The sequence below is a fragment of the Sphaeramia orbicularis genome, chromosome 21 (genome assembly GCF_902148855.1).
Source record: "Sphaeramia orbicularis chromosome 21, fSphaOr1.1, whole genome shotgun sequence".
Taxonomy (NCBI): Eukaryota; Metazoa; Chordata; class Actinopteri; order Kurtiformes; family Apogonidae; genus Sphaeramia; species Sphaeramia orbicularis.
In genome coordinates, this window is record NC_043977.1 from 10,157,522 (window position 1) to 10,229,610 (window position 72,089).

General features: G+C 38.9%; 3 protein-coding genes and 1 long non-coding RNA gene across 4 annotated transcripts; 2 read left to right on the forward strand and 2 right to left on the reverse strand.

Moving 5' to 3' along the window:
* Nucleotides 1-3,730: 3,730 nt before the first annotated feature.
* Nucleotides 3,731-6,463, reverse strand: en1a (engrailed homeobox 1a). The gene is made up of 2 exons (XM_030125079.1): nt 5,893-6,463; nt 3,731-4,050 (listed from the first exon to the last, which is right to left on the reverse strand). Exons 1-2 carry the CDS (start codon nt 6,461-6,463, stop codon nt 3,731-3,733), a joined length of 891 nt encoding a protein of 296 aa, XP_029980939.1.
* Nucleotides 6,464-18,502: 12,039 nt separating this feature from the next.
* On the forward strand, nt 18,503-36,900 carry marco (macrophage receptor with collagenous structure). Its single transcript, XM_030125071.1, has 14 exons — nt 18,503-18,654; nt 23,664-23,762; nt 24,400-24,566; nt 25,133-25,250; nt 25,482-25,535; nt 28,687-28,758; nt 29,050-29,076; nt 29,490-29,558; nt 32,061-32,105; nt 32,180-32,269; nt 32,929-32,955; nt 33,203-33,250; nt 35,647-35,811; nt 36,567-36,900. The coding sequence occupies exons 1-14, from the start codon at nt 18,567-18,569 to the stop codon at nt 36,695-36,697; spliced, it is 1,200 nt and encodes a 399-aa protein (XP_029980931.1). The 5' UTR covers nt 18,503-18,566; the 3' UTR covers nt 36,698-36,900.
* An 11,934-nt stretch (nt 36,901-48,834) lies between these two features.
* Nucleotides 48,835-59,758, forward strand: LOC115412526 (uncharacterized). The gene is made up of 3 exons (XR_003934349.1): nt 48,835-49,397; nt 55,616-55,618; nt 59,747-59,758. It is a non-coding gene; the product is annotated as an uncharacterized LOC115412526 (long non-coding RNA).
* An 8,634-nt stretch (nt 59,759-68,392) lies between these two features.
* On the reverse strand, nt 68,393-71,905 carry c1ql2 (complement component 1, q subcomponent-like 2). The gene is made up of 2 exons (XM_030125080.1): nt 71,058-71,905; nt 68,393-68,725 (listed from the first exon to the last, which is right to left on the reverse strand). The coding sequence occupies exons 1-2, from the start codon at nt 71,628-71,630 to the stop codon at nt 68,546-68,548; spliced, it is 753 nt and encodes a 250-aa protein (XP_029980940.1). The 5' UTR covers nt 71,631-71,905; the 3' UTR covers nt 68,393-68,545.
* Between the last annotated feature and the right edge of the window lie 184 nt (nt 71,906-72,089).

Below are 72,089 nucleotides of genomic sequence, written 5' to 3' on the forward strand. Positions count from 1 at the left end.
AGAAAAAGAAAAAGGTCGGTTTGGCTTTTGGATCCTGGTTTTGTTTCTTTTTAAAGGCGATAAGTTAAAAAAAAAAGCCTTAGTTTCAGTTTTTCCATCTTCATTTTGTGGGATTCCCAAAGGATCCAATGCCATAATAAAGGCTTTTTCCATTTTCTGCTACTGTTCATGTGTAATTTAGATGCAAATGTTATTAAATACACAGACAATTTTACATGTGGACTGAAACTGTCCACTAAATGTAAATGCAGTATTTTATGTCTCTTTCTACACATTACAGTAGTTTATAGTGAAATAATAAAACACTTATGTACATAAAAAGGCTGCACAGACATTGCACAATCCTGATAAAGGCTGTTTTTTGATTAAATACTATTTGTCTATTTCTGTGCATTAAATAATAAAAAAAAATTTCATTTGACAGTTACTGAATGAAAAACGACTGAACAAAACCCACCAAATACTGATTATATCCTGCTTATATTATCATTAAGGTTTAAAATAACATTACATTATTTGCTGCACTTAAAATAAAACATGTAAAAATGGAAATAAGCAAATTATTAATAATAATTATATTGTCTACATCACTAGGTGAAAATTATGCCAAAAATAACCAAAAGTAAAGTTAGAAATAATGTAAATTTGTGTAGTTATTGTAAATTAGTTTTTTGAAAATATTGGAAGTTTTAATTATTCTTGTTTTTTGTATGTGTTTGTTAATAATAATGATTTTTTTACAAAATAGCAAAAAATACATAAATGTTAAGTCACTCTGCAAATAGATGATGTGAAATAAACTGTTGAAACGTGTTTTTAATCACATAATTTGTTTGTGTCCACAGTTTGAATCATTAGTTTTCATTATTAATTATTAATAATGAATAAATATCATGTTATTCTGTGAAGAAATGCAAAGTAAAATCATAAATACTGCTAAAAACTGTATTATCATCATTATTAGGCCTCATCAGGTCAAAAATGTGCAAAAATAAGACAAATGTGCCTCAGTTTGTAGATAAAATCAAAATAAAAATTAAATACTGTAGATATTCTTAAAATTCATTATTATAGTTTGAAGTGTTAATGGTTTTAATAAATAATTGTTAATAATAGTGATTTTCGTTGTAGATGTGCAGATAAAATGTAGATAATATCAGAAATATTGTTAAATAAACTAAATACTGAAACAGTGAATTATTATTATTATCATTATAGTTTTAGGTGTCAAATTAAAGGCAGCATTAGGTCAAAAATGTGCAAAAAAAAAAGCAGATGAATGTGGTGTCAGTTTGTGGATCAAATTAAAATAGAACCATAACTACAGTAAATACTGTTATTACTGTGAGGATAGATAATAATGATTATTGTTACTGTTTCAATGACCGGTTAAAGCCTTTTATTTATGTTTACACAAATAAACGTTAATAATAGTGGTTTCATTTTGCGGTTTCAGGTGGAAATTGCGCAAGAAGTGAGGAGTTGAGTAGAATGTGTAAAAAGCAGATGCACCTGAGTCTGCGTGGGAAATCTGCGCCACATCATCTGCGCCATTCGGTTCGTTGTCGGGTTTTTCCGCGGAGTCTCGTCCCCGGGATGAGCCGAGGCCGAGAACGTGACCTTGACGTCCCGGTGCGTGTGCGAGTCTCCGCCCCCCCTCCCACCACCACCTCTACCGGAGGGCTCGTGGAGACCCGTGGAGTGTTTTTTGGGTGGGTTGGGATGGGGTGGGGGGTGGGGGGGGCTGATGAAATGAGTGAACACAGAGACCGAGAGCCAATTTCATGCTCTGCAACGCTTTGAACAGCGCTGATAGCGGCGCAAAGTCACCTCCTTTACGCACACGGATGGATATGGATTCAGTTGTCCCACTCACTTGAACCAATGAGCTGCGACCCACGCACGCTCGCACGCACACTCACACGCACACAAGCCATGTATTCGTCGTCATCCGCCAGAAAAAAATAGGTCAGTGTGTTCCTGAGCTGCTTCTTTTTTCCAATATAAAAGCGTTTATTTGGAAACATGGTTTTAATGTACAGAATATGCCCCCTCCTTCCCCCACGCCCACCCCTACCCCCTCTGACACCCCCCTCCCTGAAGAACTGTAAGAATCCTATAGTCTGAGACGGACGTGAACGCACCGCAGCAGAAGAAACTGATCAGGCTGAGTCCGGTGCGGGATAAACTCGGTTCTGTGTTTTTCGTCTGTCTTTATCTTATTAAATTCCTCTTCCTCACATTAATTCATTTCACTTCCTTTTCTCCTTCATTTCCTATAAAAACATCGCAGATTCTCTCGTCTTAATCTTATTACTAGGTTATTTCCTCTGCGTTCATTTCTTTGCAGGTTTGCGCCAGTTTTCCCTGAAACTTTGCGCGCTCTTTAATAAAAACATGAACCAAAGATGTGATTTAATGTCACATTTACAGAAGATCCATAAATAGATTTTATTTCAGATTTTTTTTCTCAGTCCTGGATTTGTTTCTGATCTTTCATAAGTATCTCTAAATCCATCTCAGGGCCTGTATTTTCTAAATGTCATTTCTCTTGATTATTTATTTATTTTTGTTTTTATTGTTTGTTTTTGTTTTTGTCAGATTTGCGCCAGAACTCAGTGTATGAGAAAAAAAAACTTTCATATAAATAGATTTAATTGTTTTTTCCCCTGTCATTAATCACGGCTCTGTCTTTGTCCAGATTTCATCACTTGTCTGTAAATAAACCTAAGAAGATTGTTTTAATATATTTATTCATCTTCATTCATCTGTTTTTATTCCAGATATTTTGCGCAAAAACGAATGCGGTGATTTCATTCATGGATGAAACGCCTTATACTTTGTTGTATATTTGCCACTTAAATAGGCTTCATTTAATTTCTCTTTCCCATTTTGTGTCTATAAAACATTATCTGTAAACACATGGATTCTATTTATTTTTATTTTATTTTATTCTTGTTTATTATTTTTCAGTGGTTTTGGTTTTTATTGTCATTTTATGATTCATCTGCGTTTGCGCCGATTTTCATGAAACCGAGACGCATAAAAGGGGCGGAGACTGAAATATTCATCCTGGATTTAACTACGCGCGTGTGTGTGTGTGTGTGGGGGAGGTGATTTATTCAAGGGCTTTGGCGGAGGTGAAACCCGCTTCTGATTTGTTCAAGACGCACGTTTGGCGCAAAATCTGAGACGCATTGTTTGCATTAACGCAAAAACCCTTTTTATCCTTTAATTAAGGATAAACCGATGAGTTTCAGTCTTTAACTTATTTATTGGATCTGGAAGGAATAATTAAACGGGCGCAGGTTTCTTTCTTTCTTTCTTTCTTTCTTTCTTTCTATAGGATTCTTGCAGCTCTTGGATCACTTGGTCCAGTTTTTTCTAAATGTGAATCCACCGCCGTGCGTCCTCAACCAAAGAGAAGAACCTGAAGGTGAACCAGAACCATGATGGACCTGGACTCTGTGGGGCTGAGGACGCGGATCGGGTAGGACTGGGGGGGGCTGAGGTGGGGTAGGGGGTCCGTTTCTATACTTCCTGTCTTTAAACTGTCCGTCCAGGCTCCGTCTTCCAGGAAAATCTTTGGTTTTTTGCGGCAGCTCAGTCCGACCATGTGCGTCACAGTTCGCGGTTTGAGGAGGAGAGTCCGGGTCTGGGTCCGGGTCGGGCCGGGCCTCCTCCTCTCCCCTCCTCTGTTAAATTAGAGTGTATGTACAGGTGTGGGGGCTCAGTCGCTGTCCTCCTTGTCCTCCTGGATGGTGGTGGTGGAATGGTTGTACAGTCCCTGCGCCATCAGCTGCAGCGCCAGCCCGTTCTTGAAGCCACTGGCCTTTTTGATCTTGGCCCGTTTGTTCTGGAACCAGATCTTGATCTGGGACTCGTTGAGGTTTAGCTCCTGGGCCAGACTCTGCCGCCGCTGCTCCGTGATGTACCGGTTGACCTGGAACTCGGTCTTCAGTCTCTGCAGCTGCTCCGCCGTGAAGGCCGTGCGCGGCCGCTTGTCCTCTTTGCCGCTTTTGGACTTTTTCAGTTTCCGTGTCCTTGGGCCTGCAGTAAGGACGAAGAGACAGCGGAGGAATAAATATACACACATCACACAGCAACACACAGTACACAGCAACACACACTAGATAGCAACGCACAGTATACACACACATTACGCATTAATAATGTACTATATTAACACACATGCATTAATGCACAGCACGTACTGGACACAACATCTAGTGTAACAACACAGCAGGTAATACGACATTAATAATAGATATAATAATAAATCAACAGGCCACAGAAAGAAACACCGATAACGCATTATTATTATTATTATTATTATTATTATCATTATTATTATTATTAACAGCAGATTCTTACAATTATTCCCATCTATTATTTTAAATATATAATACATCAACGACATTAACGTTAACAACTAAATATTAATATTATTTTTTGCATCTCTGATTGTTTCCACATCTGATACCAAACTACATGTCGTTGTAAATCATTTTACTTGTGCAATGAAAATCAAGTTGAATGACATGTCATTAAATGTTCAGTTTTGCAGAAGCTGCAGAAAAATGCTTTATAACTAATGTGAATTATAAAACTGTAATCGTACCTTCATGACCTCGTAAATTTGAGTTATTATATTAATTAAATATATAATTCGTTCTACCATGTGCTTGTTGTGATTTAATGAATTAAAAACTACATATTTTTGTATTCATTTAGGCTAAGCTATAGTGTTTTTGTATTCTAGTCAAAATGAGTCTAATCAAAACCACGAGCACATTCTCACATTCTATCAAATATAAACACAATTTATATTTACATTTGTGAAGCAGATTAAAAACACACAAACACTCTGTAACAGTAGATATAATATGTAGTATTTCCGCTTTCTTATTTGGTTTTTAGGTGCAGGTTTTTAAAATCAACAAAATGAAGCTTAAAAATAATATTAATATAAACCTGTTAAAAATAATAATATAACACGTTTGTCTGATTAAAACATGAATATATTTCAGCTTCACGTGTTATTGTGTTGAATCAAGAGTCGAAGAAGCAGATAATTAATTCAAAATGTCTCCTCATTATTACTATTGATATTATTCTATTCCATCTTTTTTTTTCTACAGCAGAATTAAATGAAATATTTTATACTTTTACTTTAAAATTAAAAAATGTATTTTAAAATTTAAAATACACAACTTTAACTGTAGATGCAGGAAAAAAACAAACACACTTTCAACGCGTCATTTACAACCAGAACAATTTGATCAATATTAAATGATCAATAAGCTTTAACACTGAGCCTAAAACTGGTATTTAATAATTCAGATAAAACAGTTTATCTGCAGCTTCACACAAACTACTGAAAATATCAAACTCACAGAATATTTATGCCTATATTTAATTTATATTTTATAAGACTCACAACCCGGTGTTTAATGCTAATTATTATTGGATCAAATTGTTAATAATATTTGTAAAGTATTTTCAGTTTTTCTGCAGACTTAAAATTTATTACGGAGAAGGATTTATTGAATTACTTCAGTCAACTTTAATTATTTTAAGTGTTATAATAAAATGTGGAAAATACTGACACTGAAAATATGAAACCATTTAATAAACATTTTTTTGATATACAATTTACCATATTCACATATAAAATATAATCTGGGACTGATTTCACATTTATTTTTAGGTAAAGTGAATTAATGAACGTAATTTCAGGTGATAAATATGAGTGGATTTTTGTTTTCTTTTTTTTTTTTAAGATTTAACTTTTTGAAGTCGTTTGATGCCGTCGTTTCCTTCATAAACACCGGGTTTACTTAATCGGTTCTGAGCGGCTCCGGTGCCGGTGTCGTGGATCTCCTGCCTTACCAGATGAGGGCCGGTCCGAGTACCGGGTGCAGTAGACCCAGGCGGGCCACAGCAGCGGCTGGCTCTCAGGTGTGGGGGCCGCGGAGCCGTTCAGCACCACCAGCGAGGAGCCGGTGTTTTCCGCGGCAGCCGCTGCCGTCCTCTCCTCGGCTTTGACACCGCCGCCGCCGGTGGACGCAGCGGCGGCTCCTCCTGCTCCGCCGCTGCTGCTTTTTTTGGGACTGGCCAAGGAGGCGGAGGAGGCGGTGGAGGAGGTGCTGTCGCTGCTGCAGTTGGAGTCCTGGCACGGCGTCCCGGGGAGGCTCGGCCTGCTGACCGCCGGGTGGACGCGGTGCTCCCGGGGTCCAGAGCCGTGCGCCGCCCGCTCTCGGTCCCGCGGGCCCCCCAGACCGAGCTCTTTCTTACAACCGAAGTCCGGTCGCAGAATGTTATCGATGAAAAAGTTGGTGGTTCTGTGGGCCTGCTGCGCGACCTGCAGCGGCAGAATGGGCGGCGAGGGCATGCTGGGAGCCGGGGACACGCTCTCCGGTTCACTACTGTCCGAGCTGTTCAGATCCCGCTGCTCCTCCATCTCTGATCTCGGGAAACCCGCTTCAGTTCGATCAATCCACTGGTGTGTTTGTATCCAAAATGTGACTAGAGGAAACACTAAAAGAGCATGGTTCTGTTCTCTCCTGAATGGCGCAGGCTGCTGGAATTATTCGCAAACTGTGCGCATCCCGGCTGCGTAAAGGCGCTCCGGCGCGTCATGGTCGGTGCCGTTCTCTGAGAATGGCTGCGCTCACACACCCGGAGCTTTTCACCGCTGTATGACAGTCGGATCTTCACCAAGTCCTCACATCACATCACACACACACGCACACACACACACACACACACACACAAACACTTCCACTTCCAAGCACCAAGTGGAGGAATAACATCCAAAGCGCAGCGGGCCAATCACGGGCCGGGACACTTTTGGACATGGGGTGACGACGTCCAATAATGTCAGGCGTCTCTGAGCCAAGAGGGGAGCTGTGGAGCAGCGAGCAAGGCTGCGCACAAACCAAACAAGAGATTAGCAGCCGTGATACCGACAATCTGGAACATCTGAGGAGGCGAAAACACGCACACACTGGCCTGGAGACACTCAGCACCTCCACGGACACGCACCCTACCCGCGGACCCCACACTCCACTACGGCCTCCTGGAAGCTGCACGGGTTTTACTCCCAACACCTCGACACAAATATCTGCACAGTCCGCAGCACCGTGAACGCATTCCACAGGAGTCACGCATTAGTTTTCTGTTGCATCAATGCGCATCAACCTGAAGAAACGTCTCCATTGGTGCAGCCCCCCCCCCCCCCCCCCCCGCCAAAAAAAAAAAAAAAGAAAAGAAAAGAAAACAAACAAAAACACCAAATGTCATGAAAGATGTAACATGAACAAAGATGCAACAAAATAAAAATGAGAAGAAAGATGCAAGATGGGAAAAAAAAGAGGAAAACTTATCTGAGGCCTGTTTTGCACAGGAGCAGCTGAGGCTCATGGGTATTGTAGTATTAGGCTTAATTAAGGTTTTTTTTTAGTTATTTTATTTCTAACAACCTCCTTTGGTTTTATCTCATTTTGTTTCAGTTCCATGTGTTTGTGATTCTGTAAATACATCTTGAGGTGTGTGTGTGGGGGTGTGTGTGCCATACTTACCCCCCCACCCCCGGCTCCTCATAAACCACGTTCTCGCTGTTTCTTTCGCCTCCTACATCTTCATACGTGCGTCCTCTGCGTCTGCGTCCTCCTTTGTTTCTCCTCTTATCTCGGCCTGAAACACAGAGGAGCTGCCTGCGGATAATTTATAGGTTTTAATTAGTCCTTCTTCCGCCTGATCAGCTGGACGTTCATCACCTGGATGCGCGAGAAAAGCGCCTCAAAGCCTCTTGTCACCGTCACTGCGCCAAACACTTCATCACAGCGGCATAATCCGAATGCGCAGAAACAGGCGCACAGGAGCGGCTCCAAGGTGTTCAGGCTGGGATGCGGAGAGGAGAGGAGAGGTGCATGCCGGGTCGGGACAACTTAATTGGTGTAATTCATATTAAGGCTTTTGTCTGGGGCCTGAATCAGTGCGCGTGTCCAACAAAACGCACAAAGAAACTCACTATTTATGTCTGAAATCCACACATAAACTGTCTGATTGTTACACGCACAGCCTCTGTACTCTATTATTTCACTCTAACATCTGATTGTCAGCATTAACCTCTAAAACAGCCAGAAAAGTCAGATTTAATCAAAAAAAATATCACATATCTATGCCTGGAATTTGGTGTTTGCAGCTTCTGTGGCGTTTCCCGACACCCATTTGACATTTCTGTGTAATAATCTTATGGGTGTGCCTCTATTCCACAAAAAAATAAATAAATAAATAAACAACAACAAAAAAAAAACAGCCTGAAAATATACATTTATTGAAGAATCTACACTTGAACTGTCCTTAACTTCAGTGACATTTGCTTCAACTATCTAATAGTTTTACACATTTTCAGATTTTTGCAAAAAAATAAACCTTTATTTCTAGAATTTACGCACAAACTTATATTTCGCTGATGACAGCGCACATCTTAAACAAAAAAATACAGGTTTCTACAAAGATATTCACAACTGATGTCTCAAAATCACACATTAACGGTTTATCAGTAAGTGTTGTGTCCTTTTCTGCACCTATGATCCTATATTTCCTTTTATATTTAATTAATTTATTATTCTTTTGGAAGTCCTCGTTGCGGTGGTCAGATAATTACCATAACACTCAGAAACTACCATCACACAACAAAATGCATCGACAACAATTAAATACAATAAAATGCAAATGTATACACGTGTGCACATTTAACATCAAAAAACACAGATTTATACAGAAAGAACACTGATGTCTTGTATTTACACGATTTATTTGTAGCTTTTATAACATGTCTGTCTTTATAATCTAACATGTTCATAAAATTATCCTATTGTTGTGAATGTTTTCCAATAAAAAAAAACTGCCAGAAAACACTGATTTATACAGAAAACATAGAATTTCCATTTGTATGTAGACAAACTGTGCGGATCTTCTGTCATATTTGCTGCTAAATATAAATATGTTTGTGCATATTAAACACCAAAACCAGACATATTTATTCATAGAAAAATGTCCCAATCACATCCGGAATCCACACATAATCTGTGCGTTTGTACTGCGTCATTTAACTGATAATAAGACAATGGACGTGCGCCTTTTTCAAACGAGCAGGAAATGCACTGTTTACATGTGTGATTTACACATAAAGTGTTTGAGACTCCAGTGCCATTCGCTGCCACTGTTCTCTGACATTTCACTGTTCATTTTCCATTTTGTCTCCAGTGGAATCGCGTTGTTTTTCTGTTTATCGCTTTTAATCTTCTGATAGTATTGGGTGTTTTTATGGCTCCTGTGCGCACGTGTCGTGTGTAAATGTCAGATTATCAGATGCTGTGTCTGCGTTTTGCTCCTGTTCAGTCAGTTCTTATCATCCCAGGCCTTTAGGTGCTGTTTTATAAGCTCCTCACATCAGAAACACGTTTCCCTCCCGCTGCTTTTACGCACAGACATTTCCCCGCGTAAAACAAGAAGGAGCAGGAGAACAGGAGGCAGTTTGAGGCCAGGCCGCGGTGGCTGCTGGGATTAGAGGCTGGAGGTGAGGCTGGTGATAAGAGGAGGCTGAGGCCTGACACTGATCCAGGACGGTGAACTGCAGATTAAGATGAAAAGTCCGATGAGACGCAGCGGAAGGACGCGTTAAAGCAGCAGGAAACACAGACACTGGGGTAATGATCACCTCCCAGACAGGTGAGGACGGAAAAGAACGGCTTTCACTGGAGAAATGAGGACAAATACAGGAAAAAAATAAGAATAAACCTGCATCTTCACGTCTTTTTTTTTTTTCTTTTTTTTTCTGTTCATCTTTTCGTCGTTGCACATAAGTGTTTTTGCTGCTAAACTGATTTTCATTGTTCTTGTAACAGTGATAATAAAGATATATTCTATTCTATAATAACGGATAATATAAGTCATAAGTGACAGAATTTAAATCTGTGTTCATATTTTTATTACATGAATCCAAAGAATAAAATGTAAACATGTAAGATTTTCCTGTTTATTTTTAACAGTTCATTAAAAATCCACTAAACTCCCTGTTCATTTGATCTGTGTTTTTATCATTCATCTATAAATATCTGGTGAATTCTACTCTTATTATTTTCTCAGGATGTTTGTGTTTATTTCGCTCCTACATCAAAACAACAACAAAAAAAACAAAACAAATAAAATGACATTAAAAACACATGGAGAGGTCACATGGTGATTTGAGACCAATAACCGACTGGAAACTGATCAATAACCTGATGAAAGGAGCTGTTGACGGATCCTGGTCGGTTTCTAATCAATCCAGAGCTCAGTCCATTTACACACAGCCCAGTTTATGTGAGGAAAAGGGAGAAGGTGATGCCACAGCGACACCCAGCGGCAGAATAGGGTAACACATGGAATACAGCAATTACACTGAACTAATAAATACAAGGAAAGGATGAGAAATAAGGACAAAAATCACCTCAGTTTTATTATTATACAGAGATTTAAGAAGATTTGTATTAGTAAAACAAAAAAGCAAACTCAAAACTGAACTAATAAACTCAACAAGTGGACCTGAAACAATGCTGCAAACACGCTATACATAATAAATTACAAATATACAGGGTGGGGAAGCAAAATTTACAATGAATATTTAGTTGTTTTTTCTCAGCAGGCACTACGTCAACTGTTTTGAAACCAAACATATATTGATGTCATAATCATACCTAACACTATTATCCATACCTTTTCAGAAACTTTTGCCCATATGAGTAATCAGGAAAGCAAACGTCAAAGAGTGTGTGATTTGCTGAATGCACTCGTCACACCAAAGGAGATTTCAAAAATAGTTGGAGTGTCCATAAAGACTGTTTATAATGTAAAGAAGAGAATGACTATGAGCAAAACTATTACGAGAAAGTCTGGAAGATACTATTAAAGAAGAATGGGAGAAGTTGTCACCTGAATATTTGAGGAACACTTGCGCAAGTTTCAGGAAGCGTGTGAAGGCAGTTATTGAGAAAGAAGGAGGACACATAGAATAAAAACATTTTCTGTTATGTAAATTTTCTTGTGGCAAATAAATTCTCATGACTTTGAATAAACTAATTGATCATATACTTTCTTTCAATCCCTGCCTCAAAATATTGTAAATTTTGCTTCCCCACCCTGTGAAAACATAACTGGACCAAAAATGGATAATTAAACTGTAATATCAAGTATGAAAAAGGTTCAAAATGACATTTAAATGCAGAATATTAATATTAGCCCTCAAAGAAAATGCAGTTTGTCATCTTTTCATGGTCATCCGATATGACCCATTTGGAGTTGGATCAGTGACACTGGATGCACACACTTGGATTATGTTCAGTTAATGATAGATTTGACTGAAAAAGTCACTTCTTCTTCTGTTTTGATATAATAAATTCTGAATTTACTCTGAGTTTTAATGAACATCTACATGATCAGTGAATTAAATATAGAAAAATACATGATTTACACTGAAAAATGGAAAATACAGAGGATAATATTACAATAAATGGTGATAAATTACTTAGGAAAAGGTTAAATAGAAAGAACAATTCATTTGGGAACCGACAGAAAAGTAGCACAAGGTTTTTATGGGTTAATGTTCAGCTATTAACAAAACAGCAGAAAGGAAGAAATGTAAAGGGATGTTAACTGTTGTGGTTAAATACACAAAGTCCTGGAAAAAATGACTGGACATGAAAATAAAATTGCACATAACAGTGTATAAGATGATAAGATAAGCAGCAAATACAAAAAGCAAAGTGAAGAGAAGACAGGCAGAAAATATACATATAGTGTGTTTATGTATATAGAGATTCTATTACTCTTATTTTACTTTTCTTTCATTTTTTTTCTTACATTTACAATTTACTAGAGAGACGACATCTACCGCCAAAGAATTCCTCCCATGTGTTTAGATACATAAAGATGATTCTGATAATGAAAGAAATTAAAAAATGTATTTAAAAAACTACTCATGTGTTCTCCAGTTCAGGTCTAATGTTGGGCAATAAACACAAAACATCTGTTGTTATATGTTTCCTGAACAGTGATCGTATGTAGTTGACATTTATCTGTAGAGGCTACATGTTCAGTTTTAAACAGATTTGACATAAACCCTGATGGTACATGAACTCCAGTAAAGTTTAGAGGTGACTCTGATCCATGATGAAACACTTGTTGTCATTTATCATCAGGTAAAATAAACTGAGCTGATTGTATGAACATATTGGCCTCCAGTTTTTGTCAATGCATGGTTTTTGCTGTTAGTGCTGACAGACTAAATACTCACTTTATTCACTGAGTCATGTACCACATCAGTCATGATTCACTGAGTATGTTCCACAAATCTGTGAGAGCTGGATTTAAATTAGAATGAACAGATGCAGCGGGTGTTCCTTTAATACCTCAAACTGCAACTTATCACTGGAAATCTGAGTTTCACTTCCTGTGGACATAGTGAAGTGGGGTCAAAAGGATGAAGAAAAGAAGAAATAACGCAAGAGAAACAAGCTGAGCCTTGTGGAAATTCACAGGTACAAAAGTAAAAGAGTTTATTGTATAAACGAAACTCACTACACAAACAGAATATTATGTGATCAAATGAACTTGGATTATTATTAATAAAAATAATACATATGAAGTAGATCAGGCTCTGACACAAACATTCATCCGGACTAAAACTCATTCTCTCTTTAATTCATTTTGACCCAAGACTGTTTCTGTGAAACTACAGATAACCAGCATTTGGACTGAATTTAGATTTAGTAGAGACTCAAACTGGGCAAAGTTTCCCTACTTTTATTCTGGAGGTTTTTTTACTTGTAGATTTGTGTAACATTATTATTATTATTATTATTATTATTATTAGTAGTAGTAGTAGTAGTAGTAGTAGTAGTAGTAGTAGCATTGTTGGAGTCATTAAACTCATCCATAAATGTATTGTGGCATGTTTGCTGCAGTGCCTTGTGGGTAGTGGGCATGTTGTTGTAAATGTGTTATTTTTATGTGCAGGAGTTCAGCAGGGTTGTTGTGTTAGTATTAGTTTTGACTTAATATGTGTATGGCAATGTTTATTGGCCTTTTTGTGTTTATTTTTGTAGAGTTGCACCCTGAGGGAGAGCCATAGGCCGAGCAATGGCTATCCTGTTGTGACAATTATATTTCAATGGAAGTTTCTTGACTGTTAAATTTCAGACATGACTTCTTCTAGTTCTTCATACAGAGCTGTCTGCCTACCCTGTTTACACCCATATTACAATATGTTCACTACAGTAACAGGTGCCTATACTCTATGCCTATGAGGACATTTACTTATACAGGAGTTTAATTTTTACAAATTTTACTGAAAGTAGCATATTTCTTAATTCTAATCCATTAATATGCCTTTAAAGTTCAAACATTATCATTTTGTTACTTTTTGAACATCTTATGGTGTACAGTTTATTTACATCAGCGAAGTGAAGAGCTTTAAATTCCTACTTCTCATTCGGTCCTTGAAAAGTCAACATGGAGTCTGTTTTACCCTCGTCGAACCTGGATCTACAGCACATTCCGTTGTAAATCCGACAAAACGACACAAAACGATGAAATTATTGGTGTTAAACTTGTGCCAGTGGCCTCTGGAGTGTGTTGAAGTTTTTCGGTTCACACTGAGTCGGTTTTCCCGCCTCTGACCTGCTAAAGCTAATGCTACTTTAGCTAGCAGCTCCATGCGGATGCGAAGTTTAAGTGGTACAAACATTTTCTACCACCAGCCTCAGATTCCACAAACATGACCAATGTGGACTTTATTTACGCGCTTGTGGATCTTCATGATGTCTCCAGTCTTGGCCGCTCTGTTTTAATGCTGATCTGTAGAGATGACAGAAGGTAAAGTTCACGTTTCAGCTAGGCTAAAGCTAACCTGTAGCCCACATACTAACACTCGTGATTATTCGCAGTAGGGCTGCACAATATTGATGGGGCGGCCATGGCTCAGATGGTAGAGGAGGTCATCCAATAACTGAAGGGTTGGCGGTTCGAATCTGTCCATGTGCTGTTGCGTCCTTGGGCAAGACACTTCACCCTCCTTGCCTCGAGCGCTACTACTGACACCAGTGTATGAATGCGTGTGAATGCTTGGTGGTGGTTGGAGGGGCCGTAGGCGCAGATTGGCAGGCACACCTCCGTCAGTCTGCCCCAGGGCAACTGTGGATACAAATGTAGTTTACCACCACCAGAGGGAGAATGTGAGAGCAAATGAATAATGGATCCTCTGTATGTGTTTTGAGTATACGTTCATAGAAAATAGCTATATAAATCTAATCCATCATTATTATTATTATTAGGGCTGCAGGATATTGGAAAAAACTGACATTGCAATTTTTTTAACCCTGCGATACATATTGCGATAAGAAAAAATAGTCAGGAGAATATAATAGTTGTGTGGCGCTGACGTAGATGGTCAAACGAATTAGTTGTGTTACCTCTGGTTGTGGAAACAGGTTCAAGGCACTGTCAACACAGAACACGTGTTTCAGTATCATCCTTCTTGTAGCCGAAATAATTCCAGATAACTGACGTTGCTTTTCTTTTTGGCACCAAGTCTGAGTTTTCGGTGGTTTTCTCTTGTTCATTGCTCATTTTCCAATGTTCTTCTTCTTTTGTTTTTACGGCGGGTGTCACCTAGCGTTAAGGTTCATTACCGCCCTCTACTATGATGGAGTATGAACCAGAGTTAACTTGCCCTTTAAAAAAAATCCATATCTTAAATCCTGTTGCTCAACCCTGTGTCTGCTAAAAACTGAAATAAACACCTACATCTCTCGATAGCATTTTCAAGATTAAAGTGTTTCATATCAAGTCTCCTCATCTTCCTATTTAATATCTTTTGCTCTTGGGTGTACTTTTGTGAATAATAACATGATTAACCGACTGTTCTTCTTGGCATTAATTACATAATCCTGTAGGATGCTTCTTGATCAGCTCCATTGTTTTGTTCAGTCTTGTATGTTCCACCCTCAGCCTTGTTAAGATGTTCTCTTCTTTGGTACTGCTTTTGGTTATGCGCCCCGTTCCCACTTGCTGCTGAACCACTTAGAGATGTCGTCCTGTTTTTCCTTTATCCCATCTGTTTTGCTATTCTTTGAAAATGTTCTTTTTAATTATTGCCTTTGCCTCAGATGTACTGAAAGGGATGTTCACAATTTCTTCTAGTGTTAGAGCATTCTTAGCTCATGTGTCCACTGTCTCATTCCCTTAAACTCCCCTGTGTGCTGGTATCCACATAAATGTGATCAAATGATTCATGTTATTAAGTCTGTGGAGGTTTTCATATATTTCATTAACAAAGTCCTAAAACTCTCAAATGTAAATGACTGCAATGGCATTAAAGAAGAATATGAATCTGAGCCAAGAACAACATTTTTAATTGGCAACTCTTCTATCCACTTCAGTACTGTTGCTATTGCCAACATCTCAACAGTGAATAATGACAGATGATCTGAAGTTCGTCTTTTAACAGAAACTGTTAAACTAGGAATACTAAATGCAAAACTTGTCCTTCCTGAACTAGGATCCTTAGATCCATCTGTACACACTGGATTGTACTCTTTATATATTGTTTGTATTCTATCTTCTACAGACTTGCAATACTTCCACACTCTTTAAACTGCTTTCCAAGGAAATGTAATTCAATGGTCACTGAGGGAAACAACCAAGGTGGCGTAACTGTTAATGGCACTGCAGGGGTATCGTTTTCCTGATTTATTTCCATGGCTCTTGCTACTTTATTTTCCAATGTTGCTACCAGAGACTCACTCCATGTGTAGGGGCGTGGTCTGCTTCGGCAAACTGATTAAGAATGATTGTGATTGGTGGATCGCTGTGTGGAGTGTGTGTCAGGTAACCAGTCTGAAATTAGATGAGAACACGTTGAGTTCATTTGCCTCCTACATTGCAGGACCTGCGATGTGACTATTGCACACATGTACATTGCGATGACGAGGCTCAAACAATATAATGTGCAACTCTAAAATTTCACAGTCATTTCGGAGGCAGTGTTTTCTCTTCCCTTTATTGAATAGTTATCATATTAACTTGTCACCAAATATTTCTGTTACATTGTATGACAAATTTCAGTTGTCAATATAGAGCCATAATGTTTGTTTTTGCAGCTTCCGTGAGCGCGACCTCTTTCTGTGTGATTTAGTTGACTGTGACCCAATATATTGTATGGAAAAAATCAAATATAAAAATGAAGAGTTCTTATGTCAGTGAACATCTAGAAAATTTTCTTAGCGTCATATATACTGATGTATAGTTTGGAATTTGAAGTGATAGTAACATATTATATGTAATGTACATTGTAATAAATAACATGGTTAACAACTAACATAAAACAACACTACATCACACTATAGACAACATATCATGGTTGCATTTACACACAAATTTCATTCTTTTCACACGTGTTTATAATTACAACAAGAATTCAAGATGATTACATGCTTTTGCTGACAGAGTAAACGTTGAAAATACTGGCTCTGAGATGCACATTAATGATCAGGACCTTTGTATGAGTGTGTTGTGAACTTGACAGAGTGTGTTGGTGTCAGTATAAACCAGATCCATCAGAACAGAAACCATGGACCGTTCACCTTTGAATGACCTGTCCTCTCATCCTGGACCCACCACACCCTCACACCGCTCTGGAAGAAAAACACCAGGGATTCACTACACAAAAGTTGTCTTTCCTTTGGACCCAAACTCTAAAAGATTAAACACGAAATGCTACAACATCTGAACAGCATCTCAACAGATTTAAGAACATTTGAATTAAAGTCGATTTAGCTGCAGCAGCAGATTAATAGCAGAAGTACAATGACACTGCACAAAGTCAAGAGAACCGGGCAGAAATCTGACCTTGTTATTTCCTATTTCCTGCTACTGTGTTTTTATCAGAACATGAATATTCAACTTCCCTGAACTAAACTAATGGAAAACTGTGTCTGAAAATAACCCAGATATTCTCGCAGTAGTTAGCAGTCACCAGGAATCATTTCACACATTTTCGGTGGTTTAGTTTTTGTTGATGATTTCAACACCATGAAACAGGAAAACACAACTTCAGCATAAATGTGATTCAGCTGCATCACACGAGGAGTATTAAACTATTGTGAAATGTCTAATGATTCTGCCAATGATAAATCCAAACCTTGCATTTCCAAAAGATATAGAATAGAATAGAATAGAATAGAATAGAATAGAATAGAATAGAATAGAATAGAATAGAATAGAATACCAGTTTATCAGCTCTGTTTCTTTTAGCAGCAAACTCTTAAAGTGCAAAAATAGTGTAAAAAAATATCGCTGTGTAAAGACTGTATAAAAAGACTATATATAGTGTAGAAACATCACACAAATTATACCAAAAAATATTAACAATATACAAAACTACATATACCAAAATACACAAAAAGTCAGAAGAAAGAAAAAAATATGTACAACTTATAATGGATATATACAGGCAATATAGGATATATACAGGTAATATAGGATATATATGGTATGTAAAATGAAATTAAAAACAAGGTATTTTTACTGTGATATTCTACAGTTGCATACAGAGATAGACAGATACAGAATATTTTTTATTGATTAAAGTGCATTTATTTTTGTTCAAAAAACAAAATATTGTCAGATCTTTTTCCATTCTATTCTGTAAGGATCAGCTTTTAAAAAAAATCTTTATTCATGAACTGGAGACAATGAACACTGGCATCTGTTCACATAGAAACTAAATATTACACATGAACAAATAAACAGGTAACTCATTTCCATTTATTAATTTCCTGAGATGATTTAGTTTTTATATGTCATATATGAACACTGTTTCTGTCTTTATAGGTAAAAAGAAGCAGCTCATTAGGTTCAACGTGTCTCTTTCTTTTCATAGACTTCCTTTATGCATCAAAATGCTCAGTAGTTTCCAAACTATTTAACATCTTCAATACGTCTTATATAATCCCAGTTGGAGTTACATGCTGTTATTACATTAATAAGTGTTACACAATCAAAACCTTTCTCTTAAGAAGTTCTTAATCTTCACTCATTTTCCCTGTTTTTACATTAAACTTTATGTAGCTGAATAAACCAGAGTTATTAGTTTAGTGACAGTAGTGTTGTCAACGGCCTCATAAATGTCAGTGTTCATTAAAAGCAGAGTTTGAGTAAAAATTACCTGGTGCATCTAAACACCTTCACACTGATATCAATGTGTTCATTCCTGTTATTACACTTTTACTGTTTCACAAGGTTTCTTGCAGTTTACAGTGGCTGAACTTCCCCACCCGTTGCGTTTTTGTCACCTCAGCTTCAAGTCAGTGGAACTTCCTTCCCTAATTGAATCCTTCTTCTGTGAGTTCTGTTGCAATCTGGGCAGATTGTTGTTTTCTCTACATCATAGTCTGTGTGTTATAACAGAGTGAAGGAGGAAGTGAAGGTCAGTGTTTGTGGAGACATTGGTGGACAACATGAGGGATCAGTCGTCTTACACTCAGTCCAACCCTCTGTTTGGGATGTCGCTCAGCAGCAGCGATGTGTCCAGCTTCCAGCCCGAAGGTGAGTAAAGAAACAAAGACCAGCATTACATGGACAAAAGTATGCGGACATGTTGAATTCAGGTGTTTCTTTTCTAACAGGGGTCTGGGATACAAAACAATAATGACTAATAACATATAAAAACAAGGGGCAGTTAGATGAAATGCATGTAAGATATGGAACAAATAACATTAAGGAAAAAAAATATGATGAAAGAAGATAAAAAAGATGTTGGAAACTATGTGAACAAAGCAAAAAGATGAAAATGTCATGACAAAATAAGATAAAAGACGAAACAAGACGAACACACAAGATGAACAGGATGTAAATGACATAAAAAGATATAAACAACATAGGAAAAAAATGATGATACAACAAGATGAAAATTATATAAAGATAAAACAACATAAAATGACATCAGAAACTACGTAAACGACGTAACAATGACATGAAGGAAAACAATAAAAATGATGTAAAAGATAAAAACATTGTATGAGATGAAAATATCTGGAAAGATACAGTAAAATAAAAAACTACATAAAGACAAATAAATTATCTAAAATGTATCTTCATGGACCAGGATGTGAGTCCAGATGAAGATGTTTATAAACTATATGGACAAAAGTATTGGGACACATCATGTCTACAGCTGTAAGATGCCCTGTTCATGATGATTTCAGATAAAAACATCAATATGTACTTAAAGTTTAATGTTAGATTTTTCTTCCTCAGTGAGATGTGAAGAAAGTAGACGCTTAGTTGGGGTTGAAAATTATTATTTACAATCAGAGCATGAAAAATAGTTTAGAAATTTAGAAGCAGAACATTTAAAATCTTAGGCATGGATAAAAAACAAACAAAAAAAATCAATGTTGAGAGAAATGAAGTAAAAACCATTTCAACCAAACTAACCAATGAAATTATATTTATCCCAATATAAAACTATATTTTCACATTTGTCATTATTATTGTTTTGTATCCCAGACCCCTGTTAGAAAAGAAACAGGTGAACTTAACAGGTCCACATACTTTTGTCCATATAGTTGATGTTCATGAAGGAGAGTCCATACATCAGTCATCTACTGTCAACCATGACCACATCCTTAAAAACCTGTGTCTGAATCCTCTCAGTGAGGGGGGTGTTTGTAACAAGAAAGCTGGGGGGGGGTGCTCAGGCAGAAATTTGGGGCATTACATTCTGGACCAGAATGTATATCAGAACAAGCGGTGCTGTTCTTGTACAACCAGCATGTAATCTTAATGGTGAATCTACATGTCACACACACCCCCACACGCCCCCAATAACGCACAGTTTTAAGCATTTATTACATATAATAATGATAATTAATGTTAATAATTAGCATTAGTGTGTGACAACTGCAATCGAAGGCATTTTTACCTGACTCTTCAACAGAAAAATCAAAGCTATATTCTTTTTCTGCACCTCAGACACTCACCGGCCGCTTTATTATATCCCTGAAATAGAGTTTCAGGGATATAATGGTTTTACCCTGACTGCCGCCACTGGGTCTGCTGCCACCGCCACCGGATATCCTTGGTGTGAATGTGATAACTAGGACAGATTTGGTTGGATTTCTTCTCCCTTGATGACCAACATTGTGGACCCCTAGTGGAAGAATCCTTTTGATTTCAGCTTCTCTATAAGTATCATAAGTCATCTAAATGGGGACACTGTTGTTTAAGATCAGTTTTTTGAACATAGATTAAGCAATAATAGGTTAACTGAAATAGAATTTGGCTTATTTTGATTGCCTTACAAATGTCAATTTTCTCCGCTACCATCCAGAGTTCATATGGTGTCATTTTCATTCACAAGGTCCCCCCCCACACACGTACTTATAGTATTATAAATAGGATGGAACCCCGCCCCCCACCCTTTTTTTTTTTTTTTTTTTTTTTTTTTTTACTGGTGAAGTGTACCTAATAAAGTGGCCAGTCAGTGTAAACATTTTGTATTCATAAAAATTCAGGTACCTTACTTACATTTACCTTTTACATTTAGTGTAATAGTATTTTGATGAGACAGTATCGGTACTTTTATCTATGATACAGTATCTTTTCAGTGTTTTAAAATTAAATGTAGTTGAAGTTTTAAATTCTGTTTTTGCTGGAGATCATAAAAGTGACACTACACACTTTTTTTTTAGCTGTAAACTTAATCACATAATATAATTGTGATAAAATGATTTATTGTTGATAATTCACATAAAAATGGACAAATATGTAAAAAACAAAACAAAAAAAAAACAAAAAAAACCCTACATTGAAAAACAGGTTAACTTGATGCTTCCTTGAATTTCCCTGGGGATTAATAAAGTATCTATTTATCTTCCTGTCTGAAAAACTTTTTTACTCCGTCTAGTTTATACTTATGTAGAGCATGACTCCATGGCATGAAATTTGTGGAGAAAAAAAATCACCATTTCTGTTAAATTTATCTGTCGTTCAGTTAGATTTTGACAAACCTTGTTCATTTTCTTTTCCGTTGAACTGATGCTTTTTAAATGTTTGGTTCTGAAACTGTTCAAACTAAAATAGTGTTTTTAAAGATCATAGTGACACTACAACAACAGGCTGCAGGATGAGTCTGAGTGACAGCAGGAAAAACAAGAGGAAATGTTCTAAAAAACAGAATTAAACAGATACAGAGTTTTTATGTAGCTGTAATTAACTGTAGCGACCAGTATATACCAGCAGGTGGCGGTATTGCATCACCTCATATGAACTAAGATTTATTACAGAAATGCTGAGTCTGAGAAAAATAGTGTTTTAAAGTAAAAGTATGATTTTAAATACTAAATATCTGAATATTCTTCAGTTTGTAGAATTTACAGAACAGTTGCACCGTTAAAAAAGTGCAAATAAACAATATTCCACTCAGGAGTTGTAGAAATAACAATACATAGCTGTGAAGTGATGCTGAAGCATAATGCATGAACCTCCAAATACATGTATTGTGTAGTATAATCAGTACATTTTCAATATATCCTGGTTTGTGCACATGGATTCTTTTTGTATAGTAATTTTAATTACATTTTTAATAGGTTTATTCAGATTAGATTAGATTAGATTAGATAATGCTCAGGAAATGATTGTTCCAGTATCAGCACAACACAGAATGTACACATGTCAAATAACGGCTGAGAGCGTCTCTGAACCGGCCACTATATTAGGTACATATGTTCAACTGCATGTTAATGCAGGTGTCTTAACAGACCAGTCACATAGCAGCGTCTAAGCGTGTAGATATGGGCATGAGGATCAAACTGAGAATCAGAATTGAGATGAAAGGAGACTGAAGTGACTCTGAACACGACATGGTTGATCTACTGAGAGTCTGTGGAGTTTACAGACATGAAAAAGAGAAAATATCCAGTGAGAAACAGTTCTGAAGGTAGAAATACTCAAACCATAACAGGTAGAAAGGCAGTAGTAAGTACAATAAGCACTGAGTACAACGGAGGAAAGCATCTATGAACGTACCACACATCACACCAGAGGAACACACTGGCCACTTTATTAGGTACACCTGGTACTAGTGCGGTGTACCCAATAAAGTGGCCAGTCAGTGTGAACATTGTGTATTCATAAAGATTCAGATACTTTACTTACATTTACAGAGGGGGAGAGGAGGGGTGATGATAGCGGTCTGTGATTCCGTGATTGTATGTGTGTGTGGGGGGGGTGATAGCATGATTGTCCAAGTGGAAGTGAAAGTGAAACTGACACACTTTACTGTTTCTCTATCTCTCCGGGCAACACACACACACACACACACACACACACACACACACACACACAGGAGCAGCGAGCGACAGAATCTCTGAAGCAAAAATGTTAATAAATCGGTTACATATTGGCCCATGTTGATTTATTGGTGATAAGCTATAATTGGCCCGATTAATTGGTCGGGCTCTAGTTTATATTCTGTATTTTCTGCAGATCATAAAAATGACACTACACACTTTATTGTTTTTTGAGTTGTAAACTTAATCATATGACTTAATTGTGAGGCCTAAATCATATTGATCATAATAATCTGTTTAATCCAGTGGTTCCCAACCTATTTTGGCACGTGACCCCATTTTAACATCAAACATTTCTGGGGACCCCAGACATTCAAAAAAGAGACATTTTTTGCTAAAATTAATTTGTTTTTGATCGTGTAATAGTTTGCTATACTGTGTTGCAAATAAACGTTAATTTTAGACGACATTTAGGCTATATAATGTATATTGTTATGGATGGAGGCAGAAAAGCCAGGTGTAGATTACTGCACAAAGGGAGAATTTTGTTTTCCTTGGTCAGGATATGTACAGTCAGTCCAGCTTGGATTTACAAGGCTGACAATACTGAACAAACAAGAACTCAAACTATGAATTATGAAAGAGCTGCAGCATCTGAAACCGACCGCAATGAACATTTGACAGATAAACAGTACTGCAGTTGTGACTGTCTCTCTCAACTCACCATATATTTTTTATTAGTAAGTTTTTATTTTCTATCAATTACTAGAAATTTCAGGTGACCCCATTTGAATTCCAGGTGACCCCACGTGGGGTCCCAACCTCGAGGTTGAAAAACATTGGTTTAATGTATTATCTTTGTAAAATTACTGTTTATTTTTGTTTTAAATCAAAGTAATACAATTATGTAAATGGTGATGACATATAATTGATATGAATGCTGAACTGTGATGACTATAAACCAGTTTTTCTAGCTGCTGGAGTTGGTGTTGCAGCTGTGACTGGAGTCGGGGCCTGTTTTACTCCGGTGTCGGTTTCTCGACTTCATGCCACCCTCCGCATCCGCCTGCAGCTCCTCCTTATGATTGACAGCTGACACTTTCCAAATTTTGGGTGCCGGCAGCCTTGTCCGTCTGCAGAAGCGTGAGCAGCAGCTGCAGTGAACGGGCTGCGTGGCGTGTCCTGACGTGTCCTCGGCGGCTACAGGTCACGCTGAAGGCGGACCGGGTCGTTGTGTTCCTGCTAAATGTGTGTGTGTTTCAGATCTGAGACCGGCCAAGCCCAAACGACGCTGGTGTTTTTATGTGATTGTCCTCTACCTCGTCCTGCAGACTCCCCTCAACGCTTTCCTCATTTATAAAGGTACAAACAAGTGGAAGGAAGACGTTTGACTTCTGTCAGTGTTTCTGTCAAAACCAACTAAACTGAGACTGAATCATGACCCCGAAGACTGACACCAGAATAGATGCATGACAGCAGCAAAACAGTGACTGGGTTTTTCACATCGGCCAGACTCATGAGGTTTAAAAATAGAATAGAATAGAAATGAAGAGAAGAGAACGGGATAGAGTAGAAAAGAATAGAATAGAATACAATACAGTACAATACAATAGTATAGAATAGATTAGAATAGAAAAGAATACAAAGAAATAGAATAGACTAGAATAGAATAGAATTGAATTGACAAGAAACAAATAGAAACGAATAGAAACGAATAGAAACGAATAGAAACGAAACAAATAGAAACGAATAGAATAGAATAGGAAAGAGTAGAATAGAACAGTATAGAGTAGAACAGCATAGACTAGAAAAGGTGGATATCAGTCGTTCTCTTTTTTATCTTAATATTTTTTTTCAATATTTTTATGTCAAAATCAACATTTTCCCCATAGATCCTGAAATTGTATTTACGTTAACAGGCTCATCTTATAGTTACAGGAAAAAGTATCAGTTCTTCTGTCATGATGGTTTTAACTGACGATCCATCTTCTGGTTTCAGTTTTCACCTTGGACTCGTCTTCGTCTGGTCCCCGATTGGAGAAACAAACGTCCAATCATATTTCCCCGGTGGAAGATCCGAACGGTGGAGACCTCCAGACTCTGGTCCACAACAATACCCAGGAGACCAAGACCCTAAGGGGACACTTACAGACCCTGCAGAACCAGGTCCTGGTGCTGTTTACATGTTCACATGGAGATCCCTGTAGATACAGCACATTTACACACACAAACACCACTGATGCTGTTGAAATATGACAGAAATCATCGTTTTCTCATCACTTACAGATAGATAGATAGATAGATAGATAGATAGATAGATAGATAGATAGATAGATAGATAGAACAAATGTCAGATTCATAGATGGATAATTAATAAAATGAATAAACATGAGCAAAACAAATGGACAAAAATGGACAAACATAAGCATCAAAATGTGTAAAGACAAAAAATAAGCAGCAAAATTAGTGAAAAATTAACTAAATAAGACAAAATTATTAAAACTTGAACACAATTGTTTGTCATTGGCCATGAATCCATCGTTGCTCTCCGCCATGTTGAAAAGGTCAAAGGTTATTTTCATCTCGTGGATCCAAATTTTTTCCAGTTCTCCAGTGGAAAAATCTATATTATGGGGCGTTCATGTCCAATTTTCGAGTTTGTAACTAGAATTTACCATAATTCCCATAGCATGTGAAGGCAGGATAAGCATTATGTGTTGCCATGACAACAGGTCCAGAGCCTTTGTGGAGCGGATGGTGAACTGGAGAAGCTGAAGATGGACGTGGGCGCGTTGAACGGAAGCACTCGCAGTCTGGAGGGAAGAATGACGGCCATCAGCGTGAGGACAGGTACGACAGGTGCTCAGATCTGGACGTAAAACATTTCTGAATGGAAACTTTTCCTGCTAATATGTCTCACACTGTGCGTGGTGTATTAAACACCATGTCCAGATAAACTTATGACCCACTAGTGTCACATAAACTGGGGTGGATGCTGCTGCCTCCAGCTTTGGCTGCTGCTGCTGGATGATAAAGAACTCTCACAATCCATAACCCTTCAGTTTCTGTGTCTACATGCAGGACCTCCAGGACCCAGAGGAGGCCAAGGACCGCCAGGAGCCAGTGGACCTAAAGGTGAGAAACTGTCACAGAGTAACAACTTGGACATTTAGATTAAGAGCTCCTCTTCTCCTAGACGTCAATATTAAATCTGAATTCAGGATGGACAGATGGGCGGACTTTACAAATTGGGAAATTTCAGAACAAAATCATCATTTGTTCATCCACTATTCACTTTTTCAACATTTTCTTCATTTCATTCACCCACAAACAGCAAACACAACCCATGCCCAGTCAGATTCCACCTGCTCTGAAGAGACTAATCCACTGGAAACTAAGCTGTTTTAATATTAACTTGACTAGCAGGATTCATTTATGTACTTGTCTTTTGTCTGATTTGGTTAATTCTGGGGTGACACGGTGGTGCAGTGGTTTGCACTGTTGCACAGCAAGAAGGTTCTGGGTTCGATTCCAACACCTTTGACCTTTCTGTTTTGTGTTTGCATGTTTTCCCTGTGTTTACGTGCATTCTCTCCTGGTACTGCAGCTTCCTCCCACCATCCACAGACATGCACTAGTAGGCTAATTGTTTAATCTAAATCGCCCATAGGTGTGAATGTGAGAGTCATTGATTGTTCGTCTTTATATGTCAGCCCTGTGATGAACTGGCAACATGACCAGGGTGAATCCCGCCCTCGCCCATAGGTAGCTGGGATAGGCTCCGCCCCCGCGACCCTCTGGAGGATAAAGCGGTTCAGAAGATGATGAATGGATGTTGAACTGGTTTTAGTTCAGGTTCCACATTCAGACCAATATGAAGTAAAGCAACAGCATAATAAGCTATAAATAATGACAACTACAAAATTTCCTCTTGGTTTAAGGTGAAAAAAAACAAAACATTAAATTCTGAAAATATTTACATTAAGAAATTATCCTTCAATAAAATATCAATAACCTGAAATGTCGAATGAAAATTAAGTGTCATTTTTCCAATATTCTGCCTGTTACTAAATGTTGTGTGTATTAAATCCACTGAGATCTGTAAGTTGTGTTAATAATAAGCTGAGACATAATATTGTAGAAATTGTTCTTTTTTTAGTTCCAAACTCCAAAATGTTAACAATATTCTGCCTGTTACCAAATGTTTGTGTGACATTGTATGTAATTCACATGTATAAACGATAAGTTGAAGCATAAAATTGCACTTAATTGTCTTTAGACATTTCACGTTGTTCCTATTTTATTAAGGATAGTTTATTAATTTAAATATTTTCTATTATATTTATATTTTTGTTTATTTTATAGACATTATTTAGAGGTTATTAAGCTGTTATTTTACTTTAGATAATATTGGTCTGAATGTGGAACCTGAACTAAAACCAGTTCAACATCCTTGACAATTAATATCTTAAGTATAATATTTTGCACTATCCAAATTTATCCCACGGGCTGAACTGGAATCTTTGGTGGGCTGGTTTTTGTCCACAGGTCATGTATTTCGCCCCCCTGGTTTAATGCATTTGGGCTGAATTACCCACTATTTTTGATTCTGTGTCATTCCATGTCACTACGTTGTGACTGACTTTAACCTAAGATGTTTTTTCAGGTTATGTACGTCTTTTTGTGAAAGATTACTTTGTAAATGTAAACATTTTCATAATTTAATTTAATTTAAGCAGAAAACTTGGAAGTTGCCATTATTTCTAGGTTATTATACTATTATTACACTGAACTCATCCACTTGAGGTCAGATTGGGCTGAATGTGGAACCTGAAATAAAATGAGTTTGACGTCCCTGCATTAAACTAATGTAAAACAAAGGACACAAAGCCTTTATTTGTTCATGTGTGCGTCTTGAGTCAGAAACAGCGGCAGGTTTGTGTGATGGTGGGTGTAAAGGTGGTTTTGTGGCTGTGTTTGCAGCGGTGCATTAGCTTTCAGCTGCAGGTCTGCTGATGATCCGGCTACTGATGACCTGTCATCTCCTGTCAGACGGCAGATGAAAAGCAGCTGATGGATGGAACGCACACATTACTTCACATTCACACCACTTAGTCAATGCACTGACATTTCCTGTGTGAAATCTCTATCAGAGGCCGCTGCCTTGTTTCCCGATAGGTCAACCTCACGTAAAGGTGATGATGGCCTCTGGCACGCTCGTATGCATGAGGATGGAAACGTTGGGAACAGTAGTGGACATAATGAACCGTTTACATACACACTGATCTGCTCATCACTGCAACAGGGTGGAAATATTTACCATTTCTGTCATTATTATTATTAGGATTATTTGACTGAATTGGTCCCAATCCCAACTAAAGAATTCATGTAAAAAGCATTTAAGCATGTATTCCTTTACTTGTCTTTTTGCTTCTTTTACATTATTTTAATTTTAGATCATATTTTAAATGTTTCGACCTTGCTTTGTCACTTATAGTTCTTTTCTTCTCTCCTGAGTTCTCTAAACCTACATACATTCCTCCTAAATCATTATTTTTTTAATCCTTTAAATATTAAGTAGAGAGATGTGTCTAACTCATCTAGTGTACTTATGATATCTGGTACATTTCTGAGTGTTTCATTTAGGTTTTCATTTTTTAAAATTAATATTGAACTGAATATTGGTGCATTTCCTCCCTGTGACTTAAACATCCATAGCAGATATTGCTTTACACATATTATTGGATTTCAATGCTTCATCTCTTTTTTATCCATAATTTCTTGTCAAAATCAACATTTTTCCCACAGATCTTGAATTTGTAATTACAGAAACAGACTCATCTTACAATTACATTTACATTTTTTTTTTTAATTTCTGTATCAGTTCTACCACCAGTTCTTCTGCCATGACTTGTTTTAATCGACATTTCTCCATCTTCTGGCTTCATTAAATATCTCATCTTTGTATTTTTTGCCATAAAATCCACATTAAGTTACATTTACAAATCATCACTCTAAATTTTTAGCTGTGTTTTTTGACTTTTCTGATTTGGGAGGTGAAAAAAGTTACCAAAATGGATGAAAAGTTGCAGATGAATCTTTTGGGCCATTTATTTTATTTCTGTTCTTTCTCTTCATCTAGTCTCACCTCCATCCAAAGACACACCTGGAAATGAGACGTTCCTTTTATACCCTCAGTGCAGAAAGTCGACCATGTCATGTTTAATTTAACCGTGTCTATAAATGCTCTGTTTTATTTTGGTGAGTGTCATCCGTTTGTTTCCAGGTGACAGTGGTGACGCTGGTCAACCGGGACAGAAGGGTGATCCGGGACAACGTGGAGAGCCTGGAGCTGACGGTGGGTTTCATTTACTAACTCATGTTTACTGCAAATATTTGTACAATAACAGAAAATGTATGTATGTATATGTGTATATATGTATGTATGTATGAATGTAAAACCTCTTGACATAACTAAGTCATGGTGCATATTATGCGCTTTAGGTGAATAGAAGGACCTCTCTGATAGCGGAGGGTTAAACTTATAGTAAATTGTTGTTAAAGATGTACATTATTTTACATTACATGTTCAATGTTTCAAGTAGTGTTTTCTAACTGTCCTCAAACTAAATCTGTCTCATTGTTTCAGGACCCGCTGGACCCCCAGGACCAATGGGTGAGCTTTGCACAACTACTGTTCATAAAGATTCCATCTGAGCAAAGACATTTTATTCTTATATGACGGGAATCAATGACACAGGATTTTTGATCGACTCTAATTCCACTGGTTAAAATCACCCAAACACACTTAACCAGTAAAAATCTGGGCTGGTTTTACTGTGACTGTTACTGGTTTCATATCATGTTGTTGCGTCAGTAAAACTGGGACATTAAACCATTAAAGTCAGATTGAGATTTTGAAAGAGTTTCAGTTCCTGTTCCTACTCAGCGACTGCTGACACTGTTATTTATGAGGTTATTTAAGTCACACACATCTGCTCAGTGTGCACTTATTAAATGCCAGCCTTATTAAAATAATCACTCTGACGTGTGTGTGTGTGTGTGTGTGTGTTTGTTTTGTTGGTGCAGGTCCGACGGGTCCAGCTGGAGATCAGGGACCGGGGGCGAAGGGGGAGAAGGGGGATACTGGACCCTCAGGTGAGACCGTTAGAACCACATCAGAGGGTCTACAAGGTTACACAAGGACCGGAGACAGGATGCCATTAAAACACTTACATTTAATTTGCAAAATAATTAAACACATCACTCTATGCACAGTTTACTACAGGCTTCTACAACCAGAGGCTCATGTCCTGCAACAGAGAAAGAACCGTTAAAGTCATGCAACTTGAACATTATTTGTGTCTACTACAGATAAAGAAGGCCTAGAAAAAGAACTAATAATTATCAAAAACAAAAAGAAATGAGCACAAACACACAAAATAAATGTTGTAAACATAAATCAAGCAACAACATAAATCAAAAGACATAAAGAGGATGAAGTTAGTCAATCCAGAAATAATGTTCAATCAAGAAAAAAGGAAAAGACACTACTCATAATATGAAAAACAATAGCCTTCAGATGTTCTTAATCTGCACTGACAATTAGCCAAAAGCTGAGAGGAGCTAACAGCCTTGTGACAAAAGCAAACGAAGACCAAAAAAAGAAATAACCCCGAGTAGAAACTGTTACATGAGACAAACTTCTGCTGGCTTCTACAAACATGACAGTAAACATGATGGAGTAGGAGGCAGTAAAAGACAGGATGGAGTTTAGATGAGACAGGAGTCCAGAGACCAGCCGACAGACGTGTCCCTGAGGAGACGAGGACGAACACCGCAGAGCAACAAAACTAAAACCACCAACGGTCACATCCACTTTATTTAAGGTTATTCCAACTGGACATAAGACTTGGTTTAATAGAAAACCAACCCCTGGATCACAGACCAGAACACTACATCTGGAAACACCAGTCAGTATTTACAAAGGCAAGTGTGATGCCTCCATGAGACAGAAGGCCATGGGTTAGGGTTACACCACAGTGTGACACAGATGGAAAAGTAGGAAAGAGCTAACCTCTGAGGAACAAACCAAACCATCACAATCAGGATATGTTATGAATCCCAGAGGAAGATTAGACATTTTTCCAAAGCAACAAAAACTGAAATATGTACAAATAGTCCACATCCTTCCATTGGATAATTACTGCAGTGATTAATATGTTTCAGTTCTTTAACCCTTTAACACACAGGTGTCAAACATGCGGCCCGGGTGCCAAATCCGGCCCACCAAAGGGTTCAGTCTGGCCCCTGGGATGAATTTGTGAAAAGCAAAAATTACATTAAAGATATTAACAATCAAGTGTGTTCAAATCATTTTAGGTCATTTCAATCTAAAAATGATGAGACCAGTGAAATACTATCATAATAACCTATAAATTATGAAAACTGCGAATTTGTCTCTTTGTTTTAGTGTAAAAAAAAAGTAAAATTACACAAAAATGTTTACATTTACAGACTAGCTTTTAACAAAAATGTGAATATCTGAAATGTCTTAAGAGAAATCTGTGGAATTTTAATAATATTCTCCGTTATTTAATGTTTTGTGTATTTGTAGATCCACTGTGATCTCTAAGTTGTGATTCACATGTTTAAATGATAAATTAAGGTGTAATATTGTTAACATTGCACTTAATTTACTAAAGAATTTTGAGGTTGTTCATATTTGTTCATGTTGTGTTCAAGTACAATTCGTAGATGTAAACGTTTTCATTACGGAATTTACTTTTTTCCCTCAAAAGTTCATATCTTATTATTTATATTATTTTACTGGTCCAGCCCACTTCAGATCATTTTAGGCTGAATGTGGCCCCTGAACTAAAATCAGTTTGACACCCCTGCTTTAACAGATGCGTGAGCGTCTTATTTCTTACACAACCACCAGTTTGTACAGAGAATAAACAATAGGACTGTGTTTCAATGGAAAAAGGTCATGTGGTCTGATGAGTCCACACTGTTCCAGAGTGATGGATACATCTAGACTAAACTAAACTGGATTAGAGGAGACTAAACTAAACTAGACTAGAATAAACTAAAGCAGACTAAACTAAACTGGACTAGACTAGACTAAATCAGACGAGACTAAACTAAACTAGACAAGACTAAACTAAACTAGACCAGATTACAATAATTAGACTGAACTAAACTGGACTAGACTAGACTAAACTGGACGAGACTAAACTAGTCTAAACTAAATTAGACTAAACTAAACTGGACTAAACTAGACAAAACTAAAATTGACTAACCTAATAAAAATATAGTAAAACCACGTTGTTTAAACCAGTGAAAAAGACAATAAAACTAAATTGAAAGATGGTTGAAACAGATTAAAATTTTGTAAAACAAGTCTAAAGGATGGTTAAAATCAGTGTGAGAAGTTTCAGTGGATGAGGGGATTACCCATCATGCCTACTACCTGCAATGGCAGCCTGTGAGGGCAGTGATAACCCATCATGCCTAGTGCTTACAGTGTTGTGATGTGGACTTGCTCATACCCGTTTACATTGTTGAATTAATATAGTTTTAGATGTTGTTTGGATGGACTGAACCCTTTTACTCACAGACTGAATGAACATGTTGTCGTGTGTGGTTTGTCTTCAGGTCCTAAAGGAGACCGAGGTGACACCGGAACCCCGGGTGTGGAAGGTACTGAGCACGCTCAGTCTGTTCATTAGTCTGTTTTCATGACACTGAGCGGATCCTCTTTGTTTTTATATTAGGACCTCAGGGGATTCACGGTGTTCCTGGTGTGAGTGGACAAAAAGGAGAAAAGGGCGATGCCGGAGAGGCCGGTGTACCTGGACCTGCAGGTACCATCTGGACCCAGATCCAGATCCAATAAATTTGAGGAGGACACAAAGGTTAAAAGTAGAATCAAAGTCATGACGACTAAAAATGGAGAAACTAGAAAAGCACTTCGAGAGCGCAGACCTCCACCAAAGCAGATCAATGTTGCCCCCCCCCCCAATCACCACCAAAATGTAACCATTTGTTCCTTGTGCTAGTGTCAACATTTCCTGAAAATTTCATCAAAATCCGTCCATAACTTTTTGACTTATCTTGCTCACAGGCAAACAAACAAACTAGAAAAGCACTCAGAGTGCAGACCTCCACCAAGGCAGATCAGTCCACCCCCCCGACCCCCGATCACCACCAAATTTAATAATTTGTTCCTTGTGCCAGTATCAACATTTCCTGAAAATTTCATCAAAATCCTTCCTTAACTTTTTGAGTTATCTTGCTAACACACAGACAAACAAACACCATCCTTGGCGGAGGTGAAAAAGCCAAAATTGAACCAAACTGAGATGAAATCAGAAGAACAATTAAAGGCATGTTTTTTCTCCTTTGTGAGTAGTTTGAATCTTTATAAACTCATAAAACCTGCCTGGTTCCATTAGTAACTTAGTAAATGAATGTTTCTGAATATACATGACCTTTGACCTCTGTTTTGTGGTCCGTTCCTCAGGTGCAGCAGGACCTCCTGGTGCTCAGGGTGAGTGTATAAACATACACTTATCTGTTCTCACATCAATATAGTTTTTAATATAACAGTTACAGGTGAGAAGATTTATGGTCTGTTTATTTATCTACAGTCAGCAGAGATTATACGACACAAATATCAGCTTCTCCTGATATGATGACATTATTATTAATCCCATCATTGTAAACAGTGTCCCTTTAGTCTTTTTACTCGTCTTTGAGTCCATGATGCATTTACTGACCATGTTTTCCTGCTGTAGGTCTTCCAGGACCACCAGGCCCCAAAGGAGATGCAGGTCAACGTGACTGTGAGTGTATAGAGTGTCTGTTATTTGCCAACATCAGGCTTTTCACTTATATAATCATTTTATAATGAATTAGATTTCTATAGCATTAGTGATCCATTATTCATTCACTCTCACATTCACACACTAGTGGTGGTAAACTACGTTTGTAGCAGCAGCTGCCCATTCACACACCAGTGTGAGTGACACTTGAGGCAAGGTGGGTAAAGTGTCTTGCCCAAGGACACAATGGCACACTTGACTAGAGGGATTCGAACTGGCAACCCTTCAGTTATTGGACGACCCGCTCTACCTCCTGAACTACAGAGGTTTTCTCAGCACTTTAGCTCATGTTTGTCCATCTGGATCCGATCAGTGGTGATGTCCAGATCAAACATGTCATTCACTCAGAACGTGGCTCATACCTCACCATGTGTTTGTTCCAATCTGGTTCTTGCTAATGTTTTAGTGTTAATCAAGGGAAAACAGTGGCCCCAAAGTGAAACCAACATCTTAACCCTATAAAATCATTTGTATCATTTTTGCTACACCAGGTTCTGAGACCTCTATCTTATCAACAATATCAATACTTTACCTAAAACCCTGTTGTATTTGACCTGATATGTGTTTTCTGCCCCCTGGTGGATTATCATCCCACTGCAGGCATTTTTTTGTTTTTTTCAATATGGCCGCTATCTTTAAATTATCCATATACTTTTTGCAGGAAAATCTTTGGTAATTTTCAAAAAGTTACATTAAGAAGAACATTTATTTTGTAATTAATTATTTTTTTAAAATAAGTATTTCATGTACTAAAACAATGCATAGTTACTTGATAATTGATTCTTTATAGTACAGTTAAATTGTGTTAAAATGTGTGTATCAAGTTTGATACTGCAGGGTATATAAGGTGCTTTATAAAATGCCTAATGTATCAAATGGGATCCAAAAATATATCATAAACATGATATGGCAAAGTGTTTGGCTTGGATTTTGCTAAAAGGTCTAAAAAAAACCTCTCAAATCTCAAAAATTTGAATTTTGTGGGTTGTTTGTGATGGGAAAGGTTTTACAGGGTTAAAGTGTAATACTGCTGACAGCCACTAGATGGTGCTCCAAAAAGCTCTGTCTCCCATGGACTCCTACAGTGGTACCTTGATTTACGAGTGCACCAACTACCAACTTACCAGTTTTCTGAGTTATGAGTCGTCCCTCTGTCGAGTTTTTTTTTTTTTTTTTGTGTGCTTTGAGTTTGGAGCCAAAATCTCAGTTTTTAGTGAGCTTCAGATACGCTACCACTGGTTGGCACTGTGAATGCCACAACATCCGCCCAGCATCCAGCGTCTCGTGGTTACCTCGCCATGGAAGCATCTTTGCTGTGTTGTGCTTATTTTTCATGCTTTTTGTGTAGTTATTTTGCCAAATTTCTTTCTTCTTACCATGGGGACGCTGCCACACCTTGACATGACATAAGCCAAACTATCAGTGTTTTTATTTTATTTTAGGTGTATACGTAGCTTACATAGAATGTTTTGATAAATTATAGATAAATTATACCAATGAAAGCTCTGCGTGTTGTCCATGTCGTGGCCACTAAAAAGGCTGGTAGGCTACCTACAGCTAGTTTGTACCCTGGTGGTGGATCATCTATGTCAATATGCGTTGGAGATAACTTCGATATAAATTACTTGTAGGTTCAAAGGACGTTACTCATAGGTTGGAATAAGTTTTGAATATGCTAGACATTATCTATACATGTTTGAACTTGTGAGTAACATACGGTGGCATATGTTGCCATACGAGGGCTGTTCAATAAGTTCATGGCCTCACCCAGAAATACTGGTTGTTATAATACAGGATGTTACATTCTTTTGTGATGGGATAGTGATGCTTGAACATCGATGGACCAAGTGCATTGCTGTAAATGGAGATTATGTTGAAAAATAAAATATAAATTATCAGTCTGTGTTGTTCTGTTCTGGGTGAGGCCATGAACTTATTGAACGGCCCTCGTATTACAACCTATACCATCATGCTTCAGTGTGCTCTTAACTTATAAAAAACTCACCCACAACTTATTCGACGTTTGCCAACATATTCACCAAATTTGTCATACGTCTGCATACGCTGGCTAAATTGTCAAGGTGTGAAATTGGGGGGATTTTTGGTGGGGCTGGAAGGGATTATGACATTTCAGTTAATTTCAGTGCAGAAAATTGATTTGATATATGAGTAAATTGAGTTACGAGCTCAGCCATGGAACGAATTAAACTCATAAGTCAAGGTTCCACTGTTCTGACCTTCTGTCTAAAAGTACAAACTGTGTTATTGTGTTCAGAACTGGAGTCTGTTTGTGTGACAGTCGTTTTTAACCTGTTTAATCTGACCCTCTGTGTCTGGGTCCGTCTCTGTCCTGACAGTGAACGTCCGTATCGTCCCATCGGGGAGTCGTGGTCGAGTCGAGGTCCGATACAACGGCGAGTGGGGCACAGTGTGTGACGACAGCTTCGACACCCTGGATGGGAAGGTGATCTGTAGGATGCTGGGCTACTCATCGGCCCTGAGGACCTTCACCGCCAGCCCTGGTGAGATGACCGCACACACAGTTTACTGTTGACTTCGTTAAAGTCACTTGGATTTAGACCTCGTCAAGTAGATCATACACAGATGCAGTGTCTGTATTTGAATCAGATGATGGATGTTTTTGTCAGTGAAATGAGGGGCTTTGTCTACAACTAGACAGAAAGTGAACACAGGCTATCACACAGGATAAAAATGACTAGAAAGAACTAAAAACAATAAGAAGAACATGGACACAGAATGATCTAGACAAACTCAAATGTTTGAACACATGGAAAATAGTTGAAAGTTTATTTCTACACTCATAAAAGTTTCACTATAAACATTTGTACTTGTTTTTCATAATAAACATGATCAAAATTCCAGTCAGTTTCTTTTTTTGCTATAACACACTGTTTTAAGCATTTATTACATATATTAATGATAATTAATGGTCAGATATTTAAAAAAAAAAGTGCAACAAGAATTGGCAAAAAATACATTTTCTGATACTTTTATTGCAAAACAACATAAATAAATCTAGGCCTGTTATAATGGTAGTCCTTATAGGGATAAAATCAGTTGGAATCTGCATTGTTTTGAATGAGATTTAGTTGAGTGTCATCTGCATAATGTGTGAACCTACATGACACAAGGATCGCACAGACAAATGGATTCATCAACAAACCACTGACGTATTAACAATGACATTTGTAGTTAAAACAGATCTGATAATATGAGACCTTCTTAACTGTTAATGAGTGTTTCCGTCCTCCTTCAGGTACAGGGAAGATCTGGTTGGATGAGCTGCGATGCACAGGGCAGGAGAACGACATCTTCAACTGTCCACACATGGGCATCGGCATCAACAACTGTCAACACAACGAGGACGCCGGAGTGCAATGCGTCTGAACTCAGCAGGAGTAAATGCAGTTTCAGAGTTTTATTAGATATGAAGACGACTGACAGGCATCGAAATGAAGACACCCTGACAAACAGAGATGCTAATGACGTTCACAGCTGGAAACCCATATTCCACACACAGATAGAAAACACAAAACCCATTAGCAGCAAAACACTGTAAAGAAATATAAGAATAAATGTTCCTGGAGAACTCGCCTCCTGCTCTCAACTCTGTCATTAAACTTAGTCTGAAAACTGAAATAGGTCCCGTTTCCTGTAATGTAAAAACATCAATTCCACTACTTCTGTTTTCACAGTAAAAGACCTGGAAATAAACATGCTTAGAACATTTCACTTTGAGGTCATGGAGTAAAATATCTTACAGCTTTATTCACATCACATTTACTGATATATACATGTTACATCATGTCATTGGTCTGGGGAAAAAGTAGAAATTAGATTAGTTTAGACTAGGTCAGATTAGATAATATCAGATTAGATAAAATTGGATAAAATTAGATTAGATTAAAGTAGATCAGATTAGATTAGATTAGTTTAATTAGTTTAGATTAGATTAAACTTTAGTGATCCCTCAATGGGGAAATTCACTGGTCAAGGCAGCAACAGAATAAAGTGCAAGAAAAAAATATGCAGCATAAAAATAAAGACAAACAATATAAAATAATAATAGTAATAAAACTATTGGCTATATATATATTTACTTAAGAGTAGAACTAATATGTCAGATGGTACAGATGAGACACAAAGTTAATGTGAACAAAGGGGAAATAAGCCTCGTGACAAACACTAATGACAACAGACTGGAAACACAAAACATTTACATCACTGGAAATATTAAATATAGTTGAAGTGCATGTGTCAGATGAGCATAGTTGTTTTTAGATGTTAGAAGACTTCCTCGTAATTTTCACTGAAATAAAATGTGTAATATGGGGAAATGTATGAGCCTGGTTCCAGAAAAGTAAAATGTAAAAAAACAAAACAAAACACAGTTGTAATGCTTGGAAAATCATATGAACACATATAATAAAACACACCAGACATCCTCCCTGACAAAACCCTGCACTAGAAACCAGGACGAGGACTAAGCCACATGTTTAATGATGTTTAATTTTCATTCTCTGACTGGTGTCGTGTCCTGACATTCATCAGATTTCCTCCATATCGTCCAGTCTGTAGACATGGAACTGAACTGTCTCCATCTGTTCACCGCGTTTAGAACTAAAGTCTAGGAACAGCTCCTATCCTGTTCATTAAAAGAGACCGAACTTCTCCTCCTTCTCCTCCTTCTCCTCCTCTTCTTCCTCCTCCTCCTCTTCTTCCTCCTCTTGCTCCTCCTCCTCCTCTTCTTCCTCATTTTCATCCTTCTCCTCTTCTTCCTCCTTTTCTTCCTCCTCCTCCTGCTCCTCTTCATCCTCCTCCTCATCTTCCTCTTCGTCCTCTTCCTCTTCCTCCTCCTCCAGATAAATGTCATCAGTATGCAGAGGTCATCAGATGAGGAGGTCAGATCCAGATTCAGCTGACTCGTCATGTTTCTCTTTTTGCCTCCGGATGAATTCTGTTAAACACTAATGGACGTACATGACACAGAGCTGGAGCACTCTCCATCACCCATTTGTGCCTCATTTACTACAAAATTTCCTCAATTTACCCTTTTTGGTTGTGTCAGTGACTTTGATTATTCACATTTCCAGATGAATATGACCTAAATTTAACCCTTTCATGTCTAGTGTTAATCTATTCTACAGCTGTTCTGTTGTATATTCATGGGTTTGGTTGTTTTAGTTCCATATCAGCCAACGCAGTGGACTATTGTGCATCATCCCATACACTGACACCTATTAGCCAGTTGGCGGAAGTGCTTTTTTTTTTTTTTTTTAAACTTATAACCAAGATGGCCGACAGGAAGTCAGAAATGCTAAACATCCCAGGAATATCTTGTAAATCCTGCTGTATCAGGACAACCCTGAAGGTAGAAAAAATACAGAGACATCAAGTAACATCCAAGGATTAATATCACTGGTCAAAATATACAGATTTATTTTATATTGAAAGAAATTTACATATAATCTCATGTCAGTAAATTGTACACCATACATCGCAGGCTGTATTTACACTGTAATTCATACCATTACTGTAACTTTACTGTTCTGGATAAACCTGATCTGCACTAACATGTTTTACTGGAAATCAATGGGGAATTGGTGTTGGAGTGGAATTAACAGTATTTTAAACAAAAAGGTTTTTTTTTTTGCATATTATCTCCTTAAAGTGAGTAACAACTAGTATTATAATGTGTTAAAATGTAAGAAAACATCAGATATCAGCATTAAAAATGTTTTTATAGTTTTCATCATTTTCTGATGTTGGTTTGTTAAATACATATTTCTTTGCTTCTAAAGTTAAACTCATGGTGTCTGGATGAGTGGACGTTTATGGAACTACATGAAAAATAGGTTCATTAAAACAAAATCAATTGCATTGTTTTTTTCATGCCTAAAGAGGGATAAAAAATCTTGACAAAGGTTCAGATAATTCATGCATGAAAAGGTTAACTTTCAGCTCAGATTTGTTAAAGCAAGAACCAAAGTCATTGTGAGTAAAATAGGTTCATTAAAAAATATCATCCATGAAAGAGTCAGTTTAGTTCTGAGATAATGAACTCTATCCATTTCACAAATCCATCCTTTGTCCTGGATTGGAAGCTTTGTTGGGCTGGTTTTGGCCCACGGGCCGTATGTTTGTCACCCCTGTTGTAAATCATTCAGCTGTGATCCGGTGGTGGTTCTGTCGCGTTCAACTCCACATTCTGGTTTTATATTAAAAATGAGACTTGATTTAAGAGTCGGAGTTCTGCTGGAAGATCAGATCAAAGATGGATCAAATGAACTGGGGTTTAATCATGGCTGCTGTGGATGACTAATGAGGAAGTCACTGTTAGGATGCACAGCAAGACATTTAATTTTGGGACACCATGAGGAGGTGCCCCCCCCCCCAAGAGACATGCAGCCTGAGTCAGTCCCGTCATGTGCCACTTCCACATGCACAGGGACGGTGGCAGACGAGGCGTATTAAAACTACAAAGTGCTGATTATCATTCAGCAGCTTCAGCCCCCGCTCTAAACCACCCCCTACCCCCACCCCCCTCCCTCGAGGCCCTGCTCCAGGTGAAATCTGGAAATAAACATGAGGGGGGTCTCAGAGCGCTGTTCATTAGCCACACCAACCCCAGGTCAGCGGGCCTCCCCTCTACACCCCCACGACAACCACTGGAAGACAGGGTGATAGGGATAAATAAATGATGGTGGTGGAGGGGGGTGGAGGAGGAGGGGGGGCAGAGTGGGTAATGAGGGTGCCCTCCTGTCCTCCTCACCTGGGTGAACCTCTTCAGTACCACTGCAGACTCTGAGCAGCCACTTATTCATAAGCCATTACCGAGCATTAGTGGATCCTCTGAGTCACCAGAGTCCACCCCCCACCCCCCCACCCCCCCACCTCACCTCCACTCACTCCTCCATTGAGCTGATGTGTTTGTCTTCTCTGAGTATTTAAAGGTACCCACATTGTGTTTAATACAGCAAATATGTTTGATCTGATGATGTTCACAGCAAATTCAGTCAGTTCATCCTCTTCATGATCAGAGAGATTTTAACCTGTTCGCAAATCAGACCCAAAATCAATAATCTATGAACAAGACCCTGATGGAAGGTAGTCTGTCTGGGGTCAGGAAAGACAGGAAACAAAGACATAGAAGCCATTTACATCCACACTAATACTAATAAATACATTTATGGAGTTATCAGATTATTATTGATCATAAATCTATGTTTTCTTAAACTGAGAATGGGATCCCTTAGGGCACCGTCTTAGGCCCCATCATTTATATGTTTAGGGTTAGGGTTTAGTGTACGGCATTCATGTATTTTCAGATGTAGGTCTACAGATGTACACTGATGACACTGACCCTGTTTACATCCACACTAATACTCTGATCAGTATCTGATTATTATTGATCATGTAAACAGTCTAATCTGATCTGCTTTATCAGATAACAGCAGTAATCTGATTATAATAAACCAGATTTACACACCTGGATTTGTACCCAATACTCCCATGTCTTCATGCATGTATACAGGTTAATCTGATTTATTTAGTCCTGCTACATCTGAACATGTGGAAAAACTATTAAATCAGAGAAAACAGAAGTGACTTAGAAGACAATAACTCCTCATCATCTTCCTCTTCGTCCTCATCTCCAGCCCTCGGCATCTTGTCTGTTTTGTGTTTGAGCTGTTATCTCTGTGTTTTCTGCTGCTCTGGGAGTTTGTGCATAATTCTTCCTCTAAGTGTTTTGTCGAACCCCGGTTGTGTTTTTCGTTCTTCGGTTCGTCTGCTGAGGTTTTCCTGGGGCTGAAGTCGAGTGCAGACCGCCTCTGTGCTTTCATTCGCTGTCACGTCCCTCGGCAGCTTCCCAGAATTCATGGCTGCACATTCCCAGCTGTGAGACGAAGGGCATTTCTCTCACCTTCGTGAGGAGTCGGCTGTCAGACAGGTGAGGATGTTCCCATGGTAACAGCTGAGGCGTGCGTCGGTGACAAAGTGGCGTCCGTGGGAGTGAGGCCAGCTGGACGGTCCTGCTGCTGCTCAGCGTCGTCTTGGTGACAAATCATCGATCATCCTCCGGCTCACACCGAGGACCCCCGAAACGGAGGACAGGGTCAGGCCCGCATCCTGAGACGGGCTCAGCCAAGACCCGTCAAACACTGACAGAACCACCACGCCGTGCATTCAAAAGCACCGGCGGGACGGCACGGTGCTGCTACAGCCGCTCTGACGGTTTACAAACCACCATCAGGTTGGATTCTCCTCTAACAGGAGGTCAATGCGTTCTGTGGGTTCTAACAGGGGTGACGTTCCTGTGGTCACTGTGTTCTGTGGGTTCTAACAGGGGTGACGTTCCTGTGGTCACTGTGTTCTGTGGGTTCTAACAAGGGTGACGTTCCTGTGGTCATTGTTCTGTGGGTTCTAACAGGGGTGACGTTCCTGTGGTCACTGTGTTCTGTGGGTTCTAACAGGGGTGACGTTCCTGTGGTCACTGTTCTGTGGGTTCTAACAAGGGTGACGTTCCTGTGGTCACTGTTGTGTGGGTTCTAACAGGATTGACGTTCCTGTGGTCATTGTTCTGTGGGTTCTAACAGTGGTGACGTTCTTGTGGTCACTGTTCTGTGGGTTCTAACAGGGGTGACGTTCCTGTGGTCACTGTGTTCTGTGGGTTCTAACAGGGGTGACGTTCCTGTGGTCACTGTTCTGTGGGTTCTAACAAGGGTGACGTTCCTGTGGTCACTGTTGTGTGGGTTCTAACAGGATTGACGTTCCTGTGGTCATTGTTCTGTGGGTTCTAACAGGATTGACGTTCCTGTGGTCATTGTTCTGTGGGTTCTAACAGGGGTGACGTTCCTGTGGTCACTGTGTTCTGTGGGTTCTAACAGGGGTGACGTTCCTGTGGTCTCTGTTCTGTTGGTTCTAACAATGGTGACGTTCCTGTGGTCACTGTTCTGTGGGTTCTAACAGGATTGACGTTCCTGTGGTCATTGTTCTGTGGGTTCTAACAGGGGTGACGTTCCTGTGGTCTCTGTTCTGTGGGTTCTAACAAGGGTGACGTTCCTGTGGTCACTGTTCTGTGGGTTCTAACAGGGGTGACGTTCTTGTGGTCACTGTGTTCTGTGGGTTTTAACAGGGGTGATGTTCCTGTGGTCACTGTTCTGTGGGTTCTAACAGGGGTGACATTCTTGTGGTCACTGTGTTCTGTGGGTTCTAACAGGGGTGATGTTCCTGTGGTCACTGTTCTGTGGGTTCTAACAGGGGTGATGTTCCTGTGGTCACTGTTCTGTGGGTTCTAACAGGGGTGACGTTCTTGTGGTCACTGTGTTCTGTGGGTTCTAACAGGGGTGATGTTCCTGTGGTCACTGTGTTCTGTGGGTTCTAACAGGGGTGACGTTCCTGTGGTCACTGTTCTGTTGGTTCTAACAATGGTGACGTTCCTGTGGTCACTGTTCTGTGGGTTCTAACAGGATTGACGTTCCTGTGGTCATTGTTCTGTGGGTTCTAACAGGGGTGATGTTCCTGTGGTCACTGTGTTCTGTGGGTTCTAACAGGGGTGACGTTCCTGTGGTCTCTGTTCTGTGGGTTCTAACAAGGGTGACGTTCCTGTGGTCACTGTTCTGTGGGTTCTAACAGGGGTGACGTTCTTGTGGTCACTGTGTTCTGTGGGTTTTAACAGGGGTGATGTTCCTGTGGTCACTGTTCTGTGGGTTCTAACAGGGGTGACGTTCTTGTGGTCACTGTGTTCTATGGGTTCTAACAGGGGTGATGTTCCTGTGGTCACTGTTCTGTGGGTTCTAACAGGGGTGATGTTCCTGTGGTCACTGTTCTGTGGGTTCTAACAGGGGTGATGTTCCTGTGGTCACTGTTCTGTGGGTTCTAACAGGGGTGACGTTCTTGTGGTCACTGTTCTGTGGGTTCTAACGGGGTGATGTTCCTGTGGTCACTGTTCTGTGGGTTCTAACAGGGGTGACGTTCTTGTGGTCACTGTTCTGTGGGTTCTAACAGGGGTGATGTTCCTGTGGTCACTGTTCTGTGGGTTCTAACAGTGGTGACATTCTTGTGGTCACTGTTCTGTGGGTTCTAACAGGGGTGACGTTCTTGTGGTCACTGTTCTGTGGGTTCTAACAGGGGTGATGTTCCTGTGGTCACTGTTCTGTGGGTTCTAACAGGGGTGACGTTCTTGTGGTCACTGTGTTCTGTGGGTTCTAACAGGGGTGACGTTCCTGTGGTCAGAGGTTCACACATGACCTCTGCCTGGTTCAACATCCTTGAAACAGCTGAAATGATGCTGCCTTCAGGTGCTGTCGGGAAGATGTTTATTTCCACTTGTGAATCTAAATTACCGTTCTGTTGTGTTCAAGTGCTTTTGTTGTTGTAGTGAAATGAAAAATGGCTGAAACACAATTTATGGAGACCTGATACTTGAGTAAAACAGTTTTGGATGTCTTCATTGATCTGCTACATCATTTTTTTTAAAAATAATTTATTATATAATTTATAAATGTCCAAAATCATCAGCAGCAGAGAGAACGTTAACAAAAAGAACATTAATGGCCATGAACCCCTTGTTGCTTTCTGCCTTGTTGGAAAAAGGTCAAAAGTTGTTTTCATCTCATGGATCAATTTTTTCCCAGATCTCCAGTGGAGAATATGACATGAGGGTGCGTTCATGTCCAATTTTCGAATTTGTAACCAGTATTTACCATAATTCCCATAACACGTGAAGGCACCATAAAAAAGGTTAATAAACTTTAGTCATAAGACAGTAACTGTTTCTGTCATGTTTCCATTTCTAATATGACAGCTGTCTGTGGTTTGACCTGTATCTCCACTGCAGCTCATCGTTTCTGAACTGAACTGTTTTCTCAGTGTTTAACTGTTTAGGCAGATCTGACATGAAGGTTCGCCCTGATGTTTTCATAGATTTTCCTCCGTCACACCTCCATGTCTCGTATCTGGACGTGATGATGAAGCGAGGACTCGACCAATCTGTGACCTGCATGATGATACGAACATGGACGTCAGGGGAGGTGAGGACACTGTCACTGGAGGAGGTTAGTTTGATGTGTGAGTACTGTTTAGTTTAACAACAGTAAATGATCATATTAGCACCATGACATGTAAGTACTGTTTAGTTTAAAGTAATCAGAGTAAACATAATTTTCTGTCATCGGTGACTGTCACATATTCACATCTGAATTAAACTCGCATAGAGGTTAAGACATAAATATTAATAAATAGATGCTGTGTATGAACTGAGACTGTTATAGTATTAAATTAAGTCAGATCAATAAGTCATAAGGTATAATAATTAAAATAATCCTGATATAGACAGTCCACTTTTTATTGATACTAGTTGTATCTACATCCAGTTGTTTCCGGATTGATTTTCAGCATCAGATGTTACTTTTTATTGATGAAATAATGTCATTAATTTAAATCTTCCTTATATTATGTGTCATTTGTAAAGTGGACATTTTTCATTCGTGTTTTATCTCGTGTACGCTAGTGTTTTACAGTAATGATTAATGAAGTAACTAGAAGCACTCGGAGAGCACAGACCTCTGCCAAGGCAGATCAGTGCCCCGGATTTGGATGAAAATTTCAGGAAATGTTGACACTAGCACAAAGAACAAATGATTAAATTTTGGTGGTGATGGGGGGTGGGGGGGTCACTGATTTGCCTTGGTGGAGGTCTGCGCTGTCTTTTCTAGAAAGCACAGAGCGTAGACCGCAGACCTCCACTAAGGCAGATCAGTGGCCCCCCACCCCCCATCACCACCAAAATTTAATCATTTGTTCCTTGTGCCAGTATCAACATTTCCTGAAATTTTCATCCAAATCCGTCCATAACTTTTTGAGTTATCTTGCACACAGACAGACAGATAAACAAACAGACAAACCAATGCCGACAAAAACATAACCTCTTTGGCGGAGGTAATAATAATACTTATTCTGTTTACTTTCACTTTTACTTCACTACATTTCCTAACTCAATTGCATACTTCTACTCCCATACATTTTTAAAGCACAGTATTGTTACGCATTACAAAAAGGACATTTGGTGTTTTCACCATTTCCTCAAGGAAATGTAACCTGTGTGCTTGCCTCATGCTGGATTTATGTCCATGTTAAATTCACTAAGAAACCACCTCTCAAACAAACTACTGTCAATCCATAATGGTACATCCTATCTCAAAAATTGTTGCAGGTGAGTCTTGTAAATGTATCGATGTATAATATGTGGAAAAAAGTCAGAACTGAATTAGCAGTGATTGTGGAAACGTGGAGTTTGTCAAACGTGTCAGTGACAGAAAGTGTGAAGGAGAGAAAAATCAGCACCCTTTACGCTTAGAGGCCTGTAGGTCAAGAAAGAACTGTTTTAAGATAAACATGTGAGTCTTTGAAAGAAAAGAGTTTTTCCAACAATTTTATGTATAATTTGTTGCTGAAATCCCAGAAATGTGAGAGTTATGAAAAGTTGTTTGTAGAGTTTACAAAAACACAAATCAGCCTGTGTGTGAGACCGTTTTAGCCAATCAGCTGTCAGCATTCTGTTCCACGTGTGTGTATGTGGTTTGGTTGATTGTGGTTTGTACGAAAACCATACATCAGGGGTATTCAAATCCGGTCCTCGAGGGCCGGTATCCTACATGTTTTAGATATTTCCCTCTTCCATCACACCTGGAACCCATTACATCGTTATCAGGCTTCTGCAGAGCTGGATGATGAGCTGATCATTAATTGAACCAGGTGTGACTGGAAGAGGGAAATATCTAAAACATGCAGGATACCGGCCCACGAGGACCAGATTTGAACACCCCTGCCATACATGATATTGTTACCTCGCATCACATATATATTCTTTGTACGGGGCTACACATTTATTGTATTATGGAATAATTTTAGGATCAATCGCGTGGGAATGCTGCTCATTTGAAAATGGCCCAGTTCATTTCTGGCAAATTCGGACATTTTTTTTTTTTGCAGTTTTAACAAAATCATGTATCGGATCGTTAACCCAAGTCATAGCACATCTTTCAAGACCCGGTTGCTATGATATGTTTGGGTCTATTTCCACATTTTTTTCTCAGCTTTGTGTAGTAAAAATAAGACAGAATAATAAGCCATAATAAATATGATGAACAATAGCACCTTGTGCCCTGCATTATATGGAAGCACACGGTAATGAATAAGAATGAACCAAATGAGGTTGTTGATGTTTGTTTTTATGTGCAAAATGCAGAGGATAATATTATAATAAATGTTGAAAAACCACTTAGAAAAGTTTAAATACAGAAATATTTGTATTTGGAAGTTTCCACATAAATAGTTGTAGGTCTTTAAGAGTTAATTATCCAGATAAAGACATTTTATCTTCATGAAAGGACTTTTCTATTTATTTTATTCCTATTTTTCTGTATCCAGGATGGTCCCAGAGTCCAGTAACAAACACATAAAAACGACATAAAGACGATAAAACAGGAATAAAAGACAAACAGTGAGAAAACGTTTTTGACGTTCCGTTACATAAGAGTCCATTAACACCATCAGATGAAACGACAGGAGACGCAGACAAGTGGACGAAGAGCATGAAGCCCTGAGGGAAAGAAAAGCATGTTTCACTGAAGCTGAGGTTGATCCAACTGATGAACACATGACCATCACACTCAGCTGTTTTTACCACAGTTTGAACATTATCCATGAAGAGCAGAGCTGTCAAAGTCATTATGGTTCAGGTCCCACATACGACCCAATGGGACCAGGAAAATAAAATAAAATTTAAAAAAAAATACAATAAGAAGCTAGAAATAATGTCAATGTGTTTACAGTGAAAGAAGTAAAATTACATGATGAAAATGTTTACATCTACAAACTATCCTTTAAATAATATGAATAACATGAACAACCTGAAATTTCTGAATTAAAATAAGTATAATTTTACCAATGTTCTGCCTCAGTTTATCATTTACATATGTATGTTATAACTTGCAGATCACAGGGATCTACAAATACACAAAACATGTAGTAATTTTGAGAAATTTGAGAAACATCAACTCAAGTATCTGAAAAAAATACCGAAACTAGAAAAGCACTCAGAGAGCGCAGACCTTTGCCAAGGCCGATCAGTCCCCCACCCCCCCCCCCCCCCCCCCCCCCCCCCCCCCATCACCACCAAAATTTAATCTTTTTTTTTTTTGCTTGTGCCAGTATCAACATTTTCTGAAAATTTCATGAAAATCCACCCATAACTTTTTGAGTTATCTTGCTAACAGACAAACAGACACTTATTTTTCTTAAGAAATTTCAGGTTGTTCATGTTGTTCAAATTTTTTAAAGGATAGTTTGTAGAATTAAACATTTCCATTGCGTAATTTTTCTTTTTTCATGCTAAAACATAAACATACATTTGTATTTGTCATTATTTATGTCATTCTGTTGTTATTTTACTGGTCTGATCTAATTTAGATCATATTGGTCTGAATGTGGAACCTAGACTAAACTGATTTTAACATCACTCATTACCCTCAGCCCTCACTGCGGGGTTTTGTCATCAGTTCACCGTCCGTCTGTCCGTCTACATGTGCAAAAACTTTGGCATGGACTGAAGGCCGAATGTTTTCAAGAGCGTCTTATTAATTTTTATTGTCGCTGTGTCTTTCATGACTTCTTCATCTCATTGAGTTTTTAACCAACATCCATCTGGTTTCTTTAACTTTCAGTCTTGACCCAAATGTTAGTGTTTTGTGTTTTATGGTGATTCTTACTGACATCGTCTGTTGGTGTTTTTCGCCGACTAGTGTGTTGTTTATCACCTCCATGTGCTCACTCGGCATCCTCTACCTCATTAAATCACCTCCACATCCGTCACCGTGACCTGCGACTGGTGCCGTTCGTCGGCTCTAATTCTGCTGCCTCATCACATGGCTTGGTGGTGCTCATTAGAAACAGTCATCTCATCTGCCATTCGCTGAGCGGCCGCTAACCTTTGAGACCGACTGTGGCACCGGCGCCTCTCATTTGTATCCATCGCATGTGGACGACGGAGTGAAAGGCCACGCAAACAGCGCTCAGTGGAGTACAGAGGTGGGCCGGGTTAGTTCAGTATGTACTGCACTACACCACTGGAGTTAGACTGGGTTTAAACTGGGTTAGTTCAGTATGTACTGCACTACACCACTGGAGTTAGACTGGGTTTAAACTGGGTTAGTTCAGTATGTACTGCACTACACCACTGGAGTTAGACTGGGTTTAAACCGGGTTAGTTCAGTATGTACTGCACTACACCACTGGAGTTAGACTGGGTTTAAACCGGGTTAGTTCAGTATGTACTGCACTACACCACTGGAGTTAGACCAGGTTTAGACTGGGTTTAGACCAGGTTAGTTCCGTAAGGTGCGTTGGTTGGTTTCAGGTGCATTGGTTGGTTTCATGTGTGTTAGTTGGTTTAAGATGGATTGCTTGGTTTCAGGTAGATTTGTTGGTTTCAAGTGGATTCCTTGGTTTCAGGTGCATTGCTTGGTTTCAGGTGTGTTGGTTGGCTCCAGGTGCGTTAGTTGGTTTCAGGTGGATTGCTTGGTTTCAGGTACGTTGATTGATTAAAGATGGATTGCTTGGTTTCAGGTGCATTGCTTGGTTTCAGGTGGATTGCTTGGTTTCAGGTGGATTGCTTGGTTTCAGGTGCGTTGCTTGGTTTCAGGTGTGTTGCTTGGTTTCAGGTGGATTGCTTGGTTTCAGGTGCGTTGCTTGGCTCCAGGTACGTTGCTTGGTTTCAGGTGCGTTGCTTGGTTTAAGGTGGATTGCTTGGTTTCAGGTGCATTGCTTGGTTTCAGGGGCGTTGCTTGGTTTCAGGTGCATTAATTGGTTTCAGGTGCGTTGCTTGGTTTCAGTTGCATTGTTTGGTTTCAGGTGCGTTGCTTGGTTTCAGGTGCATTGCTTGGTTTCATGTGCGTTGCTTGGTTTCAGGTCCGTTGCTTGGTTTCAGGTGCGTTGCTTGGTTTCAGGTGCATTGCTTGGTTTCCGGTGCGTTGCTTGGTTTCAGGTGCGTTGCTTGGTTTCAGGTGCGTTGCTTGGTTTCAGGTGCGTCTCTGCCGGTGACTCCTGCCTTCCCATCAGATCAGACTCCACCAGGGCTGAGACTCTGCTGCAGATTGTGTCCGTCTGTCTGAATGTTGAGTAGACTGTCTGCAGGGCGCCGTGTTGACATTAAGCCGGCCTGTGGACGCCGCTGACAGCCCCTTCCAGCCCCTTCCAGCAGCCGTTTAGCATAGTGATTAGCCGGCGTCACCGTGAGCCACCCACTCCTGCAGAATAATGGTGAACTCCTGATACGAGCGCCTCAGTGTCCACAGTCCACTCCACTCTCCCCCCGGGGCGGCCATACGGCGTGATAGATTCCCAGGTCTCTGCGGCTGCCTCATTACCGACCGCCGCCATGAATAGAGATGTGACACATCTGAGGAAGAGTGGCCGTGCATTATGGCTGATTCACCAGAGCCCGGCCTTAAATCACACCGAAGGAAGCGGCAAACGGAGACATAACTCAGCCGCAATGTCCCCCTCTGCCTACATATGTGGCATCGGGCGGGGGTCAGCGGGGAAGTGAAGAGGCAGAGGAGACGCCATCACATACGGAGCACAGAATGGAAATGTGTCTTTTATAAGCTGAGCTCCGTCTGCGCTCTGGACACTATAGACGGTAATGAGAAGCTTTAGACGGGTCGCATTAACCATGATTCACCTCCTAAACCGACAGGTGAAACACACTCACACAAATCAACAGGTAATTGTGTTAGAATGAGATGAACCACAGTCAGAGCAGGTTGATCCAATATCACATCTGGACATTATTTACCTCCGTCAGATCACACACATCCATTTATAACCGCCTCACACTGGAAATGAACCTTTGCATGAGGTGACGGAACGAACATGTACAGATGGTTGTACCGTACCTGTCAGAAATTACTGAAAACTGATGACATTGTGTGAAATATAAATAAAACCAGAATGTCATGATTTACACATGACATAAACCTGTATTTCATTCACAGTAGAACATAGAAAACTGAGCAACACATCTGGAACTGAGCTGAGGTTGAGAACTATTAATTTATGTGGCCACTAGAGGGAGTAGTGAGTCAGCCTGTTGGCGAAGGTCAAGTTGACGATGAGAACCGTAAAGAAACAACTGTCAGGGTCAAAGAAAAGAAGTGATAACATAACATGCTGCGTACTTTTAATTCCCCTTTTAATCCCCAAAAATAGTGTAAGATTCTGTTGAATGTTACTGCCCTATAATTTAGATTAGATTGTCTTTGTGTAAAACGTATTTCATACATATTTATATTTGAAGGCTGTTTCAAGCAAACATATCACGCCAACAAAGGGGTCATGTCTCCATTTGAGTCCATTTGACCCTGGAAAAATAGGTCAAGGCGATCTATTTTCAATATTCTTCTGCTCCATGCCCAGATGCATCCACAGTATAAATATGGAGCAGATATCTCATGCATTCTTCAGATTATGCGATTATATCATTGAATGGACAGACAGACAGACAACAAAATGAGTACAATAGCCCTTCAGCCAGACGTTGGCCGAGGGGTAAAAACTAGAGTCATTGTTTTCTCCACTGGACATGGCTGTAAATGTCAGGGGTGTGTTTCTTCCGAATAAATCTGGAAATCCGGCTTTTCCAACCTGAAAATGAGGCTCTCATGAGTCATGAACAGGAATTAATTTATTTTAACAAACAAACAAATGAAAACAATAAATTAATCTCTAAAAGGATCAGCAGCCTAAACCCTTTCCTGTCAGTATTAACCTGGTAACTGACTCCGAGTGTGAAAGTCGATGCAGATCAGTGGGTTTCTACTCATCTGAGTAAACCTTCGCTCCAGCTTTGAAACTCCTCTTCAAATCCATCCTGTGTGAACAGAGGTGCAGGTGAATGCTGATAACATCCGGCACAGCGGTCTTCAAAGACTGCCGTTTGACGGGCCATTCACCATGTGTTTCCTGTGTATTTGTCGCAGGTCGCTGTTATGAAACCGAGGTTTGCTTTTCCTGGAGGACGGGGACGGCGGATAAGGGACACCCAGACGGACTTGGACACAAAAGGTAATAAAACTTACATGAGCTGCCTGTGAATGCCAATAAATGTCAGCGACACAAAGGCCGGCGGCGGCAGTTTGTCCTCTGCACATGCACCACCAACGCCTCCCATGGAATTCAACTAATGATGCATTTCAACAGCTTTATTTTAAAGGTGGATTACAGAGACACTATTAGAGATGAACGATTTGACACTGACACTTCAAACTGACCTTTACCTGATCTGTGGTGTTTGATGTTTGTTTATGTTGTTTATTGTCTATCCCAGTGGGTAATGTTTGTTTTGTTGTCGTTGGTAATTTAGATTTTCTTACTGCTGCTGCTTATTATTATTATTATTATTATTATTATTGACCGGAAGCGCAGTACCACACTGCATGATGGGAAATGAAGTTAAAAACAGGAACAATGCATTTACTTACTTCAGTCCCAAGATATTGGTATTAATATGACCCATGGAACCCCATGGACCAACACACTAGTGTATATATATGTATATATATATATATATATATATATATATATATATATATATATATATATATATATATATATACATACTGTGCATAATTATGTTATATTATAATATAACATAATTGCTCCTATTATTATTATTACTACTATATTATTTATTTCTACAGCTACTTTTTAATGTAAAATTGCCTGTTGTTTTCACTACTATTTTTATAGTTATTATGACTATTTTCTTTCTCTTTTTCTTGTAATATTTCTTATTTACATACATATATACATTCTGTGTTGTGCTGCTACTGGAACCTTAATTTCCAGAGGCATAATTTATTTGTGTTAAAATATAGGAAGTAAAAGGAAGAAGTAAAAGTCTGCGAAACTCTCCTGAGTGTTTGTACTTATTAAACCCTGATGTTGGTTTTAACGGCGTCTAATTCCACTGCGGTCGGACACATGAGGACTGAGACTGGACTCATTAACATGCATGGACGGACCGGAGGGGTCAGCTGACCTTTGACCTCAGCGTGTGAGACCCTGGAGTCAGACTGGGAATGCAGAAGCAGATGAGGCGTGAGGGAACGAGGCGAAGGACGGACGGATGGACGGACGGAGGGACGGGGACAGAAAAGCCCCAGACTGTTGTTGTTTTCAGTCAGATCTCATCAGGACCACTGTGGATGTGAGTCATCTGATCAGCCAGTAATTCATCCTTTGCTCAGAGTAATGAGACAAACATGCTAAGAGGCTTAAGTCGTCGCTTTGTTTAGACAAAGACGCGACCGAAGCCTAAGCTCTCATTTCCAGGAAATGACAGAGCCTATTAGGAAATATTGACAGTGAGATCCTCTTAAGAAGCGTCATATTTTTAGATGACCGAGGCTTTTCGCTGTCGATTAAATGATTTTATTGTGGAGCTCAGAAGGACTTTGGCTGCAGCTTCCACATTCCTGTAATAATATTCAAAATGGTCAGTTAACCTGCAGCTTCACATGTTTGCTGATGTGTCGTCTGTTGAGTTCATGAACCACTGAGCGCTCTGTGGAGTGGAAGGGATGCATGTTCATGGTCGTGTAGGCGGTGCATATTTCTATACGTCTGTCGTTGTTCACTGTCCACATGATTGTGTTTTAGACTTAGTGTTCCTGTGTGTGGGTTCATCTGTGTCGTGACATTAAAGGCACATCAGGATTCTGTTGGGTTTCTGAAAATTGACTTAGAGTCTGGTTTTGACCAACTCTATATATAAAATGTCAAGAGATAACTTTTTTGTGATCTGGCGCTATATTAATAAAATTTGATTGATTGAGTGATTTAATTGGTTTTCCCCTGTAAGTCGCTTTGGAAAAAAGCGTCTGCCAAATGCGTAAACATAAACATAAACATCATGTTTTCATCATAGAGCCTCTTTAAAACACTTTAGTTTCATTAGGACCTGAATACAGACTAATACTGGGACGTGAAGGACCTTTTCAAATGCTATAAAAGGTTAAAGGTTAACTCGCTTTATTTTCCCTGTAGCTTCTGCATTTTATCCACACAGTACATCAGTGTTTCTCAATGGGGGGCAGTGGGACAACGTCAGGGGGCGTTTTAAGCAAGAAAGCTGAGAGGGGGGGCGCTCAGACAGAAACGGGGGATGTTAGTCACAGTTATTCTTCACAGTGTATCTAAATACCTATATCAGCTGCCGTTTCTGTACCGCCATCTCAATGGTGAATTTATGTGCCCCCCTGGTCTGTTGTGCAACTTTCTGAACCCCACCCCCCATCCCGAGATCAAATTGAGATCAAGTTGGGCTGAATGTGGAACCTGAACTAAAATGAATTTAACATCTCTGCTGTAGATGTAGAAGAAATAAGAGGACCAGATGCACTAAATCTCTGGACTTGAACCCTCAAACCCAGCAGGGACTCAGTTATTTTGGGTCTAATACGCTTGTTTTGTCCTGTTGTACTGTTGATACAGGAAGTAATATTTATTGCTTTTGTTCAACATCTGAAACGAGGCCTGAAGACATCTGTAATAAAACCCCTGGACTGTGGCGACCGCTGCCAGGCCCTGATTATCACAGCTGGTGGTGTTTATTTATCATATTCTTATTGATAACTAAATAAATGTGTCTTTGAGCAGTGCAGAAGCATGAGGAGGAACACTGATTTAATAATAAATGGTTGAATCTGCCTCTAAATAAAGAAAACAGCAAGAACACACATATTATGTCCACTGTCTTAACCCTGGACCACTGCCCTCGCTCCCAGAATCCTCTTTGTTTTGTCTTTGTTTTAACATTATTTGGTTCAATTTTGTTCTATTAAATATTAGAGATGATGTAAACGGAGGGGGATTGTACCTGCAGCAGACAATCCAATCCAATCTGCATTAAAGGTTCGCTTATTAGATTTGTGATGCTTTTAACATGTGTCTGAACTCCAGAGGTTTCCTGTAAATGGGTCTGGGTTTGGGTTCTTTGGTCATTTTCAGACGGATAAAAATATACTGTTTAAGAGAAAGAATGAGATGTAAGAACCGAAGAGAAGATTCAAGAATGTTTACTGTCCTTATGTGAACACAAAAACACATTTAGAGCGGTAGTTCTCAAACCTTATATTCTCAAAAATATTAAATGAAAATAGTATAAATACAATATGAGCAAACAATAAAAAAACATACTGTAAGAATATGAATTTATACAACGTATGTAAAAGAGGAAATATAACAACAGTATGTACAGTTAATGAACAGCAGCAGAGAAATATCCCAGTACAGCTCAGTGAAAGTCACAGTTTCCAGGTGAAGTGAGTGAGTGTGAGTCTGGGGGGTTATGATGGTAGGGGTGTTACTGTGTGTGTGTGGGGGTGGGGGTGGGGTGGGGTGGGGGGTGCTTTCACAGTTCTGGGGAAGAAGCTATTTCTGAGTGTGGTGGTGCGTGTGTTTATGTTCCTGTACCATTTCCCAGAAGGCAGCGGTACAAACAGTCTGTTTCCCAGGTGGGTGGGATCCGCCCCAGTGTGTCTGGCCTTCTTCTGGACAAAGCCATTATTGCATCTAGATCCGATAGATGACAGTCCATGATCCCCTGGGCCGTCCTCACCACCCGGGCCTAGTCCTGTGTGTCCTGTCCTGTGCAGCTGCCATACCACAGTCACACTGAGACTGAGGACACTGATGGTGTCTCTGCTGAAGTTCAGAGCAGCTGAGAGGAGAGACTAGCTCTCTTCAGCTTCCTGAGGAAGAAGAGTTATTATTGGTCCTTCTTCACTAGGTCTGAAGTGTTCTTAGACCAGGACAGGTCAGATGAGCCGTGGATGTCCAGGAACTTGATGTTGTCCACACATTCCACTGCCTCCCCATGTATGTGGACAGGACCATGTTCTGTTCTCCTGGACCTCCTATAATCCACAATGACCTCCTTGGTCTTGCTGGTGTTCAGGAGTAGGTTGCTAGTTGAACACCACTGTGTCAGGTTCTGGATCTCCTCTCTGTAGTGGGTCTCATCATTGTCCCATATGAGACCCACCACAGCAGTATCATCCACAAACTTCATGACCATGTTTGTGGAGAAAAGGGTGAAGACGGAAGGGGCTGAGCACACAACCCTGTGGCACACCTGTTCAGGATCACAGTGGGTGATGTGGTGTTCCTTATTCTCACCACCTGAGGCCGGTTGGTGAGAGCGTCCCTGATCTGGGAGCACAGTGATGCTGACATTCCCAGGTTGTAGAGCTTCAGTACCAGCCTGTCCAGAAACACGTGTTAAATGCTGAACTCAAGTCCACCAATGGGATCCTAATGTAGGTGTTAGACTGCTGCAGGTGAGTCAGTGCCACGTGAAGTACTATTAAGACCACATCCTCTGTACAACAGTTCCTCCTGGAGGTAAACTGCAAATTATCCGGGCCAGAGGCTAAGGTCACGTATCCACAACCTCGAAAAACAAAAATCATCTACTGATGTAAATGTTTAAGAACTGCTGATCCACTAATCCTATCAATCCATGTAAAACACCAATAAAACCCATGGAGTTTAATAAGTGACAATGAATGGAGACACTTGGTGTATATGTATTATATAAAATGAATAAAAAAACATGTAAAATAATAAACAATTGAGCAAAAACTTGACTAAACTGAAATTAAACAGTATAAAATAAACAACATGAACAAAAACTGCTGAAGTGAGCAATAAAATTAACAAATATGAATATTAAATCAACAAAATAATTAGTTACATGGACAAAATAAGCCATAAACTGAACAAAATTAAAGAAACAATAATAAAAGAGTCAACAAAATTAACAAAATCAAATAAAATACTTAATAAAATGAATAAAAATTAAATTATTAATAAAATGTGCACGTAAGTGACCCATTTGGATGTTCAGAGGCTCGGTAGTTGCCATGGAAACACTGTCATATTCTACAACACTGATTCACCAGTAAAACCCATGGGGTTGGATCAATGACAGTGGATGGACACACTTCAGTGAAATGTGAAATGTGGTTAGTATCTTATAACAGGAGAAAAGTTTTCCCTCCTAAACAGGGGGTCCTTGAACTCATCACAGTTCTAATTGGTGCTGTTCTGTTTCAGAATGCTGGTCCAGTGCAGTGATCAGTATTCAGATCCACCTCCAGGACCGCCACGGAAAACCCACTTTAATGGGCCAAATGTGACCTGAAAGCCAACAGGAAGGGAAACGCCAGCACTTCTGTCCCCAATATTCAGACAAAAACCATGTCTAAAGGCCAAACACCATCACATCACTCACAGTAAATAAGTCCCAGCTGGATGAAGACGCTGCTGAAGACACTTTGACATTTAGGACAAACTGAACCAGCAGCCGAGGTATCATTAAAACACATAAACCTGGATCCGTCTGAGCTGGTCTTGGTCTGGTTTTGGACTAAAGGACTCTGGGTTTTATGTCCAGACCTCATCTGTAGGACATCAGGACATGTACATGTATGGAAATGTCCTGAACATTCTCTGATTCTTTTAACATCTGTCCTAAGGTTTCACACACATCTTTATCTGTAAAACCTACTGAGGACTCAGGACAGTTTATCCACATCTGCATCAGTCTGCTGATGTCTGCGTCTCCATCTCATATTCATCATTCTTCATCTTCGTCTCCGTCTTCATCTATGGTCTGTGTGTTGGCGTCCACGGCGATATGCGAGGCCTCAGCTTTGTCTTTGGTGACGCTGTGGTGTGGTGGGTTTGTTCATGTGTGGTGGGTTTGTTCATGTGTGGTGTTTAAATAGAATCCATCCTGAGGACAGACGGCAGTCTGGACTCAGCTGCAGCGCCGTCAGGTCAAAGCGCCATTAACGGAGTCAGACCAGGCCAACGACAGCTCCTTCTGTTATTATGGTCATCAACAGGGTCTTAAAGAATATGTACAAACCACAGGGACAGTAGGATTTCATATATTTATGTGATTTCTGCACAAAAACCATGAAAACTACACATTTATTTCCAAGGTAAAAAAAAAATTGTGAAAATGACCAGAATCCAAAGAGTCAAAATCTAGTCCATTTTTGATGTTTTATGTTTTTTCCTAATTTTCCACAGAATATTCATCCTTATAGTGAATAAATGACCTTGTACATCTTCAAACTCTTCACCCTGCTGTTGGTGTGAGTCTGTTTCCATTCAGTTTCTTCATATTAACCACAGATGAAGCTGCATTCATCCTCTTTCAGACGATGTTTTGGCCAAAGTGATTTACATAATCTGACCCATGAGCCTCAGACTGACTCCATTTTCATCCAACAGACCATGAAACCAGTAAGAAACCGCAGTATTCTGTTCAAATCCACTAAAACTCACTGTTTACATCCACATCTTTCACACAGTTTACACAAACCTACAGGAAATGTACATCAGCGTCTTCACACCAGTCAATTATAACTCAGCATGGCAGGTTTTAGTGATTTGATAAAAAATAATGGTGAAGTGTTATATGTATGTTCTTATCAGTTTTAAGTTTATTTTAGTACTGAGTTTCATTGCGCTTATGTATATTTTTAGTGTGGTTGTATGGCTGTGATTTCCAATTTGTGTAACTTCTGCTTCTGCTGCTGTCTTGGCCAGGACACTCTTGAAAAAGAGATTTTTTTCCTTGTTAAAGAAAGGTTACAATAAATAATAATAACACATATAGAAAACTGAAATTACACAAACTCTAAGGATAGATAGATAGATAGATAGATAGATAGATAGATAGATAGATAGATAGATAGATAGATAGATAGATAGATAGATAGATAGATAGATAGATAGATAGATAGATAGATAGATAGATAGATAGATAGATAGATAGATAGATACCAAATAAACATTTTTTGTAGTGTTGATCATTTCTTTAATTCCTGCTACTTTTTCTTATGCTTGCATGGAGCAACTGTAACACACACCAGTTTCTGTATTCACACACAGTATTCTGATTCTGATCAAAAACATGTTCAACAGGTTCTGTAGTTTTACATAAATCCCTGCAGCTACAGATCTATTTCTTACCGTATCTTATGAACATGAATCCAGTCAGCAGATGAAGCACTAACTGTTGGTTTTTGTTCTTCTTCTCAGGTTCAGATTGTGAATCCAACCTCAGATTCTTCAACAGGAAGTCTGAGTCATGTGACCTCACATGTGACAGGTAAAAGGAATAAAACCACTCGATGTTCCATCGAGCACATGTTTAATACCAGTCCGCAGTTATGAATGTTAATGTTCCTGACACTGGGCCTGGGGGAACGCCGAGACGAACCCCCCCCCCCCACACACACACACACACACACACACACACACACACAGTCAGCTGGTCACATGTTAAACCAGGAAAACCCACTGGCTTTGATCTAATGTGAAGCATCCAGAAGCTGCTGAATCCAACAGGATGAGTGTGTAATTTACAGCTCAGACAGAAACCCACAAACACTTCCATAAATCTGGTCTGGTCTTTCAATCTCCATCCTGACGTCTTTACATCTGAACTGTGGATGAGTCCAAGCCTCAGTTTCATCTTTTATCTGTGACACCACTCAGCTGATTCTGCTCTGGATACGACCACGACTCCACCGGGCCTGAGGAAAACCTGGACCTGGATTCTTCTGGTCTCTGGGTTTGGTTTGAGTCCAGTCAACTCCAGCTTTATTTAGTAGATTTAACATGGGCTGGTTAAGTTTATGTGTTTTGTCATAAATTTATTCTTACTTTTATTTTGTTCACATTGTTAAATAAATCACGTAAAGTGGTTTCAAAGTTAGATTGAACTTATTTATTTAAGTGAAATGAGCAGCAGATCACAAAACCACAGGCGTTGGTTCTTGTCTTCTCGATATCTTTATGTTTTCACTGTCTTTTGGATGACCTAAGAATGAAACCTGCCCTCTAAACAATGCACCTTTTTGGGAAAAAAAAAAAGTTGTTTTCTTGCTGAATGCTATTTATTTAAAGTAATATAGTCCAAAAACTGTGTATTATTTAATTTAAGTTTTCTCCAATCAGAGCCTTTTTCAAATTTGTGGTTTTGTTTGTCATATGTTTTACTTTTCAGGTACATGTCAGTAACTTTCCTTCACAGCTGAATCATCATCATCATAAATGGTGCGTTTATCTGTGTAATTATGGTGTTTTACAGACATGGGAGGGTTTTAGTATTATGTTACTAGTCCTGTGGGTTAATTCCAGTGGGTTTATACTGATTCTTTATGGTCTTTCTGCTGTAAAGTGTTGTTTTTTGTGTCTTGAACCTACAGAGTTTGTGTAAATGTTTTTCTGCTGAAGAAATAATGAAATGAAATGAGGACTTCATGTTTTTTCTCAGATTTGCTGATACAGTGATGTGTTTTTTTTTTTTCTGTATAATAGAACATCATCTGCATACAGGGATATCAGGAGATTTACTCCCCTGCTGTAGGTAAAATTTTAACACTGATAAAGGACAACCATGCCTTATTTTTCCAAAATGATGCCTACAGATGGTGTGGAATCATAGTGTGTGATGTTCTGGTTCAGATACTGAGTCTGGTTTCCACAGATACTTCAGTTACACTGAGGTAAAAACATTTGGATTCATGGTTAAACTGTTGGACTTGGCAGGGAGACCCGGGAGTGGAAATCTCAGAAAACCAATGGTCAAAAGCTCAGGACCGGATACACTCTTCTTCGGCGCGTGCCAGACATGGACTTTTGCAGTTCAAAGTTTTACACCAGCTTCATCTATCAAAACTGAAACTCTCCAAAAATGTTCCGTGCTGTGAACCCATCCTGTGACCGTTGTGGTCAGACTCCAGCTTCTTTAGCACACACGTTTTGGTCCTGCCCAAACATCACTACATACTGGGCTAAAATATTCCAAATGCTATCTGAGATTATCAAGAAACCCCTGACACCGGACCCAATCCTTGCCATATTTGGGGTTGGATCTATAGAGCAGGAGCTTGCTCTCCAAAGGAACCATAAGAACTTGATATGCTTTGTGACACTGCTGGCAAGAAGGTAATTTTGCTCAACTGGAAAAATAAACACCCTCCAGTTCATCTAGCTTTACTCAATGATGATATGGAGCACTTGCAGCTAGAAAAAATATGATACTCCCTAAAGGACAAAGTAGGCATATTTTATTCAACATGGGAACCGTTCATTGACTATTATATTAAAAATAACCCATCATAAATATTTATTTATTTATTTGTTTGTTTGTTTGTTTGTTTGTCTCAAGCTTTGAAGTGAAAAAGAAAAAATATAATAAATTTAACGTAAGTGAACATATGAATCAACTCGTAAACATAGTTTGAGAAGGGACAGAAAGAAGTGAGGGCTTATCTAGTCCTGCCCCTTATTCACTGTCAGTGTCAAATTCATAACCAAATATATTTCCTTCACTGGCTATTTAAAAAACAAGAGCGTATGACATCCTCCGTGTGTGTGTGTGTGTGTTTTGTTTTTTTTTTTTTCTTCTCCTGTTGTTACTGTGTTTTGTCTGGTTTTGTTTGGTTTGGTGCATATGTTATGTGCATATTTATTTATTCACTCATCTTCCATTTCCCCTTTCGGGAACTTATAGTATGTACATATCCATGTCATTCTACCTTGTTTGACATGTACTTGTATTTGAAAAACCCCAATAAAAAAGTTAAAACAAAAAAAAACAAAAACTGTTAGACAAATGAGGAACAGTGTATGAATGAATGAACCAGCTCAGAATCACAAATGGACGGACAGTTAGAACATGTGTTTACTTTACACACACACACACACACACACTAGACAAACATTGGAATAATATGGACCAACATGATGCACAAATAGAACAACACAAAGCATCACAAACAGACAAACCACAGCAAAATACAGGGAAACTGTACTCAACTATATTATTATTATTATTATTATACCAGAGGAGAGAAAACTGTTCCGAACATCCTCATTTGATCTTCTACACAGATGAACCACACATTAACATCCTTTATGCTTCTTAAAGGATGATACTATTGGGTGATTTATCACTTTTTGCAGATGAACTCTTCTTATATGTGACAGAAACGTCCCTTTAAGCTGCTGTAACGGTGTCTTGAGACAGAAGAGATTAAAAACTGTCTGAATCCTGGTCTTTTCTTCATCCCCTGATTTCTTTACATTCATTACATCCATTATTTTCCCTCCAGGCTTCGTTCTTTATGGCTTCACGTCTGAGCAGATCATCAGGCTGCAGATTTGTGATGCTTCCAGACCTTTTCTTTCCGTATCGAAGCCCACGTCTCCACGTTCACAGACTCAGACCTCCACGCCTGTTTCCAGTAAGAACCTGATCTAGTGTTGAGTCGTCAGATCCATTAAACACAGGTTTGAGTGGGTGAAGCTGCAACTGCATTAAAAATAACCAAACAAGTGGTGAAGTGATGCAATAAGTCACATAAAGAGGAATAAAAGACAAAGCATTAAGTTTTCTACATGTTATTGTTTCATTCAAGGATAATTCACATCAAAAACATTCAAACTAAAGCCTGTTTTATTAATGTAAGCAGTAGCAGTGAAGGCGGAGCTTATCCTGGTCAGTTTAGAATGTGGGAGGAGCCTGCAGAAGCTCATTTTTCTTAATTTTGTTGATTATTTTGTTCATTTTGTTTTTTTCATTTTTCTTCATTTTGCTTATTATTTTGTTCATTTTGTTATTTTGTTTATTTTTGTTCAATTTGTTGATAATTTTGTTCATTTTTCTTCATTTTGTTTATTATTTTGTTCATTTTGTTATTTTGTTTATTTTTGTTCAATTTGTTGACTATTATGTTCATTTTTCTTTATTTTGTGAATTTGTTAATTTTGTTGAGTTTGTTTTTCATTTTTGATCATTTTGTTTTTTGTTATTTTTTGACCATTTTGTTGATTATTTTCTTCATTTTGTAGATTTTTTGGTAATTTTTCTTCATTTTGTTGATTGTTTTGTTGATTCTGTTTTTCATTTTTAATTATTTTTGGTCATTTTGTTGAATATTTTGCAGATTTTTTTTTTTTTTTTTTTCATTTTTATTTATTTTGTTGGTTACTTGGTTCATTTTGTTGATTTTTTTGTAATTTTTCTACATTTTGTTGATTATTTTGTTGTTGTTTTGTTTCATTGGTCTTCATTTTGTTGATTACTTTGTTCATTTTGTTGATTATTTTGGTCCTTTATGTGTTTTTTTCTGTACATTTTTGCTGTATGCGTCTCCTCTCAGATGCTGATTCCTCAGTCTAACCCTCTGAAACCTAAACCCTGCAGTTGCTGACGTATCGCCCTCCTCTGATTGGACGTCTTTTTCCCTAAATGCTCCTTTCACCCGGTGGTCGCTGTGTTTGCTTTCGCAGACTCAGACCTATTTTAAAGTGTTGCATGTTGTCAGACGGCCTTAGCGGGACATGGACGGTGCCTTCGTTTGTGCAGTGACACTCTGCATCTCTGTGTTTCATCTGAGGCGAAGTGGCATCTGTGTCAGACGCTCAGGTGTCAATCACATACCTGAAAACAGGCTGTGAGGCAGCTTTATGTGTGGGGCCATAAAAACCTGTTGCTTCTCATTTAGCAGAGAGGATTGTGGGTCGGTGGATGTCTGATCAAATGTGACTGCGGCTGCTTTTCCCTTTGATTTGTATTTCCTGTGAACTGTTGCGGCTCTTGTGCCTCTTAAAGCCCAAACATTTCTCATCTTATTTACGTTTCCTGCTCAGATTTCCTACATGTTTAGTGTGTTTATCTGCGCTTTCCTGAGGTTTGGTGTAAATCCAGGACAATTTGTGTCAAATCTTTTTTCAACACAGAAATACCTCAATATTTGTCCATCTGTCAACCCCATTACGACTGCTGATGATTCAGATGTTTCTGCTTTGGTTCATGGAGAAAACGAGTCAAACTGATGAACCTTGAAATAAAAAATGTTGTTTTCAGGTAGACATGTTCAGATGTTGAACAGAGGAGTTAACCTTTAACCCCTCAGACATGATTCCAGGTAAAGGTGCTGCTGTGAGTCTGTGTCAGTTTCAGGTTCATAAAAGCTGCTGTGAGTATGTGCTTGTGTTCCTTTTCTTCAGTGGTTTTGTTTTACTGTGTGTTTTAGGGTCAAAGCAGGTGGAATAACAGAAAAAGACAAAGATCCTCTCTTTGTTTAATGAAGTTTGACAGGTTTTTACTAAATAAGGCACTCAGAATGTACATCAGTAAGAGTGTTTTGGATGTTGAACATGAACTGTGAACTGGAACACATTGAACAACCACAAGGATTTGAATTTGGGTCCAGTAGTTTTAGTTTTGTTTCCCCTTTTTTCACTGCTTTTTGACACCTGGTTGAACTCTAAAAAGCAGTTACATGGTCAAAACTCAGTAAAAACACAGTAAAAAAAAGGGACAATCACCACAACACTGTAAACCACAGTAAAAACCAAAAAAAAAAAAAACACGAGGAAAACGGTGCCAAAAAAAAAAAGCCCAAACCATCTATTTTTATAGTGAGTCGTTCTCACTCACTGCTCTGTGTTTTACCCCCCCTTCCACAGGCAGCAGGGGGTGAACTGAGCATGCACAGATGTCTATGGAAAGAACAAGGTCTATTCTGTCACCATGTTTGGATTTTTTTCGTATTGAGCAAACGGTTGAATTTTTATGAATATTTAAAATAAATCATATATTCAAAATGCTCACCACAGACATGTCAGGACTTAAAGGGTTAAACAGGTAGGTCAACTGAGAACCAACCTGGTATAACAGATTTTATATTAAATCGTAAATACTGAAGTTATATTTAGATTCACGTTTCTGCAAAAAGGAGGAAAAGTAAAACAATAATAATTCTCAAATAAAAATCCAATATTATGTGACAATAAAAACAAAATGTAATAGAAATGAACATTTAGAGGCAAACTGTCAAAATGATGTGAAAAGTTAAATTATGGAAGTTTAGAGATGAATAGACAAAACAATTCTTCATAATAATATTAATAATAATATGAGATGGTAGTTTTGAAAAGACAATCAAAATAAAATATTAAACATGTTTTATTTCAGTTTGAATTATGAGAAATCAGTACAAAGAAAAAAACTCCCATCAAAGTAGAGATTAAAACTCTGAATTACAAGATGAACTGACACTTTGAGGATAAATTCAACATGATAGATTTAATTCAGTCAAGACACTAAAGTCAAATGGAGATAAAAGGGTAATTTTGATGCAATAAGCTGATGGATATTAACTTCACACTTTGATGTAATTATGTTTTTACGATTTAACTTAATACATAATGATGTTCTGCTTGGAATAGCATCAATAGGAATCAATAGGAAGAAATAAAGGTTGAATCTCTGAGATAAAATTAATACCAAGAGATTTAAAAAGTCAAAATATGGCGTGATTAACTGGAATTTTGAAAAAAACAAGTAGAGTTTGGCATAAAATTATAATATATATATATATATATATATATATATATATATATATATATATAAAATAAGAAAATGAAGAAAAATTACTTCTGTTCTTTGTTCAATTGCATCCATTTATTTCTCTAGTTAAAAACAGAAACTGCGCCCCCAGTGGGCAGAGGCTGAAACGACAGGCCCTGTCCATGGTCCTGAAATGTCATGAGTCGTTTCATGATGACGACTTCTTCTTCTTCTTCTTCTTCTTCTTCTTCTTCTTCTTCTTCTTCTTCTTCTTCTTCTTCACCATGTTCATACCTGATGTCAGTGTCATAACATAAATACTTGAATGGTTTTTATTTTTGCAGTGTTAGTATTTGATCTAATTCCACTTTGAGCTTTTTTGTTTTTTTAAGGGTTGAACTGATCAGACATATTTATTTATCGTTCTTGTCTTCATATACAACATGATAATTATGTTCAGTTTGTTGATTATTTTGGTCATTTCATTGATTATTTTGTTCATTTTGTTGATCATTCTATTCACTAGTTAATTACTGTGTTATTTTTTTTAAATTTTTGTTCATTTTGTTGATCTTTTTATCCATATTGTTGATATTTTGTTGATTATATTGATATTTAGTTTTTTTTATGTTCAATTTGCTAATTGTTTTGATCATTTTTCTTCATTTTGTTGATATTTTGTTCATTTTATTGATTATTTTATAGACACCACCCCCTCATTTTTGTTAATTTAGTTGATTATTTTGGTCCTTTTAGTTATTATTTTGTTTTTTTCCCTGTTCTGTTGATTTTTTTCTGTTTATTTTTGTGTCATGTCGATTTTTTTCTTTTCTTTTTTATTTCAGGCTGGAGTAGTGTACTGAAGTTGATATCTGGTAGTAGTTTCACCAGCTGACAACTGTGGAGTAATTTCATCTGCATTTGACTTCCACTCTAACCAGTCTTTGTCCTCTACAGGTGGACATGCACCTGGACACTAGCAGGAACCTCCAGTGACATCCCAGTTCCTTCATCTGAGGCTGTGGTGGATCCAGGCGTTTGCTCAGGTTCACCTGTTTGTGGAGGTCCAGGTGGGTCAGGTAAGACCTGTTTACCTTCAGGATCTTAAGCACGTTGTTGACATGCAGCCGGTGTCTGAACACCGCCGCATGAGCTCTGGAAGACCAGCTGGGATGTGGACTTAATTAATGAGACGAGACGAGGCACGAGGCCAGAAGACAAACTGTCATCGCAGCATTTATCAGAAGAACGAATCAGAGTGAAGCTGTAGATCTGAGACCGAGGGAGGCATCTGTCACACAAACAACCTCTGTCACAGCTGGAAACGTCTACTGGAAAATCTAACAGAGACTGAAATCTGCAATAAAAGTCCATGAAGGTTTGGACTGAAAACATCACAGAGTCCAAAGTCATGTCTTCATGTCTCAGTTTGTCCAAAAACCAAGTTCAGTTAAAGAGAATGAGTGAACGACGACATGGAAACAGCAGATTGGTACAGCTTTGCATCTGCTCTCTGCTAATGAATAGAATAGAATAGAATAGAATAGAATAGAATAGAATAGAATAGAATAGAATAGAATAGAATAGAATAGAATAGAATAGAATAGAATAGAACTGAATTGAATTGAATTGAAATAATAGAAGCAAATACATTAGAATAGAATTATATAGCATAGAAATAATAGAAGAGTATGGAATAGAACAGAATACAATAGAATAGAATAATGCAGAATAGAATAGAAATAATAGAACAGAATAGAATAATATAGAATAAAACAATATAGAATAGAATAGAATAGAATAGAATAGAATAGAATAGAATAGAATAGAATAGAATAGAATAGAATAGAAGGCGTCTTCATGTCTGACTTTAAAACCCATATATATTCAGTGTGACAGAAGCATCACCTTCAGACTGTGGCTGTTTCCTGCTCATTAATCCGTTAATTCCAGCAGCTCTGTTTAACAGCTGCAGTATTTTCCTTTTTCATTTTCCTTTTTTCTTTGAACCTCTCTGCAGACCCAACCGGCCGACTCATCTGAAGCGTTTCCTCTGAAGTAAAACTGAATTCTCTCAGATGAAGTTTCTGAATGATTTACCCGGGAGGCGTCCATCATTCCTGCATTAACTCCCATCTCCATCACATTCCCTCTATCATCACATGACGCACTCGGCCTGAATCCAACCACAGACGCTGTAGAAAACATAGATATTTATTGAACTGAGCGGTTATACTGAAGACATATAGAAACAGTTGGACAGGTCATGATACAGGTTCACTCATCATCATGTCTTTGTGAATAAATAAGTGCATACATAGACTGTTTATATCCTCAGTGACACTTTTCAAGCAAAATATATCAGCATCAAGGCTTCAGTTCGTGGACTTGATCCCAATGAAAAACCTCAACTCCACAAAATACACAAAGAGTAAACGCAACAACACCTGCAAATTCTGCAAATATAGTTGATGTGGAGCAGCCTCCAAATAATCCGATCAGCACATTAGTGGTATTATCTGTAATGATCGTGTCCAGATGGGTCCTTGAACACACCATTTAGTTGGAAAATCAGCTTTGGAGGTGGAAGTAAATAGAATGATTGAATCAAATATAGAGTAAATCCATATGATTTAAGGAAAGTCAGACGTTAAGACAAAGATGTCAAACTCATTTTAGTTCAGGTTCCACATTCAGACCAATATGATCTAAAGTGGATCAAACCAGTAAAATAATAACAGAATGACCTATAAATAATGACAAATACAAACTTATGTCTATGTTTTAGTGTGAAAAATGTAAAATTATACAATGAAAATGTTTACATCTACAAACTATCCTTTAAAAGATTTGAAACACATGAACAACATGGAATTTCTTAAGTAAAATAAGTGCAATTTGATCAGTATTCTGCCTCAGTTTATCATTTACACATGTACATTATAACTTACAGATCACAGTGGATCTACAAATACACAAAACATTTAATAACAGGCAGAATATTGGTACAACTACACTGATTTATATTAAGACATTTCAGATTGTTCATATTTGTTCAAGTTATTCACATTTTTTATTCACAGCCCAATATGATCTAAAACAGGTTGGACCAGTAAAATAATAACATAATAACCCATAAATGATGTCAAAAAAAAAAAAAAAATTACAAAAAAATGTACAAATATGAACAAAATAATAACATGAATAAAATTTACAAAAAATTGAGAAACAAGAACAGAAATAATCAGAAATGACCAAAGAAATTAATAAAATAAATGATAAAAGCAACAAAACATGCACAAAAATTAATAAAAATGTGAGAAACAGCAACAAATTTTGGTCGAATTACATTTACTTTTGTTTAGACATTTCAGGTTGGGCATGTTTTTTGTTAAAGAATAGTTTGTAAATGTAAATAATTTCATGTAATTTTACATTTTTACACCAAAACAAAGAGAAAAGTTTGTATTTATCATTATTTATAGATTATTCTGCTATTTTACTGGTTCTGATCAGCTTTAGATCATATTGTTCTGTATGTGGAACCTGAACTAAAATAAGTTGACATCATTTATTGTTAATATCTTCAGTGTTATTTTCATCCATGGGCAGGATTGGACTCTTTGGCGGCTGGTTTTGGCCCATGGGCCATATGTTTGACACCCCTGTGTCAGGACTATGTTGGGTTCCAGGTCAGATCCTGGTCCGGTCCTGGATGGTCCATATTAGTCCGGGTACAACAGGAACCCGGAGAAGGTGCTGTACTTGTTGTTGTTTCCTCCGTGAGCTTTGCCTCCATCCAGTTTGACATAAATCTCGTCCCCAGAGTCCAGATGCAGGACGACGCTGTTGCTGGCGTAGTCGTAGTTCTGGTCGGCGTCCTGGGCGATGGCGCTGGCCCGGACCTGGGGTGGAGCAGAGGAACGTCAGACCAATGAGAACATGTACACCCGAGGGAGGATGATCCGTCAAACTGAGACCAGCTGATGTGTTTCAGCTCCAACATAGAACCAACAGGAACCGAGACTGGACCCAGTATCAACTGGTTTCATTCACTTCACTGCAGGTCTCACGTTTTCTACACGTTAACGCTCTGAAACAAGGAGAAACGTTACAGCTTTGGACATAACTCTTCTCCTGCTGTTATGAGGTAGAGAGAAGCCCATGTTTGTTTGTGTTTTAAGGCGACAGAGTCTGGTTTATGTGTGTAAATGTGAAGCAGAAATTGGGCAGAAGAGAGAGAACATGACGACAAAACCTGATTTTATCCAAAACAAGTTACACATGAACTGAACTAATGCAGAAAAACTGGAAAGAATTAACTCAAAAGTGACAGAAAAAAATAAAGATCAAATATATGAATATCATTAGCCTGATAATTGTCTAACTCATACACAAATGGACAAAAGTATGTGGACACGTTAAGATCAGGTGTTTCTTTTCTAACAGGGGTCTGGGATACAAAACAATAATGACTAATGTCATAATATAATTTTATATTGTAATGAATATCATATTGATCATTAATACTGATGTTTTTATCTCAGATCATCATGAACAGGACATCTTACAGCTTTAGACATGATGTGTCCCAATATTTATGTCCATATAGTTTACAAACATCAATAATTCCTTAAAGTTTAATGTCAGATTTTTCTTTCTCAGTGAGATGTGAAGAAGTAGGTGGTTAGTTGTGGTAGAAAATTATTATTTACAGTCAGAGCATGAAAAATATTTTAGAAATTTAGAGGTAGAACATTTTGGATAAAAAAATGTTGTTAAGAGAAATGTTAAGAGAAATTAAGTAAAATGCAATGATATTTATCCCATTATAAAGCTAGATTATAACATTTGTCATTATTGTTTTGTATCCCAGACCCCTGTTAGAAAAGAAACACCTGAATTCAGCATGTCCACATACTATTGTCCATATAGTGGATGACTTATGATATAAGGGTAACGATCTGAATGAAACAGTAAATGAAATAGAGATAAAACATCCAAACATACTGACCAATAATCTAAATGTCTGTTAATAGAACAAGAAAAAAAAAGTTCTTATGTTCATAAATGTATTTAATATTTAATTATCGAAGCAGACTTTAGCACACACTCCTTTTTCTGTGTCAGTTTGTGAAGATGGAATCATCCTCATTTGTTCCTGTTCTAATGTTTTTTTTGGGGGGGAGTTTTTTTTTTGTTATTCCTCTGAGACTGGCTCATAAAACTGAAACTAACCTTATGCTCATATTCAGTTTAATTTACACCTAAACTCTCAGGCTGATGTGATAAAAGCGGATTCAGGATGTTTATTGAATGAAAGGAGGAGCTGCTGCAATGCCGGAGTTACACTTGGCGCATTGCTTCCCGTGCGTAATTGCGCACACGGTTCAGTTGCGCATTGGAAAGTTGATGCACAAGCAAATCATCACGACTCAGCGTCTAATTAAACGTGAGGATGAGGAGGGTGGGGTCTGTCGTGATCCATCCGACCTTCATAAAACTGTCCTGGTTTTAACTTTGACAGTATAATCCGGTGGTGTCTTCGCGTCCAGAGCTGAAAGTGTTTAATTACATCAAACTAAGAGGCTTTAGTTAATAATCTGATCCTGTTTTACGTTGAACGTGTTGATTTCACTTGTTTCTGACCAAAATGAGGATCTGCTTCAGAGCCAGAGTTCATATTTATCACATTGTTATCTGTGCGTAATTGCGCACACGGCTCCGTTACGCACTGGAGAGCTGATCCACACGCACATCAACATGATTTAGCGTCGAGTTGAACCTTCCAGACAAGAGGATGTTCTGGAAACACACAGATGTGTTCAGCCTTGTCTCATAGTTCCTTTAGTTTTAGTCTCAGGTTTTATTGTTGTGTTCCTGCTGCGTATTTTATGTCCATGTTTTTTATTTTCACTCGTCCAGTTCGGTGGGCTTACGTCATAAATCACTTGTAAAACCATTTTTGAAAAGATGCAATGGACGATAAATCAGCCTGTTAACGGAGGGGACATGACTTTAACACTGACACTGTGATTGTGTTTAATATGAAGTGTATTATTGTCATTATTCTGTGTGTTTTATGTCACTTTTCAGATCCTTCTCCTTCCATCTTTTTTGGTTTCTTTCATTGTACTTCATGTATTTCTCCCTGGTTGTTTCTTTGTCTCATCTGTTTAAGTTGTACATTTCTGTTTCTTTTTCTTTCCTCCTTGTGTCCTCCTCTCCTTTCCTTACCTGTCCGTTTTTGCATAAGTCTGCCCACATGCTCGTGCCGTCTCCTCCGCGCATCAGCACGTGGTAGGTGAAGTAGTAAATCCCGGACACCTGGCAGGTGAACTTTCCGGTCGTGGGGTCGTAGTGGTTCCCCAGGTTCGTGACCACATCATCGAACCTCAGCACCTCGTATCCCTCGTGCGGGTTTTTCAGACCCACGTAAAACGCGATCTTTGCGCCGCCGATCGCGGATCCCAGTTCCCCGCTGGTCTCGGTCCTGGCTGTGCCCACCACCCCGGGAAACCCCGTCCTCCCGGTGTCCCCCGGCGGGCCCCTCGGACCCGGCGGACCCGGTTCGCCCGGCGGTCCTCTGGGCCCCGGTTTCCCCGGTCGACCCGGTTCCCCTTTAGTCCCTTGAACAAAAGTCGGGGACGGGATGGCGCTCAGGTCCTGCATGACCTCCAGGGCCGTGGCGCTGGGTTTGGGGTTGTAGGGGTCGCAGATCATCCGGCACGTGCCCATCATCTCATAGTGCGCGTCGGTCTTGGAGGTCTGGACCAGCAGGGGGATGGCGATGATGAGAGCCAGAACCATGACGATACCGACCACCGCAGCCACGATGCGCTTCCTCTGCAGAGTCCGGGACGCGAGCGCTAAGAAGTCCGTTTTGCTTTGGGACGTAATGGTGGAAGGTGGAGGGAGCGCAAAGAGCCACGACAAAAAACCAGGAGCGGGACGGAGTCGGTCTGACCCGGATTAGAGGGAGGACGGGAGGAGAGAGAGGAGCGGGTCCGGCTCAGCCCGCAGCGCTCAGCGGTGCCACTGTCACTGCGCTTCACGCACCGACCCGACGCTGATTGGATGTGGCGCGGCGCGTCTCCGAGCGCAAAGAGGCTCCGAGCGGTTTATGTTCATCTGCGGCAAAAGGAGAGAGAGAGTGGGTCCGGGTGACGTCACGGGACCACCGAGCCCGGTGCAATCTGGATTAAGAGGAAACAATAATCACGTTATCTTTATGTATGAATTCTAAATCCTTCTGACAGGACGAGGCGG

Coding starts and splice junctions, on each gene's coding strand:
- en1a (XM_030125079.1), bottom strand. CDS start 6,463: ATGGAGGAGCAGCGGGATCTGAACAGCTCGGACAGTAGTGAACCGGAG. Junction 4,051..5,892: donor CTCGGACCGGCCCTCATCTG/GTAAGGCAGGAG, acceptor TCCTTACTGCAG/GCCCAAGGACACGGAAACTG.
- marco (XM_030125071.1), top strand. CDS start 18,567: ATGAGGGATCAGTCGTCTTACACTCAGTCCAACCCTCTGTTTGGGATG. Junction 29,077..29,489: donor TGGACCCCCAGGACCAATGG/GTGAGCTTTGCA, acceptor TTGTTGGTGCAG/GTCCGACGGGTCCAGCTGGA. Junction 32,270..32,928: donor CGGTGTACCTGGACCTGCAG/GTACCATCTGGA, acceptor TCCGTTCCTCAG/GTGCAGCAGGACCTCCTGGT.
- c1ql2 (XM_030125080.1), bottom strand. CDS start 71,630: ATGGTTCTGGCTCTCATCATCGCCATCCCCCTGCTGGTCCAGACCTCC. Junction 68,726..71,057: donor ACTTATGCAAAAACGGACAG/GTAAGGAAAGGA, acceptor GCTCCACCCCAG/GTCCGGGCCAGCGCCATCGC.